Source organism: Solanum stenotomum, chromosome 7 (assembly GCF_019186545.1).
Source record: "Solanum stenotomum isolate F172 chromosome 7, ASM1918654v1, whole genome shotgun sequence".
Taxonomy (NCBI): Eukaryota; Viridiplantae; Streptophyta; class Magnoliopsida; order Solanales; family Solanaceae; genus Solanum; species Solanum stenotomum.
The window spans coordinates 22,379,669-22,451,757 of record NC_064288.1 but is presented as its reverse complement, the minus strand read 5'-3'; the positions used below and the strand labels follow the sequence as shown (position 1 = coordinate 22,451,757).

Genomic DNA, 72,089 nt, shown 5'->3' with positions numbered 1-72,089 from the left:
GAATTGTCTTAGCAGGACTAACCAGGCAAGTTCTAGCTTTGCACAAAAACTATTTGAACACTCAGCGATTCTCACACACTTTTGGCACATAGTTCCATCATCAGGTTATTAGATTACCCAGTTCAAGTTTCAGCTTAAGTCATGCTATAAAGTTGGTTCATGATTATGTCATACTCAGAGCCAGCACAGTCAACTAATTGTAGCCTACCAATTCTAACATACGTCCCATAATCTGGGGGGTATCATAAGCCATCATGCTTCTTTCTTCATCATGCTTCTACACATACGATCCTAAGACATGTCGGTTCAACAAAAATTAAACAGTCCCTTGGGGAAAAAAAACACAGGCAAGAAAACCCCAAGAGAGGATTCATGAGTTGGGTTATTCAGATTTCACCCTATCACTCACAATCCATTTATCCCACCCCCAATAAAAATAGATGCAGTTGTCCCCAATGCATACATAAACATTAAAAGAAAATGGATTGGGTGAAGCAAACCTGTGGTGCAAAGCGCCGGCGAATCATCAACAAGCAGGGGGGTCCGGTTTCCCGAAACCCGCTGGAACAACAGTGGGGGAACCCTCAGTAGTGCCCACATCAGCAATCATAGCACCCTCAGTAGTGCTCTCTAACAATCTCTCCGAACCATCAGTGGTGCTCACCACGTCCCTCAAAACAGGCTGAACCTCTATAACTGGGGCAGAGCTCGATGCCCTTGCAACTCTCTCACGCACCCTCTGATGGCGTAACTCTTCGTCTACAATCGAATCCCTCCTAGCCTCCTTCTCCTGCCGAAGTTGTCTTTTGTGAGCTTTCTCTTCCTCCGTGCGATGAGAACGGTGCCGCTTGCCTTTAGCATGTGTCGGTGCAGGCCCCTCCTCGGCGGTCCCACTGAATAGAGCATCTAGCACTATATCATCAGCCAGTGCAGTATGAGCAACCTGAGTCTCAACTGAAGGTGCAGCAATAATGGCATCAACGTCAGTCCGGAGACTGGCTACGTCAGCCTGCAAAGCAGATAGGTCTATGGCCGGAGCTGATCACCCGAGGACTCGCAACTCAAAGGCATCAAGACGCTTATTAATAGCCTGGACCTTCCGGTCCATCATCCCCTCCATCCTGCACTCCATCCTAGCCTCACACTCGGCTATCGACTTTTGCATCCACGGCTGGATGTGATGCAGCAATGTGGCCATCTGCGCCTCTAACTTTTGTACTCTGGCCATCGGGACAACAGTAGCTCCTAACTGTGGTATGGACCGGGAAGAGCTAGGAGTCATACTAGCTGCCTGAGATGAAGAGCCCGGGACAGTGTCGGTGTGGTCTGGGATCATGGAGTCACCGCCCTGTGCCTGCCCCACTGTGTCTGCAAGATTGGTACCCAAGGGAGGTACCTCAATCTGGGGCTCTCTGCGAGGTGCTGCTACATTTGCCTCATCTCGAATAAGGCCAATGTCTAATGCCCCTGTATGGTGGACTAACTTGTCACAATGCCAGATCGGCACTCCAGAGTCCCTGCACAAATGAAAAATTAGACATGGGAAGGGGTAAGTAGTAGAGGTTCTGAAAGCCCTCTCGTGAATTTCTGCCAGCAGCATGCGGGCAAAGTCGATCTCCACTCCTGCTATCAATGTTGCAACCATGACCGCTCTGTCCCAAGTTACTTGATTATCAGCTTTTGTAGGCGACACTCTGTTACGCACCAGCAGCCAGAAGAACTTGGCCACAAAATTTAGTGTGGCCTTCCGGATGCCCAACCGTGGAGCGGCGACCCATTCTGCACGCTCGCCATCTGCAGCAATGTACCTAGCCAACCATAGTAGAACAGCCTCTCGCTGCTCAGCATTCCTCTGGAAAGCGCCACTCCGCACGATGTCCCATCTGTAGACAAACTCAGCTGTGTTGAGAGACCAAGAGTGACCCGTAGTAGGACCATAGAGAAAGCATCTGATCGTGGCAGGTGATATGTCCACTGGGCACCCTCGAACCAAAGTGGAAGTGAGCGGATCCTGCGCTAGTGGCTTTGACCGCTTGGAAATGGAACCGCGGAGAGTGGCAGCATAAGAAGCATAGAACTCCCGCACAATCTGCTCGTTGAACATCCCTGGGTCTCGAGCCATCCAGTCACACTTGTGAAGGTTGAACAGCCGGTGAATGTCTGGAACAGTATGCAGGCTCTCCGTGAGGACTCTGCGCTCTTCTGTAATTAGTCGGGCCATCTTTTGTTTGTCGTTGACCATCTTAGCATCTCGATAAATTTCCCATTGACCCTCTACACACCACCTATTTAGCTCGCCTGCTACAGGAGTGGGGTCATCATTCCATGGTGCAGCTATGGACTCTGAGCTATTTGCCTCATCAGACGAGGTTGCTTGGTCATTCTCTCCAGACCCTGTGGATAATTTGGCATTGGACCCTGTAGCATGGGTAGACTCGGATCGTGAAGAGTGGCCAGACTCGGAGCCTGAAGCATGGGCAGACTCGGACCCGGACATAGACCCCTCTGAACTGGAAGCAGCCCCAGTTGGTGACCCGATCAGTGTGTGCTCCTCATCAAACTGGGAGACAGTGACTACGTCGGGAAGCACCTTCCGAGGGGTGCCTCTGGGTGTAGCGCGAGAAGTCCTAGGGTTAAGAGGCACATATGTTGGATCAGTGTTGGCGTCTGTGTCCTCATCAATTAACCGGAAACTAGGGGCAACGGATTTGGACTTGCCTCGTTTAGAGTAGGTGACCAACTTCTTGGGTGCCATTGTACCTGCGGGAGCGATATTAGTGCCAAAACTAACCATACGCAGCAAAAAAAACTTTTAGGATTGGTAACGACCCTCAACTAAGTCCACAGAAAAAATTCAGACAGATGTTACAGTGGTCATCCACGGAGGAGACCAATGGTTCGTAGACTGATCTACGGTCCGTGGATCTCTTCCGTAGATCAGGGGGCCTGTCATATAGGTCGCAGATGGAAACCACGACAGTGCAGAACGGTCCGTAGATGGACCTACGGACCGTAGTCCACCTCCGTGGTTTCACACTTGGTGAAATTTTTCATGTGCATCCATTTACGAACCCCGTCTACGGTCCGTAGATGGATCTACGTTCCGTAGACGGGGTATCGTGGATGCCATCTGTGCCAGGTATCATACATTTTTGGCCTTAGTTTCCAACATTAACACAATCTCATCATGCATTTACAACATTAAATTATGCTAGTTCTTCATTCTTAAGATTTCGACCGATTATTATACCAAACAATTTAGACTAGTTGTGGAACTCTAAGTCGAAACTAGCATATAGTTTTTACGATAACATACAATAATGCTACACAATCACTATCTATCGTTCCAAGGGCATTGTACCTTTCAAGTTTATCATGCAATTTCATCTAACAATTACCCAAGGTCAAGACCCAACTCCCGACTTTCTATATTCAATCTATGAATCGAAATTCAAAGTGAAGGGAAATTCTATTACCTTACAAGCAACAAGGAGTGGGGTGATTGCGTGATGATACTAAGCTTAACAAGACCAAGGAGTCACCTCTTCGTTACTGACCAAACACTGGACCCTTTTTGTTAGATTATGGGATGGGTTGTATTTGAAATGGAAGGGAAGTTGGGGAATTATAGAAGGAATGATATTATGGAGGAGTTATGGAGTGATTTAGGGAGGTTAGGGAATGTTAGAAATGGTTTTGGGAGTAATGGAGGGAAGGGGAATGGTTTAAAACAAATAGGAGTTTTTAAATGAGGGAATTCGGGTCGGGTCAGACAGCCTGAGGTATGGACTCACGAGACCCCATCTACAGTCCGTGAGTCGATCTACGGTCCGTAGATCAGGACCGTAGATCACTCATACACTTGAAAATTTAGAAACTTACCTGGGATATACGGGCACCATTTACGGTCCGTTGATGAATTGACGGACCGTCGATTTTGTCCGTAGACTTCTGCACCAAACCATTTTCTACAGAATTTTCGTGGTGTACCTGCACATGTAGCAACCAATAGGCTATTCTTTTACATTTTCTGGACACTTTTTAGACATGGACCCTATTCTAATTCTAGCCAACACTAGTACAAAACTAAAATTTGATACATGGAATAAATCGAACAGCGCAAACTACTGGAGAAAAAAGAAAACTATATCCTATCGTTGGCTAGATTGTACATCTTGGGTTGCCTCCCAAGCAGCGCTTGATTTAACGTCGCAGCACGACGCAGGCCTCTTGATTACTCAGACTTCATCAAGATTGTAGGCCTCAATCACTTCTTGCACGGTTTCAGCATTTCCCAAATAGATCTTGATCATTTGCCCGTTTACCATGAACTTTGTTCCATCCTTTTTTTCCAGCTCAACCGCCCCATGGGGGAACAATTTTGTGAGCAAAAATGGTCCGGTCCATTTGGACTTGAGTTTGCCTGGAAACAAGCGCAACCTAGAGTTGAATAGAAGCACAAGATCACCAACCACAAATTCTCGCTTTTCAATTCTTTGATCATGATACCTCTTTCATCTTCTCTTTGTACAAGGCTGAACTTTCATAAGCTTTTAGGCGAAACTCATCAAGTGCATTCAAGTCATCCATTCTTTGATTAGATGCGGCACCCCAATCCAAATTTAATTTCTTCATTGCCCACACCGCCTTATGCTCTAGTTCTACTGGTAAATGACAAGACTTCCCATATACAAGTTGGTAGGGAGACATACCTATGGGGGTCTTGTCTACAGTGCGGTATGCCCATAGAGCATCATCAAGCTTCTTTGACCAATCCGTTCTATTGGCATTCACTGTCTTCGCCAATATTTGTTTGATCTCTCTGTTGGATACTTCAACTTGACCACTAGTCTGTGGATGGTAAGGGGTGGATACATTGTGGCGGACACCATATTTCTCAAGTAGTACCTTGAACAACTTATTGCAAAAGTGAGAACCTCAATCGCTAATAATAGCCCTTGGTGTACCAAATCTGGAAAAGATGTTCTTTTTCAAGAAACCGGTGACACTTTTACCTTCATTGTTGGAGAGCGCAACTGCTTCCACCCACTTCGATACATAGTCAACCGCAACAAGAATATACTTCATCCCATATGAACTCACGAATGGACCCATGAAATCAATGCCCCATACATCAAACAACTCTATCACCAATATAGGATTTATAGGGAGCTCTTGCCTCTTTGAAATCCCTCCTTCTCTTTGGCAACGATCACAAGATTTGGCGAAATCATGAGCATCTTGGTGAATGGTAGGCCAGTAGTATCCACACTGCAAAATCTTATGTGCAGTCTGAATACCACTATGATGCCCACCAACAGGTGATGAATGGCATGCTTCAAATACACTCAACATCTCAACCTCGGGCATGCAGCGACGAATAATCCCATCAGCACAACTACGATACAAATAAGGTTCATCCCAAAAGAATTTCTTCACATCATGCATAAACTTTTTCTTTTGGTGAAAAGACAAATCGGGAGGCACATATCGCTTTCCAAATAATTAGCAAAGTCCGCGAACCAAGGAATCAGATCATGAGAAGCAGCCAATACTTGTTCATCTGGAAAAGCATCATTAATTTCGGCCCTATCTCCAAGCTTTAGCATAGCCTCTTCCTCTAATCTGGACAAGTGATCGGCAACTTGATTTTCGATTCCCTTTCTATCTTTTACCACAAAATCAAACTCCTGCAGCAACAGTACCCATCTAATCAATCTTGGTTTTGCTTTTTTTTTCGCACTCAAATACCTCAACGCAGAGTGGTCAGTATGCACTATGACCTTAGTACCAAGCAAGTAGGAACGAAATTTCTCGAATGCAAAAACCACCGCAAGGAGTTCTTGTTCGGTCACAGTATAATTCTTCTGGGCCACATTTAGAGCTTTACTAGCATAGTAAATAGGGTGAAGAATTTTCTCTAGCCTTTGACCCAATACTACACCAAGCGCCACTCCACTCGCATCACACATTACCTCAAACTGTTGTCCCCAATCCGGTGAAATAATGATAGGTGTTGTAACTAACTTCTCCAAATGCTCTAAGACAAGCATCATCAAAATAGAACTTACTCTCCTTCTCGAGCAGTTTGCACAAAGGATGTGCAATTTTTGAGAAATCTTTGATGAATCTCCTATAAAAACCTCCATGTCCAAGAAAACTTCTAACACCTTTTATTGAAATGGGTGGCGGAAGTTTTTCTATTACCTCAACTTTAGCTCTATCAACCTCAATACCTTTCTCTGAAATTCGATGTCCCAACACTATACCTTCTTTAACCATGAAGTGACACTTCTCCTAATTAAGCACCAAGTTGTAGTCTTCACACCGTTTAAGCACCTCGGCCAAATGATCTAGACACCGATCAAAAGAGTTACCTACAACTGAAAAATCATCCATGAACACTTCAATAGTGTCCTCCACCATATCAGAAAAAATCGACATCATACACCGCTGGAAGGTAGCTGGGGCATTGCATAACCCAAATGGCATCCGTTTGAAAGAAAAAGTCCCATATGGGCAAGTGAAGGTGATCTTCTCTTGGTCTTCTAGAGCTATAGAGATTTGATTGTAGCCAGAATACCCATCAAGAAAACAATACCAACCCTTTCCTGCAAGTCTATCCAACATCTGGTCCATGAATGGCATAGGAAAGTGGTCCTTTTCTGTCCACGCATTCAACTTTCGGTAATCCATACAGACTCTCCATCCAGTAACAGACCTTATTGGAACAAGCTCATTTCTTTCATTTGGAACCACAGTCATACCACCTTTTTTTTGGCACACACTACACAGGACATACCCAACTACTATCTGAAATGGGATAAATAACTCCTGCATCCAGCCACTTGATGATCTCCTTTTTAACTACTTCTTGCATAGGTGGATTTAGTCTTCTCTGGTGCTCGATACTGGGCTTATGATCTGGCATGAGTTGGATTTTGTGAGAGTAAATACCGGGAGGAATCCCAATGATATCCGTTATAGTCCACCCAATAGCTCGCTTGAACCTTTTCAACACAGTCACCAAGCACTCTACTTGTCCTGCATTCAAATCTGCCGCAATGATAATTGGCAAAGTATTCCCTTTGCCCAAGTATACATACCTCAAATGCGGTGGTAGAGCCTTAAGCTCCAATTTCGGTGTCTCCACAATAGATGGTCTTGCGGGTGGGGACTCGCGATTCTTCATGTCTAATTCATACTTCTTTGGTTTGGGCCGGTATTCACACCTATTGAGTACGGCTACCAACTCATCATACTCTTCAATGCCATCACTATCGAAGTTCATAATAACTGCTGCTAGTGCCTCAACACCTAGTCGCTCTTCAATTTGCACTTCTGTCCCAGTCTCCACTCTGTAAGTTATGGCAGATATTGTTTGGAGCTCACCACTCTGCTTCATTGACCTACAAATATTGAAAGTTGCTTCTTCATTATTCAGTCTGAATTTCATCTGTCCCTTTTCCATATCAACCAACGCACGCCCTGTGGCAAGAAATAGTCTCCCCAGGATGATGGGAACTTCAAAATCAACCTCACAGTCAAGAATCACAAAATCTGCCGAAAAAATGAAGGACTCCACTTTCACTAGCACATCATGGAGTACACCAATGGGCCTTTTCACAGTTCAATCGGCTATTAGTAACCGCATTGCAGTGGGCTTTGGGTCCCCCAAACCTAACTTTTTGTAAATAGACAAGGACATGAGGTTGATGCTAGCACCAAGATCACACAATGTCTTAGCAAAGTGTAACAACCCTATAGTACATGGGATCGTGAAAGCACCAGGGTCTTCCTTCTTCTGCACGAGAGATCTTGTAGCAATAGCGCTACAATGCTGCAATCTATCATCATCTTCAAAACTCACAAACCTTTTCTTTGTCACCATATCTTTCATAAACTTCGCATACCCAGGCATTTGCTCCAAGGCTTCTATCAAAGGAACATTGATAGAGAGTTGTTTCAACATAGTAATAAACCTGCGATATTTAATCCTCAGTCTTCTTCACTAACCTCTGTGGAAAAGGTGGTAGAGGTCTAGTTATGGGGACCGCTTTCTGAGATATCTCCACCTCTTGCTCTATTGCTTTCTCAGACTCTGGTCTATCCTCTATCACATCATCTTCTTTTCTAATCTCACTTTCCACCACAGACGGCCTAGGTGGATCTATGGTTTGCTTACCCCCTCGAGTAGTAACTGCCATACAATGACCATCATTTTTTAGATTCTGGATGGTGTGGCTAGGAAGAGTGCCAGGTTGACGTGGGTTCACTACAGCAGACAACTGAGTCATATGCTGCTCTAGATGCTTTATCGACACTGCATGGGCGTCAACCTGTTGTCCAATACCAGACAAGTCGTTTCTCATCTCCTTCACATTCTCATCAGTTGCATCAAACCTTCTCATCATCCTCTGCATCATATCTTCAATATGCGCCATATTGCCTCCAGTTTCCCTATCACCAGATTCCCCATTTTGAGGGGTAACATAAGGTCCAACCCGATCGTTTCTGTTGCCATAGTTATTCCTATTGTAATTGTTGTCGCGATTGAAGTTCCCATCCCGGACATAGTGACCCTCTCGGTTGTAATTTCCATAGTTCCGACCTTGGTTTCCTTGACCTTGGCGCCAATTTTTAGATTCTCTAAATACAAGGAAAACATAATGGCAATACCAGAAACTTTATCCATCTTCAACATAAAGAGTAATATAACACCTCTAACTACTAGAAACTTTAAGGCAAAAGACACAAAATAATGTTCAAATCCAACTAGAAAATTCACAATACGTTTGAAGCAATAGCTACACTAAATAATGGCCAACACTTGAAAACTACATTCAATACACATCTTTATTATACAGTAAAACAATTCAAAACATAAGATTCACTAATACATAGGAACACTTGAAATAACTAACACTTGAAAACTACAAATACTTGAAATAACTAACACTTGAAAACTACAATTCAACAACATATATTCCTCATGCTACACAATAGTTAATCACTTGAAAATTGCAAAAACAAATACCACAAACACAGTACATGACAATATACATAACATCTTCAACTTCGACACTTACGCTTCCAAATTTCTTGATTTATTCACCTCGAAGTATTTTAAACTCTCTAAATTCTCTAATTTTTTCTTCAAATCGTCTCTTTCAACCTTAAGCGCATTCAACGAATCTCTCAAATTCTCCATTGTCAACTTCGCAACATCCAATTTAGACTTCAGTAAATTAACTTCAATGGAAGAATTTTCTGAAGAACTATCTTCCCACCTCCAAAATCCACAATTTTCAATCTGATAAAAATAACANTTATTGTTTTTGTATCAATACAATGTTGAATAAAATTGTTCTATCCTGAGTGAATCTATTCTTGTAATCCTCGGGTACTAGAGGGAAATAATTTTTTAAAAGGGGCATTGTGCATTCAGTGGGCTCAATTTTTTTCAGTCTGTTTCATTCTATTGTTACAGATCCTGATATATTTTTTACAGTCATTAATTTATGTTTATATTATATATTATTGTTTTTGAGTACATTCTTTAACTTTGTTGTTTATGTTTATGCAAAGTTATTGTTATAAGTATTTGTTAGTACAGATCAAATAGTGAACGTTAATTGAGTATTGAAGCAAGTTTTCCCTATTAAAACTGTTGAAGGTACAATAAAAACAACCCTTACAAATCTCTAATTTCTTTATCAACAACGTCATTCCTTCACATACAAGGATGAGATTTTGTGTTCTTTAGAAAATCCTCTAAGTGTTAATAACTTTGCATGCCCATATTTTTTTATTTTTATGTTGTTGTTATCTATTTTTACTAAATTTTATCAGTGAATATTATGAGTACTTTAAGGATTAAAAGTTGATTGAAGTGTTAGTCAATTTTTTTAGGTATGTTATTTTCAAACATTGGAACTTTTTTGGTTAGAATAATTTGTTATCTTCATTGGATATCTCATAATTTACTCCCTTTAATTTATGTTTTTCTCGATGTTGTATTGTCTCCTTAAAAAAAATCGTTGGGTATGTATATGATCTCATTTGGACAAAACTTTCGTCCTTTTAATGTTTTTCTTTTTTTTTCCTTCTCATTCGGCTCCTCTAAATATTTTTTGTGTGAGTTATGACTATTTTCGACAAGCTTAATTTGAAGAATATGAAACAAAATCTACTCTAAATAAAAGTAATATCTTAAGCTACAAAAGATATGTGTATTAACAAAGATTTGTTGTGCTTCATATCCCAAGCCATTGTCAAGCGTTTGAGTTATCTAGGTTAGACTCATTTTTAAATTTTTAATGTTCGAGAATATTTCTTTAACATGAGTCTAGAATACCAACATTTTGATATACTTGTACTTTCATAATACAGCAATTATACATACATATTTCTAAAAAAGTCATAAAATTGCATTGATGAAGCATCTAGAAGGGCCTTCAGAGCTGCAGTTTCATGAAGAATGAATTTCTAAAAGGGTCAACAATATTATTTTTGCTGTTGTTTCACATTTGTTTTTCTCCTTCTATAAACTTTGTTAGAGTAACAAAGTAACAACAACAAAAAGTGGTGAACGTTTGACCTCAGACAAATAGATTGTCTCTAAAAAAAATTATTTATGTTGTTGTGGTGTACTTCTTTTAACAATCATAACTTATTTGTAACTAATATTGATTATCAAAAACTTTCACATAATTATTTTTACAAGAATTTATTCTTACCATAAAATTATCTGATTATATATTTTTCATGTACAAAAAAATAGGAAATGGAATGTTTAATCGCTACATAAAAACATCACTCAATTTTAACAAGATAATTATATCATCAAACATATATTATGATAAATTATGTAAAAGATAAAAATGATAAGATATCAAGATATTTTTAAACATTCATTATATATTTACAATTCTTATGATATGTGATAATTCCAACTCATTTAATTTATGTTGAAATATTTTTAAAACCTACTAAAATTTACCTTTTTTTGTTATAACATTCTATTATTGGAAAGGTTGTTAAAAAGCTTAGAAATTTTATGCCTGCGCGAAGCGGGGGTAAATTACCGTGTGTGTGTGTGTATATATATATATATATATATTACTTTAAAAGCATGAACTCCTAACTTAAATGTTAAATTACTATAATATCCTTAACTTAGGTTGTGACTTTTTTGATGAGTTGTTACTTTTCTGATGAGTTGTGACTTTTTCAAAGGGTTGTGTTTTTTCAATGAGATGTGAATTATCCAAAGAGTTGTGACTTTTCCAAAGGGATGTGACTTTTCCAAAGAGTTGTGACTTTTTCAAAGGGTTGTGACTTCTCGGAACGGTCGTGACTTTTCAGATAAGACAAAAAAACACTTGTTCATACTACCCTTTGTTGACTATAAATAGAGGGATTTTCTCTCATTTTTATTCATTAAAAAGGACTAATTTCCTACGAATAGTCACAACAATTTCTACCTTCATGTTTCTTCAGTCATAAATCACAACCATTCACTCCTTATAAATTCTTTGAGATCTCTTTTTTGTGACAATTTGAGATCATTTAAGATTTTCATAAATGATTCATCCCCAATCCATTGATATGTTTCGCCGAAGTTCTTGGCATTGGAATTTAGATATTGACTTTCTATTAAAGAAGAAAAGAAGAGAACAAAGAAATATACAATTATCTATGAACTTTGCTTCACACAGAAATCTTCTATATATAGTGCGCGGGAATTTTTATTTATTTTTCTTATTTTGTTTCTTGAATAATTTCTTTTGTGTTTTCATTTGACAGAATTTAAATACACACATTGTTCATTATTTCTTCTAATAAAATAAAGTGATGAAGATGTGGGAGAGACAATAATAATAAACAAATATAAAAAAGGCACATGATTAGGGTAAGATATTTCTTCTTTGTAATTCCATTTGTTATTCTTTTAACATCAAATGAAGGAGTTTCTTCATAATTTTGCTAAAACACCGGACATCAACGTAGTCCATTGAATTAGAAGTTTTGATGCTAAGTCTACTGTTTCAAAAATAGATTTTCACTTTTACCTATAATATGATAATAATTATTTTTAATAGATATGTAAGTAAAAATGAATAAAGAAAGTAAAGTGTTGGTGGCAAGAGATTTCAATCAAATAAAACACTAGGGTGAAGATATCATGAACATATATTTTCGCCTTCCTTCTTCATTGGCTATGAATTGATCCACATATTTTTACTTTTTTATATTTATGTTTAGTATGAATTTTTTTATGTATGAATTTCCTGTTATTTTGTGTTCATTTTGATCGAAGAATACACTATTTCGCTAGCTATATAAAAATGATAAGAAAATAGTTATTGATCATAAAATGATCCTAAATCAAATTAAAAATTTATAAATAATACTTTAAATTTTATTCATCTTTTAATTTTTTTAATTAAAAAAATGTAATGTTTTATATCACGATAGAACATCTATAAGATACTTGATACTCTCATAAGACAACATCTATATGATATGTCTGCGGCAAAATAAAGGATAATTTTTTTTAGAACTAATTATTGACGTAATATATTTTTCTTTATAAAATTCTACTTATAAAATTATTGACATTCACTATGTAAGTACACTGTGTTTTTGTAAAATTACATCTATATCATAGCCTTACTCAAATATTAATTGAATAATAATATTTTGTAAAAGATATATCACGTTTGATGATAAAATATTAAAATATTTATGACAATCGTTCCTAGTGTCATGCACATATTAAATTTTAAGTATTAATAGCTAAGAGAATAATTGTACTTAAATGGTGTCCATCATTTACAGTCATAACCGCAAGAGGAAAAGTTATTGCTAACCATTTCTTTATCTTGATATTATTTTTCTATTTTATTGGTAAAGTTTGTTTACAGAATTGAGTAAAGTAAAGAACAATACGACTTAAGGAATATAACTTTCTCTTCATATTTAAATTTTTTGAATGCATTTTGAAATGTTTCAATGATATCTGGTCATTTTTGTCTCAAAAAATAAGTAACTCTATGAAAATCGGTATTAATCATTTAAAAGCACTTGTCCAATATTCTTTCAGTTATAATTATTTACCAAAAAACTTTAATTTAGTAATATTAATTCTATTTTACAACATTGTATACTATATGATATATGATACACGCGTGCAATGCACGTGCCGTGAAACTAGTATATATATATATAAGAGAACCTTAGGTCCGCCTACGTGGTGCCACCAGAAACCAGAATTCCCTTTTAATTTATTTATTTCCAAAACTAGCCTTCCCCTTTCATGAAAAGTTGTGACATTTATGAAAAGTTGTGACATTTATGAAAAGTTGTGACTTTTATAAAAAGTTGCGACTCTAATGAAGAGTTGTGACTTTTATGAAAAGTTGTGACTTTTATGAAAAGTTGCGACTTTAATGAAGAGTTGTGACTTTTATGAAAAGTTGCGACTTTAATGAAGAGTTGCGACTTTTATGAAAAGTTGTGGCTTTTATGAAAGGTTGTGACCTTTCCGAAGGATTGCAACTTTTCCAAATAATTGTAACATTTCCGATAAGGAACAATAAATATTTGTTCACACTACCCTTTGTTGTCTATAAATAGAGGGATTTCCTCTCATTTTAAAACAATAAAAATTCTGAACCTCTTCTTCTTCTTCACAATTAAATATTTGTGTACTTTGATCCTGCTGAGTGGCTCACTGACACTATTGCATATGTTACAGATCCTGCTATGTATTTTTACAGTAATTAATTTATGCTTAAGTTATTAAGGATAAATGATAAGATGTAATAATTTTCATTTTCTTTTACATAATTAATGTTTGTTACTACGTAATCTTGTATGTAATATAATATATTGTTTTAGTTTTAATGATTGATAGGTTTTAAGTATTATTTTATAATTCCGTGATATTAAATTTCCGCGCTTCGCGCAGGTAATTTTACTAGTAATATAATAATAATTAAATAAATATTAGTTGTGCATATAATAAATCTTTTCTTAATGTTTATCATACATACCACAATATGACTGTAACACCCCGGAAATTGGAAGTCAAAAGGAAACGGAAACTATAGATTTTTGGCACTAAAGCAAATTCTACGAGTCCAACCAATGAACCGTATGAAGTTCAACGGGCTGCAGGAAGGGAGTCGTAGACTTGGAGATGAGTTTTTGGAATTTCAACTTTCTAAAGTTTGACCTACGAATGAATAAGATGAACTGTAGGAAGGTTGACGAGTCGTTGGTTGGTTTCGTAGGAAGGTTCCAGACTTAGTGAAATTTTGAACATAACTTGGATTTTTACGGATGGGTTCTATAGACCGTAAGATTTTAGACGGGCCGTATAAAGGTCTCGTGGAAAGTAAGGTAAATTTTGGATTTCTGAAGTTGGTTCTATGGTTGACCAATACAGTCCGTAGGAAGTTGTACGGACCGTAGTGTAATACATAAGTATTTGAAAGAGCTAAAACTAGAAAGAACTAAATTGAAAATAATCTAAATCTTAAAATTTTCAAGTTAAGCTTAAGATGTGAGTTTTGGGTCAACTTAAAATGGTCATAACTTTCAGTACATGATGAATTAGGTGACTCATAAGATATCAAATGAAAGGTCTTTGAATCCTCTTTCCAACGCCACCAAGTTTTCTAATTTTTGAGTTGATACGAGGGAGATATGACTGTTCGAAGTCAGGCTTTTCAATTAAGGAAAGTTACCCAAAAATATGAGGGGTATTTTGGTCTTTTCCTTACCCAATTAGATTAATTCGATTTTAGTAAATAATTAGGGTCTAAACTGATTTGGTTCAGTTATGTCAAACCAATTTACGCTTAGGGTTTTAGAAAAGAGTTCAAGAAAAGAAAAGAGAAGAAACGAGGAGAAAAATCAAGCGTTCGTCGAGTTCTTGAGGTTTAATTGTGGATTTTCGCCAAGGGTTTGATCCCTAAGAGGTATGTGAGTTCTCATAGTTTTGGATTGGTTCACCCACACGCCAATCATTTATTTTTAGCGAGATTTTGTTCTTGATGTTGAAGAGTTTGAATGCTTGATTAGTTCTTGAAAATATTGCTTATGTTCTTGAATTAGGATGGGTTTGATAAATTCTTGAGATAATTGTATCGAATTTAAGAGTTGTTTTTGAGTAGATTCTCATGTACTTGTATTAGGTAATTGAATCTAAGGATAATTTGAGAAAAGAAAATTGATTCTAAACGAATTAGGGTCAGAAAATGAGAGATGAAATTCGTCAAAATTTGCCTGGAAAGGGCTGGGGCAGCGCTACCTGGTAGTGCGCCAAAATGTGTTTACTGAACTTTAGTGGTTGGCGCCCCGCACCAGCAGTGCGCTAGGGTCGCCTACCCCCACTTTTTTGCGTCATTTTAGCCCGTCAAAGTCCTTCTAAAGTATACCTTTACTTCCTACCGATTCTAACTACTTTAAACTACATCTAAACATCAATAAATCATTCAAACATGAAATATAACCTTGAATATAATTCAAATTCAATGTAGAGTTAAGAGTCAGTCTTGAGAGTTCATCCGAGTCATTTTAATAAGTCTTTTACAATCGTTTTAAACTTGTTTTAAGACTTAAGATTGAGTTTGAGGAAGAGTAGAGCTAAGTTCATTTTCTTTAAAATGATATATGGAAACTCAGTATTCCTAAGAGTAAATGTTATTACATTTAAGCAGAGAGGAAACACTATTTTCCAAAAGAGATTTCATGAGCAGTTTTTAGTACCATCTCTTTTAAGAGAATGATTTTTGAGTACCATCTCTTTTAAGAGAATGATTTTTGAGTAATAATCTCAAACCACAGAAAGAGTTATGTTTTTAAACATATGAGCTAGTTACATTTTGGGAGTAGTATTGAGCATTGATATGGGGACGAGTTCAGATAACTCAAAGTCTCCATAAACTATGTAGGCAACGTGGGTAGAAAGGGTCATAGTTTTTAGATGATTCCTTAATGATTTTAGCATAGACTAGTGGATCCACTTAGTAGTAGGTCATATACCCCGGCAAAGTATAGGACAGTTTTGACAGCGTAGGCTAGACGTTCTAACATCACATAGCTCATAGTGATGGTTGTCGGTTAGAGAATCTCCCACAGAATTTATTTTGTATTTTCATGTAGAAATAGAGTTTATATTGAATCCTTGCATACAAACTGCGTATATTGTATTTTTAAATAAATCGTGTTGATATCTACTGTTTTAAAAGCTTTCTTTAAATTGCTTTCATTACTACTTCTTTATATTGAAATGAGTTGAGTATCCCTGAGTTGAGTTGAGTTGAGGTAAGTGTTTCTTTCTGTTCCAGTTCAAGCTTATGTCTTGTTTTAGATTTCCCCTCACATGCTCATACATTCCATAGATTGGCGCCATTTGGCCGGCATCTTTTATGATGCAGATACAGGAAACCAGGATCAGCATCTAACGTTTCGTTAATCCTGTTGAGCTTCATAGTTGTCAGTGAGCCTCCGTGCTTTCGGAGGATCCCTTGTTTACTTTCAGTCATTTCATTTTGCTATTAGGATGTCGTGGATCTTGTCGTGACGTCCATCTCAGTTAGTATAGGTTTCATAGATAGATAGACATAGTTCATGAGTCTTGTTCATTTCAGTTATTGATATCTGAGATTTGAGTTGTCATTTTGGCTAGTGAATGTTTCTTTAAGTATTCAGAGTTAGTTATTTGAGTTAAACCTTTACTTTTAAAGTTATCTTATCTTAAGTAAGTTTTCCGCTAAGATTTAAGCTAGGCCAAGGGTTCGCTTAGGGCCAGCAATGGTTCTGAAGTGTCACTCCTCTCTAGGGTGTAGGCTCGGGGAGTGACAAACTTGGTATCAGAGCACATAGTTCAAGAGTCCTAGGGTATCTATGAAGTCGTGTTTGTAGAATCCTAGTTGTTGACATCCCGTTGGGAGGGCGCAACGTCGCGGTGACTCACCAATAAAATAGTAATTTAATTTTTAAAAAGGGTAAATGGGTAAAAGGGAGTTTTAGGGAAAAACTAGGAAACCAATTAACAATTTAACTTAAAAGAAATGTCTACGGAATCAATAAATTCTAGGTAAGGGGTTCAAGTTATTCCAAAGGGAAGGTGTTAGACATCCTTCGAAATTCACAAATGTGGGTCCCGACTGAGTTCATTTTTTCAAATTGAGGAGGAGATAACAATAATATACAAGTATAATAAACATGCAATATGCACAATTAGGGGTGTTCACAGTTTGGATAAAAACCGATCCAAACCGAAAAATCGAACCAAACCGATTAAATGAACCAATTTTATCTAGGGTTTGGTTTGGTTTGGTTTTAGATTTTTTTAAAAACTGATAGTATTTGGTTTGGTTATGATTTTGTTCGGAAAAAATCGAAGAAATAACCGAACCAAATTGATAAATAATACACATAAATTTTATTATTATACATACATAATATACTATTTTATAAACAATTTTTAAAATCTTATATATATATTCATCAAAATTTATTTATAATTTACTTATGAAGTAAAAATGCTCAAGGTAAGAACATTTATCTTATTGGTTTCATGTATACGAGTGTATATGACAATTCTTTGTAGGACTGAAAATGTCAATGTCTCTTCCTTCTAGGACAAAAGTAGTGAATTTTGAAACTTTATTCATAGTAAATTCAATGATCGAAAGTTTTGTAATGTCAGTCATTCTAACTATTTTTCGTTTTGAATGAATTATTGTCACTTTTTTCACGTTTTGAATAAATTATTTCTTTTAATCTATGTATATTATTATAACCGAACAAAATCGAACTCAAACCGATAAATGTATATTATATTAGGTTTGGTTTGGTTTTGATAATTTTAAAACCGATTAAGTTGGTTTGATTTTGGTTATGACCAATAACCAACCCAAACCAACCCATGAACACCAACAACAACATACCCAGTGAAATCCCACTACGTGGGGTCTGGGGAGGGTAGATTGTACGCAGACCTTACCACTACCTCGTGGAGGTAGAGAGACTGTTTCCGGAGGACCTTCAGCTCAAGTACATCAAATCCAAGTAAAAGAAGAGGGAACAGTATATAAAGCATAACATCCAATAAGAAAAATAATGTATAATCAACAAAGGAGACAATAACATCAAGAAATACTGTGAGAGGTGAAACGCACTAAACAACAAATGGCTATAGGTATCACAGACAAGAACTACAAGTACAAGGCTAGGACTACTACAAATGCTACCAACCATACCCTCGCAAGGAAAGACCAACCCATGAACACCCCTATGCACAATAATAAATAAAACAATAATACAAGAATCAGCCTAAGTTTTGCCTAACATCGGTATATACAAGATAATGAATAAAGAATATAATTCAAACTTCATTTGAATAGCTTCAATGAAAAGCAACTATGTGTACCTGTAAAAACACTTAGTAAAAGTGTTAGTAATAAATAAATATGAATAAAAATGAATAAATCAAATAATAACTTAAAAATAAAAATTTGTTTTGTTAACATGGGAGGCCTTGAAAATCGATGGTAATTTCTTCATCGACCCTTTTAACATACAAAATATATGAACTTAAACTAAATTTCTATTTTTTAACATTGGGGAGGCCTCCAAAATCGATCGAGAGATTTTTTCATTGGTCAATTGAAACATTCCAATAACACAATAAACAATAATAACAACAAAATCCTACAATATAATAACTTAAATATAAAACAAAATCATATGAATAATAACCAAATATAAAACAATATAAAATTAATTGAAACAAATTTCAAGCAATTATCAACAAAAATATATGAACAGTAGTCAAATATTAAACAAAACAATACAAAAATAAACCCTAATCAAATAATAACAACATTTAATGTAACAAAACGGTAACGGAATAACTAAGGAATAAACTATCAATAATAGATAAATTCAAAGCAACAACAAACCCTTCTAATTAAATTAAAAATCTTCTTCAGTGTGAAAACATACCCAAAATAATAAATAAATAAAAGAAAATTCTAACAATAATCAACTCATCATACGAACTTTCTATTAAAATAATTAACAATAATGATAAAAACAAATAAATAAATAATACTAACATGTAAAACAGCAACAACACAGCAGGTTATAAATGGAGTTCACTGAAAATTATTTTAAATAAGAAAAGTTAAGCACAAAATTTCAAACAAATAATAACTCAACAATTTAAAGAAATAATCAAAAACATGAAAGAATATGTCCATTATACTTGCTGGAAATAAACAAAAATAAAGAAAATGACATTTAATAGAGAAATAGAACAAACAGAGCTTTGGAGTTTTTTGGCTTGCCGCTCCATGACGATGGAGCCACGCTAGAGTTGCGAGCTTGTCGGAGCTGCACTTGAGCTTCGGTTTCACATGAGATCTGCAAACAGAAAAGAAAATATCGTAAAAGGGAAAAGGGAAGTGGACTAATGGTTTACTTCTCCTTTGCTCCAGTGAACTAAAGCTCCTCGCCCGAGCTACTGATGGTTGTTCGCTGGAGAAATAGAAAAGAAACAAAGGGGTTTTTGTGGGTTGTTGTTGGTCGAAGCTCCAATGGATGTTCTGATGGTTGTGGGTCTGATGGTTTGGAGGTCGGTTTTGCTGGAGAAGAAAGGGATTGTGATAGAGGTCTGATGATGTTTTCTGGAAGAAACATAGGTGGGTCTGGTGGTTTCAGGTGGTTCGAGGGTCGTTTCCGGTGGCTGTGAGGAGAATGGAGGTGGTTAGTGAAAAGAGAAGAGAAGAGAGGGATGACTAGTGGTGTTGGGTGGTGACTGGCCGGAAAGTTTGCCGGAAAGACAATGAACAGTAGAAAAAAAATAAAGTAAAATAACTCGGAAAATTGAACCTCAATTGTAAAATTCATCACGCGAACAAACTATTCTTTAAATAGGGAACTGAAAACTATCAATACAATATCATTATCTTAAAACCGTGGGTCAAAATCATCAATTAATAAAATATTTATGTATTAAATATTATCTATATCAGAATGAATTTTTGGACTGTGCAAATTATCAAAATAAATATTAACAAATGTAACTGAGAAAATGAATATGAAAAATGTAATGAACGTAACCAATGACATGTAAAAAATGTAATTTAAAAGAAATAATGATTTTATAAAAATTGAATAAATATTTGAACGTATTCAACCGACTGTGACAAAATAATATAAACAAAATTAACCGATAAAAATCCTAATACTTTGAGAATAAGGATAATTATCAACAAATTGCATTACAATGGCAAAACATGTATTTTGAACTATTTTAAAAATAAAATACTTAAAAGTATTAACTTTAGAAATATCATACCAAAATTTGGTGTCAATACTAGTTATCGGTGTGAAGCGCGCTACATCTATAATTAGAAGGATGCAACATTTAGGAACTATCTCACTTCTTTCATACTCTTCTCTTGAGATAGAGTTCATCTCTATAAAGTTTCTCTCTAATTTGTGCTTGCACGTATATTTCAGATCATGCCTCTACAAAGAGTTGTTTGAGGCCGTCCCGCTAGGAGGAATGTTGAACCACAGGATGAAGGGGTACCCAATGCACCAGAAGTGAAACCCCAAGGAGAGGTCACTAATGTTGAGTTTCGGGAAGCTATCCGGACCAACCAAGTTGGTCAATAGAAAGGGGTTCGATAGGATTGCTGATACGTCTAGGATTCGTGAGTTCTTAAGGATGAATCCTCCAAACATCATTGGTTCAAGTGTAACTGAGGATCCAGAGAATTTTATTGAAGAGTTGCAGAAATTGTTTGAGGTTATGCATGTTGTTGATGTTGAGCGAGTGGAACTAGTTGCATACCAACGGAAGGGTGTTACTACGTTGTTGGGAGTTTTATGTTCAAGTGTACATTAATATTCCTAATTCAAAATTATGGTACTAGATTTACCACATGGTTACTGATTCGAATCAGTCAATATCCAAACACCCTATGAATTGTGTCAACTAACACAAATTGTGTAACAGTTGCCTATGGGCTATGACAAATAAAATTTGTAGAGCTCAGAGTCTCCTTCGTCTCCTTTTCAATATATAATAATAGACAATGCAACAACAAATGATCTACTTTTTTCACCAAACATTCAACAAATATTATTTCTTGAATTCTCCTTAATCAATATTACACTCCTGGCTGCCAATCATATAAAGAATACACCTTATTGGGCACCCTAGGAACCCAAATAGAGAAAAAACAAATGTAAATTCCTCTCTAATAAAATGTCTTTCAAAACTTTTGAATTACCTATTGTGGTCCCAGACTTCTTATTCTTATTTGATTCATGGCTTCCAAACCTATCATGTTTAATCAAGTTTGTAAACACTCCATCAAGACAAATCCTTAATTAACTAATCATTGATTCTCACCACAGTACGGAAGTTACCTGATAATCACTTGAACTTATTTTTGGTAGCATAGATATCAACATGTAATTAATATTAGATCAATTCTAGAAGATATATACATTCAAAAAATACGTAGTTGTACAAAAATACCACCAGTTCACGTGCACCATACTTATCTACTAAGGTCGCCCTTGTTTGTGTCATATTAGGTTTGATGCCTTCAACCTTCCTATGTGTGATTTGACTATGTAATCTCTCTTCTTCTTCTTTTCACTGAACCGATGTTATATTTATTCGCATAAACTTGAATTGACAATTTACATGAAGGGACTGTTCATGTCGAAGGTTGTTTGGAATAGTTGTTATTAAAAGTAGTAAAGACATAAGGCGGAGAATAATGTATCGTAGAGGGATCCAAGTGTGACATACATTCTGTAAAAGTCGTGCCACATTTTGCAAGCACATCAGCTACTACATGGTTCGCCTTCGGATAAACATGCTTAATTTCTGAGTTGTGTAGAGCTCTTCATCAATAACATGCAGCCAAAGAGGTGGAGACTGGTGTCTGTGTGTGAGATTAGCTAATGCATGTGGGTCAAGCTCAATTTGCAAAGACTAGTATTTTAGATCCCCCAGCAAGCCAAAAGCCCAACAAGAATGTTGCAAGTTCACATTCAAACACAGTTGAACAACAGAGATTCAAAGCTTATGCGGCATTTGAGCATATGGTATTAAAACTCATCCTGAAATAACCAGATTTTAGATGTACAACCCCTACCCCCTCCTAATTTCATTTGAGTGACGATTTGACAAATAAATTCTAATTTTCAATCCTTTTTCCTTGAATGTAATTTTTCAAGAAAAAATATTAATTTGTAATACGATATATACTTACTGAGTGACTCTTGTGCGAAAGGTTGGCATCCTTCTTGATCAGAGAGGGAGGAGGGGACTGTGTTGATTCAGAAAGGGATTGGAGATTAGAAGTGAAGTGAGGTGCCAAAGATCTAGTGAATGGAGCTCATGATGGTAATATAATTGTAGCTCAGAAAGAGACGAGGAAAGCCGCCCTTCTTCCAATAGTGACTGAATTTGAGGTCAATAAGCAATACATATATTCAAGAGAGGTGAGGTTTTTAGATCTTGGCTGCTTGTTGTTTCCAGATTGCGTATGCTAAGTCTTTGAATAGAGCAAGGCAACTCCCAATGTTCCATCTCTTCATCACTGCCCATCATGTTCAATCTCTTCGTCACTGCCATCATGTTTGATCTCTTTGTCACTGCCATCATGTTCCATCTCTCCGTCACTGCCATCATGTTCCATCTCTTTGTCACTGCTATCATGTTGGATCACTAACTCTCTGAGTCTTGCTAAAAGCCACTCCCCTCGTCCATTCACCAGTTTCTTGCAATCTGCATCATACCCTGAAATTGGAATATAATCAGTTCAGTCTCCAAATTGAGTTTAGGACATTTTGAAATTCTCAATTCTATCAAAGAACAAAGATTTTCAAGCAACTTCCCCATTCTGATAATTTTTTATTGAAAGGTACTCAAGTATAGGAAACTCGCCACTTCCTAGTACGTGACATTGCTTCCACTGGGATCTTTGCAAATTCAAGTTTCTGATCAAGAGAGTTAAAAGGCTTTTTGGAGGATGAACTGCCATAGAATTCATCCATGACCTCGGTTATTCGATGCATCTCACTAATGGAAAGAAATTTCAAAGAAGGGAGTTGTCCTAGTGATGGCAAGGAATCACAGTTCTTGCAGTTGTTAATAGACAATTTCACCAGCGTAAGAAACTAAGGATCAGCTAGCCAATTTGAAAATTTTGTCCCTCTATATCCTGTGATTTGTAGTTCTTTTGTCTCTCAGTTTGAGAATTGTCGGCAGTACTACTTTCACTCCACCCAAAGATAACTTCTCAACATAGTTCTTCTCCCTCGTGTTTTCCTTCAGAGCTTCCCTTTTATCAACCACATTTCGCAACTCTAAAACTGATAGAGATCCATACAAGTTCTATACTTTCCACAAATCTTCCAAACCACCGCGACGACCTAAATGAAACTTTGCCTCCACTAGCACTTGGAGGTTTTTCAACTTTGCTCAGATGTAGTGACATCTTCAAGCGAGAAGTGTAGGTTATATCAAGATGATACAAGTTTGTTGGTGTTTTTTTTTAAATGGGCAGCACAAAAAGATTGAAAATGCCTCTCAATGGATTGAAATGACTTTCAATAATTTTATTAAGCATTGAGGGGCTTTAAATAGACAACATAAAACACATAATCTGCATAATTTAAAATTTAAACAACCTAAAATATCTCAACAACGTAAACAAACAAACTAAAATTCAAAATTCAAATTTATTCAAACTAAATAACTTATTGCTAAAAGTTACTGCAGTAACTAAAAGCAAACTTCAACAAAGTTAATCAACCTTCTGCAGCGGTAGCTCCTCAAGACAATAACAACATGACAAGAGGAGTGTCTCCAAGTTATACAATGCACAAATAGAATCTGGCAACCTTTTTATCTTTGTCCAAGAAAGGTCCATAAATCTTAGGAGCATTAATTTGATAAACAAGTCATCCGGCAAATCCAAAATCATAGTATCATACACAGGTACAAATGTTTTATCAAGGATGAAAGAAAGATAGTACAATAGAGTGAAGTGCGTGGACTTCCTCTAATCCTAAGTCTAGTTTGTATGATCTAGCTCTTTGCTCTTATAAGGAAAACCCATGGGTATTTCATTCAATCAAGGATTTGTAGTGAATTCCTTGACTGAGTCTGATTTAGGGTATATTGTGATCACGTCCATATCATATATGTTCATGATCTTCTTCCTTCTTGACATGATTTGCCTTCCTTTCCAGATTCCTTGATTTGTGAAACTTTGTCCAGTAGCTTGGTTTTGAAGATTCTCTGATTTGATTTTGCCTATCAATCTTGGTTTTGAAGATTCTCTGAGTTGTCTTCCACTGAGTTGGTTTTGTTGATTTGATTACGTAGCTTGATTACAGGAAAGTAAATCAACTGTCCTTGAATTTCTCCTTTGGATGAATTCAATCTCTTGTGCTTCCTTTCTTATTTGTGATCTGTTCTCATTGGTTCTGTAGACATAGTATTTGGTTAATTGTTATTTATCAAAATCCACAAGTTGTAGGTTCGCGAGGCTAACATATTGCTCCAGAAATCCTGATATGTCTCTTGTGTGTTACATTAAACAACTTTTAGCTCATGTACCTGTGTGTTACGGCAAGTCATGCTTCATCTCAAGGAACTAGTAGACGGTTGTACGAGTTGGAAATCACAACCTTCTTACTGAAAGCAATCAAAAAGAAATTTTAGAACTCTTACCCAATCCCCATATTACAATTACAAACCACACACATGATTTTAGTTGACTGAAGTTTAAGAACACAGACAAGATCGAAAAACTCCTAAAATAACAATCGATCAACGACCAAATCAACCTAATAGACAATCAAAGGAGAATCCCACAAAATTAACTCTCAAGTTATCTGGACAGTAAATGCAACAAAGCATAGTAAGTAAGACAACATCATATTTTGAACAGCTTATATCCATCAGCTAAAACTAGAAGAATTAATAAGAGATGACTCTTTCTTTGTTATGCTGTCAATTCTAAGTAAAATACAACCTACTAGCTAGTACTAACAACAACAACATACACAGTATAGTCCCATAGGTGGGGCATGAGGAGGGTAGGTGTACGCAGACCTTACCACTACCCTTGAATGGGCAGATAGGTTGTTTTCGATAGACCCTCGACCCGAGAACATGTTTGAAAGAAGAACAAGAGTAAAAAGTAATGATGACAATAATGAAGAAAGAAAAGTACCAACAGTTAAATCTTTTCCTATTTAACAGACTGTTAAATTGCAATAGTTATATCAACGGTCAGTTAAGAAAGTAAGGAGGAGAAGTTCTGAAAGAAAAGTTCTGTTCATATTGATGTAACAGAATCTTGCAAGACTTTCCATACCTTAGACATGTTCTTTTTATGTCCTAACAAATAGATGTGGTGATGACCATTGTCTCCTCGTAAGTATACATTCCCATGGATGATTGATGCATATTCTTTCTTCTTATGCTTTCAAGAATATCCCCAGCCTACACAAATATTTGCAAGGAAATCTATATGTTTCAATAAAAAAAAACTCACCTTATATTCAATTTAACAACCAATTGACAAACCTTAGTTATCATCATCATGTTGCGGCACAATTAAATATGTGCAAACATTGAAGGATAGTGCAAATACAATGTATCCTTCATAGATTCATTTAAAAAGATTTTCTTTTTTTTTTTGAAACTGGTAAACGTGTATTCCTCAGCATTAAGGACATGCTGGACACCATCAAAAAGTGTTAGATAAAAAAAAACAGCAACTAAACAACAAGATACTTACAGAGATCTTAATAAATCTACAAACTTCTTTACACCAAAAGTAGAAAGATATTATACAATTCCATTTAACTTTCTGGATGGAATTGGATCTATCTTCATAACACCTCCCATTTCTCTCTCTCCAAACTGTCCACCAGATGCATTGTGGGATGATCCTCCACCACTTCTTTTGACTTTTGCTGCCTCCTCTTTCCATCCAGCAACTAAGCAAATCTGCAGTATGCTCCAGCATAGTCCAGCTTGTCTTTGTTATGTTGAGAAATAGAGACCAAAGTTGTGTTGTAAAGGTGCAGTGCAAAAATAGATGACTGTTTGTTTCATTTGTCTCATTGCATAAGAAGCACCTGGAAACTATGATGGCCCCTTTCTTCTTCAAAACTTCTTGTGTCAGGCATGCTCTTTTAACCACCAGCCAAGTAAAGCATTTTACCTTGGTTGGGGATGGACTATTCCATAAGTTTCTCCATATCTTTGGTTGCCCTCTACACTGTACCCTTTCTTCCATTTTATAAACCCTTTTAACAGAGAATTGCCCATCGATGTTGTGTTTCCATCTTAATGTATCTGGTTCAGCAGTAGTGCCATTGAAATCATCAATCCTATTTAGCAAATCAGCTACTTGAAGAATAAGTTCCATCCCTGTGCACTCCACATATCATAAATGGTGCCATCTGGGTTGTTGCTTAGAATAAACAGGTCTGGAAAAATCTCCATTAATGGGCTTTGCTCCTTCCAAGTATCCTTCCAGAACTTTATTCTTTTCCCATCTCCAACTCTCTTCTGCAAGTTCCCTTCCAGTTTGGGCCATAGAGCTCTAATGGTCTTCCAAACTCCAACTCCATAAGTATCAGTGCTCACATTGGTACACCATGGGTTGAGTTCACCAAACTTGTGTCTAATTACCTCCCTCCATAATGCATGATCCTCCCTATTGTATCTCCAGAGCCATTTCATCAATAAACTATTGTTCTGTGCTCTCAGATTTCTGATGCCCAAGCCACCTTGTTCTCTACTGTGCATTGTTGTCTGCCAATTGACTAGTTTATATCCTTTGCCCTCTTTACAGCCATGCCACAGAAAATCCCTCCTAAGTCTGTCCAACTTTTTCACAACTTTGGGAGGTATGGGAAATAGAGACATTACATTCGTAGGAAGTGCATCAAGAACAAAGTTGATAAGGATGAGCCTCCCACCTAGTGATATGTACTGTGCCTTCCACCTAGCCAATCTTTTTCCAGCTTTCTCTAATATTCCATCCCAAATTTCCCCTGCTTTGTGTGCACTGCCCAGAGGCATACCAAGGTATGTAGTTGGCATATTTTCAACTTTGCACCCTAAAATGATTGCCAGATCTTGGATATTTGGCACCTCTTTTATCGGGAACAAACTGGTTTTTCCCTAGTTAACTTTCAAGCCAGAAGAAGCTTCAAAAATAGTCAAAATCATTCTGATGTAACCTATTTGTTCAACCTTTGGCTCACAAAATATCACAGTGTCATCTGCATACTGTAGGTGACATACCTCCATTATTTCCCCTCTGCTATTTCCTATCTCAAACCCTTTAATCCATCTATTTTGTAATGCTATCCTCATCATGCTATCAAATCCCTCCATTGCTAGTATAAACAGGAATGGAGACAGAGGGTCACCTTGTCTAAGACCCCTTTCAGAACCAAAAAAACCTACAGGTTCACCATTCACCAAAACAGAGAACTTGACAGTTTTAATGCAGAAGTCAATCCATTTCAACCATTTCTCACCAAAGCCCATTTGACTGAGAGTATTTAACAAGAATCTCAAGTTGACATGATCATAGGCTTTTTCTATGTTTAGCTTACACATGACACCTGCTTCTGCCCCTTTAAGTCTTGAGTCCACACACTCACTAGCCATTAGGGCTGCATCCATGATCTGTCTTCCTTTTATAAATGTCATTTGATGCTTGTTAACTAAATTGTTGACCACCTTCTTGAGTCTTTCAGCCAGTATCTTTGCCACAATCTTATATATTCCGCCTATGAGACTTATAGGTCTGAAATCTTTCAACTCTGAAGCTCCAACCTTCTTTGGGATCAAGGCTATGAATGTTGCATTGAGGCTTTTCTCAAACTTCTGATATTCATAAAAATATTGGAGAGTCTTCAGGATGTCCTCCTTTATAAGTTCCCAGAAAGACAAATAAAAGGACATAGGGAATCCATCCGGCCCAGGTGCCTTCTCCATAGCACACAATTTAATGCCTTCTAAGATTTCTTCCTCTTCAAATTGTCTTTGTAGCTCCTCCTGTTCTCCTGTAGATATCCTTGTGGCTTCATGTAACACTAATTCTGGCCTCCACTCTTCTGCCTCCTTATACAGGTTCTTGTAGTAATTTTGAATAGCTTCTTTGATCTCCTCTGCATCTGTCACCTCCATACCATCCACCTTCTATCTATGGAGTTTACCCTTTTGTGAGCTGTAGCTATCCTATGGAAGTATTTTGTATTTTTGTCTCCCTGTTTCAACCATTGTATTCGTGATCTTTGTCTCCAAGCTATCTCCTCATTTCTTGCAACTTCTTCAAACTCTAAAGCCAAGTTTGATTTTTGCATTGCCTCATCATCTGTGAGAGCGCTTTGTTCCTGGATTGCTTCCAAAGCTGAAAGCTGGTTTAAAATGTCACCCTTTCTTTGTTTCCAGTTGCCCCTGAAAAAAAAAAAAAAAAAGATTTTCTATACTGACATCAGATAGTCATTCTACTTTAAGAAAAGTTTCATTCTAGACATGGGATCTTTGACGCTTACAAGAACTAAAAAGTTTCAATTAAACATGGTTGCACAAGCTACATATGATGTTTTTCGCAATTGAGATGTGAAATTAAAACGTGATAAGATCATAATCAATAAGCAATATGAGAAACCAATCCAATACTTGCCATCCAAGAAATATGCAATTATATAATGCACAACAATTAGTTGCTACTCTGTAATTGACCCGGATAGAATTTCTCCCTGTTATAAGATAAAATTTTAAAAATGTGTAAATGACGCATCACAATTAGGAGCTGCAGAAAACATTTCTATACAGGGAAATGGGAAATAATACCTCAGAAAAAGTTCTCATCGGTGATCCATATCGAAATTAATGCCATCAAAATTTTCAGTCTTTATCGCAACTTTGTATTCTTAAAAAAAATACCTGTATCATTCGAGGTTTTTCCTTTTCAACATTAGACCAAACATATGCATAATCTTGGGTAAAAAATTAATCCAGTGAAATTTGAATTAGGTGACAGAAACTTAGCAAACATTTCGTAAAGGCATTTTGCAATTTCTCGTCTTCTATGGAAGCGAAGCATGTATTACTAACTCAAACAGAAGACGTGTAAAACAACAGATAGAAGAGGATAAGCAGAAAAATAAAAATTTGGATCAACAAAAGCCAATCGTATGTTAAACAACTTTCGAACAATGAAAACGATATTTTCAATAATATCTAAACTTACTATTCGATTTCACATGTCCTTATTAGTGGAAAAACTGCTTTAATCATGTGGGTTGAAGTTGAACATGTCACTAGTATGGTTGCTTCTCCGTTAGAATACCACTTTGAAAGTGTCTCAAAACAATTATCTCAAGCTAAGCAACAGCTACATGTAGAGACTAGAGAGTAAAGACACTTTTCAGGTACTGAACGAAGGGGGTAAGAATAAGAAGGCTACCAGTAACAGTGAAGAAACAGTGGGAGGCCATCCTAATCCCAAAATTGGGAATGTATAGTTGTCTTTGTTGGAATGTGAGAGGGCTCAATGGCCCTAATAAGCAAAAGGAGGTGAAACTATTTTGTAATAATGAAAAAATTGGGCTAGTAGGGTTACTGGAAACAAAAATAAAAGTAGGGAAGATCAATTTGATGGCTTAGAAGATGTTGGGTGGCTGACCATTCATTACCAATCTTAAGGTGTTATGAAACTAAAGTTCTAAGATGTTGAAAAATCCAAAATTCCCTCGTCCACCGACTGAGGGTTTTCTCTCTCTGCCTATGAGAGATTTCTTCCCCTCACTGGGGTTTCAATCCTTGAAGTTTTTCTAACCAAATTTATAGATAATCACCATCAAACAACTATTCCTAACCTCAAAAGCCTACCAATCTCTGCCTTGAATCCTTTTTATCCGTCAATTTTAGAATTTCTAGGTGCTATCTTAAACCCTAAATTGACTTTCAACCATCAAAAACCTTCAAATTTCGCTGCAATTAGGCTACAGAGAGTATCAATTCAACCCCTCTTGGAAGGTAATACAGACAATTGTAGAGATGACGGAAGAAATTATTGAAAGATTACATCAATTTACTCTTACGGAGGAAGAAAAGGAGACTGTGTCAATTGAAATTTCAGATGTTCTGTCGAGCACAAATGATTGTGAGGTAAGTCTGTTTGGTAAGGTAGTCTCGGATAAGAAAGTGGATCTCCAAGGCGTCAAGAACACTATGCCTTTGGCTTGGGGAAATCCAACAGGACTGCAAATAAAGGAAATCAGATGGAATTTTTTCCGGTTCAAATTCAAAGATAAAGAAGGTATGAATAAAGTATTATTTGGCACACCATGGTTGTATGATAAATTCCTCCTTAATATACAGATCCGGGAACCAGGATTGAAGAGTACTTCTTCAATTTTTAATGTATGTGAGTTATGGGTTCAAGTTTGGAACATTCCCTTACATTGGATGTCAATGGACGTTGGGCACAAAATCGGAAATGCGTTAGGAGGTATCGTGGATATTGTAATCCCTGAAAATGGAAGCAAAGAGGGCCAATATATAAGGCTGAAAGCCAGGATGAATATAACTAAGCCACTACCTAGAGGTAAGTTGATCAAATTAGGATCGGAAACTACGTGGGTTGAAATAAGATACGAAAATCTGCCTTACGTGTGCTATTATTGTGGTCAGCTAGGACATAATGAGAAAACATGTGCCCACAGAGCCAAGGATGTACAGGATGGCACAGTTAAAACTGATCAGTTTGGGATTTGGCTAAAAGCAGAGAACCATGCTTCTTTCTCGGAAAAGCATAGGCAACAAGGGACAAACAGTACTAATGGAAGTCCAGTGGTTAATGGGAGAAGAGTTGAAAGAATTGTAAACAGTTAGCAACACTTGGAAAAAGGTGCTGAAGTAGCTCATACATAGGGTCAAAATGAACCAAAAGGGAAGGAAATTACGGGTTTGAGCTGGAAGGATAACGATGTTCTAAACAGGGAGGACTCAAACCAAATGCAACCTAAGGAGGTAACAAATTATGGATCACATGGAAAAGAATTTGGTGGTGGAAGAAATAATGTTGGAGAAGATAATTATGTTGGGATTACAACAAGCTCAAAACATGTTTTAAATATGGCTTCGAAGAAGAATGACATGAGTTCACAAACTTCAGCTAATGCGAATATGTCTGACGGCACAACAAGGGGAAAAGATGATACTACACAGATTAACTCGAAGGAAGTGCAAGACAACATACATCAAGTTCTCACAGCTCCTGAAATGATGGACGTCCACACCAAAACAACTACTGAACAAGAAGACAAGGACCAGGTATGTACTACTAATCTTATTATATATAGTAGTAAAGACTCGGCTCAAGTATAATCATTTGAACCAATAACAGAACAAAATAATCTATCTAAACAAATGAAAGATAATAACAATGAGGGGAGGAAAACGAGAAATTGGAAACGAATGGCCAGACAAGTTGGATGTTCTGTTACGTTGAAGAATGATACTTCTAATGCAACATTGGATGAGGGTGTTGTTTTAGCAGAATGTATGCAATATATAAGGGAGAAACGAAAAGGTGATACTGAGTTACCTTCCGGTATACAAACAAAAAAGAATAAAATTGTGGTGGAGTGGGAGGCCAGCCCCAAATGGCTTCCCTCTCCACAACGAGGGCTATGGTATGGAATTGTCGAGGCCTGGGGGAGGTGGTCCTTGACAGTTCCTTTTTTGAAGGAGACTATGCATCTCCACTCCCCAGATATATTTTTTCTTAGTGAAACCAAAAATAAGGATATTATTGTTAAGCGAGTTCAGAGGCAACTTAATATGCCTTATGCTACAATTGTGGACCCTGTTGGTTTATCTGGAGGCTTGAGCTTATTTTGGAATGATAAAGTTCAGGTTTGTCAACCTCGCACTTCGCAATTTTATATTGAAACTTTGATGCATGACCTGTCAACTGATATTCTAAATATTGGTGCATCTTTGTGTATTTGAGCACTGATAGAGCTATTCGTAGAGCACAACTAACAGAACTAACGTTAAAATCGGTTAATTGGGGTCCTCTCTGGATCATTGTTGGAGATTTTAATGATATTATGGGCAACTCGGAAAAGGTAGGAGGTAGAAGTAGAGAAGTAGCTTCTTTTAAAGACTTTAAGAATTTCTTGTGGAACTTGGGGGCAGTCGATTTAGGATTTAAAGGGAAGCCTTGGACTTGGTGGTGTTTCAGGGAGAATGATGGAATTATTCAAGAGAGATTAGATAGAGCCATTGTATCTCCCGGATGGCGTTTAGAATTCCATTTGGCCCAAATAATTCATTTGAATACTGAGGCTTCAGATCACTCTGCTCTTTTACTAAATACCGACCCTAAGCCGATAAGAAAAAAGTGACGCTTCTATTTTGATAAAAGATGGAATGAAAAGGATGCAGTGAATAATTTAGTGACAAGGTCTTGGCAAGAACAGGTAGATGGCTTTGAACAATCCAAAGTAAGCTTCAAACTAAAAAAATGTTGTGCCTCATTAATGTCTTGGCTGAGAAGGGGTAAAGGGAATTCAAAACAAAGAATAATTGGGATCAAAAGTCAAATTGATAAGCTTAAGAATGATCCTGATCACTTTGACATTCCCTAAACTTCGACTTTTGAGAAAAGAATTAGGTAAAGCTTACAAAGAAGAAGCATACTGAAAACAAATATCTAGAGCTTTATGGTTGCAAGAGGGGGATAAAAATACCTCCTTTTTTCACATGAAAACTATTCAGCGACGAAAATGCAATAGCATCAAAGGTTTTTGCCTAGCTAATGGAAATTGGATATCAGAACAAGGTGATATTATTAGATAAGTGGAAAATTATTATGAAAATTTATTTACTACCTCTAGACCAACAAATCTTGATCCCATTTTGAACTAAATCCCGAGATTAGTTGATGATCCCATCAACCAAAGTCTTATTAGAGAAGTGACAGATGAGGAAGTGAAACATGCGGTTTTTGAGATGCATCCTTTAAAGGCACCAGGGATAGATGGAATGACCCCTTTTTTCTTTCAGAATTATTGGAATGTTTTATCTACAGATATTATAGCTGCTGTTAAAAGTTTCTTTCTTTCAGGATATCTCTTACCCTCTTGGAATCAAACTCTAATTACTTTAATCCCAAAAGTAAAGAATCCTAGTGTTATTAGTCAATTTAGACCTATTAGCCTGTGCTCTACCATATATAAAATTATAACTAAGATTATCGGAGCAAGATTAAAAAAGTATTTGCCTAATATAATATCTCATAATCAATCTGCCTTTGTAGGAAGTAGACACATTGTTGATAATGTTGTGTTGGCTCATGAGTGTATACATGCGTTGAAAAATAAGAGGAGAGGGAACGATAAATTTATGGCCTTAAAATTAGACATGGCAAAAGCTTACGATAGAGTGGAATGGATATATGTCCAATCTTTACTTTTGAAAATGGGTTTCCATGACACTTTCATTAGTTGGATTATGCAATGTATCACGACACCTACTTACAAGTTTAATATAAATGGTGAAATTGTTGGGGCTGTACGACCTAGTAGAGGACACTAAGACAAGGTGACCCTTTATCCCCATATTTGTTCATATTATGTGCTGAAGGACTTTCCAGGCTTTTGAACCAAGTTGAGGAGCAAGGAGAACTACGTGGAATAAGCCTAAGAAGGGACGGTCCTACGGTAAATCATCTTTTCTTTGCTGATGACTCCTTTTTATTTTGTTAAGCTAATACTCAAAGTGTGGTAAAAATTTCTGAAATTCTAAGAACTTATGAACTTTGCTCAGGCCAGAAAGTTAATTTTGAAAAATCAGCAATATATTTTAGCAAAAATACTACCGAGGAAGAAAAAGATAATATTATAGCGGAGATAGGACAAATACATAGAGATAATTTGGGACTTTATCTAGGATTACCTGCGGTAGTTGGAAGATCAAAGAAGAAAATGCTTGAGTTTATCAAAGAACGAGTTAAAACTAAGATAAAGGGTTGGAAGAGTAGTTTTTTAAGCCCTGCAGGCAAAGAAGTCATGCTTAAGTCAGTACTTTCTTCTATTCCTTTCATACGCATTATCATGTTTTCAATTTCCAAATAACTTAGGAAAGGAGATTACTGCCATTTTCTCTGACTTTTGGTGGGGGGAAAATGAGGGGAAAAGGAAAATGCACTACGAAAAATGGCAGAAACTTTGTGAGGCAAAGTCCCAAGGGGGTCTTGGTTTTCGAGAACTGAAACTTTTTAACAAGGCCCTATTGGCAAAACTTGCATGGAGGATTTTAACCCAAGAGGATTCTTTGCTTCATAGGATGCTTAAAAGTAAATATTTTCCGAATACCTCTTTCCAAAGTGCAGGATGTCCCTCAGCAAGTTCTTGGATTTGGAAAAGTATTGTGGGGACAAGATTTGCTGCAACAAGGAATTCGATGGAGAGCAGGAGATGGAGAAAACATTAAGGTTTGGAGTGATCCTTGGATTCCTAATTCGACCGGTTTCAAACCCCTACAAGGACATACACAAATAAATCCACAGGTGAGGGTAAGTGACCTTATAGATCAACACCATCATCTATGGAATATCCAAGATCTTCATCACCATTTTTGCCCTAATGATATCAACTCTATTTTGTCTATCCCAATATCTAGCACTGGAAATTCTGATAAAGTTATCTGGCATTATACAAATTCTGGAAAGAACGAGGTAAGATCTGGCTATCATCTAGCGAAAAGCCTAGCTAATAGTACTAACCCTAGAACTGAAAAACCTCAAGCCAGTGGTCAATCTTTCCCAAAATCTTTTTGGACTTTCTTATGGTCACTTAAAATTAAAAACAAATACAAACATTTCCTCAGAAAATGCATTTTTAATGTCCTTCCTGTTAGTGCAAATATTTCTAAGAGATTGCACCAAAATTGTGATGTTTGTAGGGTCTGTGGCTTAGAAACTGAAACGGTTGATCATATGTTTTTCAGTTGCCCAAAAGCACAACTAGTATGGAAGTTGGCCCCTATTAACTGGCCTAATGTAGAAAATGTTATGAATTTTACAATATGGTGGAATGACTTATTTTGTAATACATGTCAATATCCAGAATCCATTGAGCTACTAAGATTAAGTGTCTCTCTTTTATGGCAAATGTGGAAAGCGAGAAATTCATTATGCTTTAGTGGTAGTACATATGAACCTAAGGACGTAGTTAATAAGGCTTTATTTGATTTACATGAATATGACGATATTGTGAAAAATTCGGCAGTTGTGAATACTATACCAAACAAGAGTTATGATGTAACCATTACTTTGGCCCAAGATGGGATTGTTGTTTTCACAGATGCAGGTCTACAAAGGGAAAAGGGAAAAGCAAGCATCGGAATGGCGGCTATAGATAGTTGTGGTCATTTGCTTCATGCCTTTGGTACCCCTATTCAATTTGTAGGGAAGGCCATAACTGCTGAAAGCACTAGCAATTCGGGAAGTTGTGGAAAGAGCACTACAAAAGGGTTGGTCAAAGGTCCACATACTGTCAGATGCAAAGAATGTCATACAAATGTTGCAAAAGAATTTGATAACATCTTGGGAAATAGAGACCATTTGCGAGGATGTCTGGCGATTGATGAAGTCTTTTGAAGAAATCGAGATTATATATATTCCTCGAACATGGAATGTATTAGCCCATGATCTAGCAAAAAATTCTATTTCATGTGTAAATAGGATTTCCTGGGATTCTGCATTCCCAAGCTGTGTTGTAATGGATGCAATGGTGTCTTACGGACATCTGAAACATGTTTTAAAGTATAAAGTGTTTTCCTGAAGAAAAAAAAAATTACCAATCTTGCTTCTCATTATAATGGTAGGATTGGATAACTTGGAGGCCGGATTATTATACAGTTACACTAAAAGAGTCAACATCTAAGTTGATTACTTGTGAAGTGAGAAGTGTTCCTCTGCAACATACATTTATCATGACAATGGTTTATGCCTATAATAAAAAGGAAGGCAGAAAAGAGTTATGGGAATCTCTTATGGCTTACAATGTGGTTTGTCAATTATCTTGGATGATCCTAGGCGATATCAACTCAGTACTAACAACTGAAGACAGGATTGGGGGCAACCCTGTGGTGTGGTAAAAAATAGAAGATTTTCAGAATTGTGTGGCAACATTGTTGTACGTCGAACGGATTGTGGCACCGCCCGGGGTATTTCTGTAAGTCCTCGGAATGGGATAATGCCGGACTTGATTTTTAGTCAAACATTCATTGGCCGTGTATTAGCAGATGATATATACATGGGTTCACGATGTATTGCCACTAGAAACCAAGCCATTGGCATTGGACTTGTAAATCGATTCAAAACCTTTCGGCCACAACCAATCTCTATTCGAACTCCCTTTACTTGTAGGAGTACATCTTGGATTTGTCGATTATGTTATGGCCGTAGTCCTACTCATGGCGACCTGGTTGAATTGGGGGAAGCTGTAGGTATTATTGCAGGTCAATCGATTGGAGAACCGGGTACTCAATTAACATTACAAACTAAAAGTTACACTTGGAATGATAAAAGTGATAATCAGAGGATTTTTTTCTAAAATTGATAGGGTCTTTATTAACAATGTATGGCTAAGCACACTGCCTTCCAGTGCAGTAAAGTACCTTCCTGAAGGAATAAGTGATCATTGCCCAATTAAAGTGACACCAAGTAATGCAGACTCATAGAACAGGAAGTCATTTCAATTTTGTAATGTATGGGTGACTCACCCCAGATTCAAGGAGAAAGTGAGAGAAGCATGGGAAACTTAAGTAGAAGGCTGCAAGATGTTTAGAAAGTTAAAGATCATGAAATATGGATTAAAGGAGCTTAATAATTGGGACTTCAGGAATATTGTTTCTGAATGTCAATAGGATAGGAAAGCTATGTTGAAGGCTCAACAACTATTACAGCAGATCCTATGAATGTTGATTATCAGGAAGATAAGGAAAAATACCAAAATTCAGACAGACCTCCTACAAGGTAGAAATTTATCTTCAATAGAGGAGGAAAGGAGGAAAGCTACATGGATAAAACTTGGGACGATAACACCAAATATTTCTTCTCTGTCATAAAATATCAAAGCCTACAACAAGCAACAACTCAACTTAAGGATGACTTTGGGAACTGGCAGACTGATCCAGAAGTAATAGCCAAGCTGTTTGTAGACTATTACATAGAGTTACTGGGGAAGAAGTGCAGTCAAAGGATGCGTGCTTATGGGAATTTTTTGAAGAATGGACATTGTCTTACAGTGGATCAACAAGTTGAGCTTTTGCAAGCTTATACTCCTAAAAATATCAAGACTACCATGTTTCAAATAGACACTAATAAAAGCCCCGGATCCTATGGTTATGGGAGTGGATTCTTTAAGTCAGGTTGGGATATTGTAGGGACAACATTACGGATGCAATCCTTGAATTCTTTAGGAATGGAAAATTGTTAAGGCAGTTAAATACCACAAACATTGCTCTGATTCCAAAAGTCACAGCTCCTGAATCTGCCAATCAATTTAGGCCTATTTCATGTTGCAATATAATTTACAAATGTATTCCAAAGTCTTGTGTGCTAGATTGAGAGGTGCTATTAGCACTAGAGTGGCAGGAAACCATTCCGCTTTTGTCCAAGGAAGGTCTATGGTACACAATATCATGATACATCACGACTTGATGTGACATTATGGGAGGAAAACCACATCAAGATGCTTGATGAAATAGACCTAAGGAAGGCCTACGACGTGGTAAGCTGGGAAATTTGAGGAGCACTGACAGGATATGGGTTTCCTAAAAGTTTTATACAATTGGTGATGACATGTGTCTCTTCACCGTATTTTACCATCAAAGTCAATGGAGGGGACATGGGTTTTTTGCTGGCAAGAGAGGTTTAAGACAAGGGGATCCAATGTCCCCTCTCTTGTTTGTGGTAGTAATGGAGTATCTGTCGAGAGTGCTGAAGTGCATGAGCGACCTACCTGATTTTCACTTTCATCCAATGTGTAAACACCTAAAGTTGACTCATTTGATCTTTGCAGATGATCTGTAGAGGTGATGCCGGCTCTGTGACTAAAGTGATGGAAGCTTTAACTCATTTTAGTGAGGTTATAGGTTTGGTGGCCAATGTAGTTAAACCTGGAGTTGATGACGGAACTCAAGGACAATTGTTAGAAATGACTGGTTTCACTTTGGGACAGCTTCCAATCAGGTATCTTGGGCTTCCATTGTCATCCAAGAAGTGGACAAGAGTAGATAGCCAACAGCTGATAATGAAGATCAACAACAACAACAACATGCCCAGTGAGATCCCACTAGGTGGGGTCTGGGGAGGGTAAATTGTACGCAGACCTTGCCACTACCTCGTGGAGGTAGAGAGGCTGTTTCCGGGAGACCCTCAGCTCAAGAACAACAAATCTAAGTTGCAGGAGAGATATATATAAAACATAACAGCCAATACAAACGATAGCGTATAATCAACAAATGAGACAGTAACAACAAGAAAGTAATGCGATGCGTACGCAGTAAACATCATAAGGCTAGGTCTACTCCAAACGCTAACAACCCATACCCTAGCAAGGGAAGACAACACGCTAGCCCTACTAACCTACAACCTTAATACGTGACCTCCACTCCTTCCTATCTAGAGTCATGTCCTCGGTAATGTGAAGCATAGCCAAGTCTTGTCTAATCACCTCCTCCCAATACTTCTTGGGCCTACCTCTACCCCTCCGCGTACCCTCTACCACCATTACCTCGCACCTCCTCACTGGGGCGTCTGCACTCCGTCTCTTCACATGTCCAAACCATCTCAGTCTCGCTTCCCTCAACTTGTCCACCACAGAGGCCACTCCCACTTTCTCCCGGATAACCTCATTCCTAATCCTGTCGCTCCTAGTGTGCCCACACATCCATCTCAACATCCTCATCTCCGCAACATGCATTTTATGAAAGTGTGCGTTCTTGACTGGCCAACACTCCGCTCCATACAACAAGGCCGGTCTAACTACCACTCTGTAAAACTTACCTTTAAGTTTCGGTGGAATTTTCATATCACACAATACTCCAGAGGCAAGCCTCAATTTCATCCAAGCAGCCCCAATGCGATGTGTGACATCATCGTCGATGTCACCACTCCCTTGGATTACAGCCCCAAGATACTTAAAACTTTCCTTCTTAGGAATGATTTGTGCGGCAAGTCTCACTTCCACATCTGTCTCATCCACCACATCACTGAATTTGCACCCCAAATATTCTGTTTTGATCCTACTCAACCTGAACCCTTTGGACTCCAGCGTTTGTCTCCAAACCTCCAACCGCGCATTAACTCTGTCCCGCGTCTCATCAATCAGTACTATGTCATCCGCAAATAACATACACCATGGGACCTTCTCCTGAATAGACCGGGTCAACTCCATCACCAAAGCAAATAGGAAAGGGCTTAGGACTGATCCCTGATGCAGCCCCATCTCAACTGGGAAATGTTCTGAGTCTCCTCCAACTGTTCTAACCCGAGTCTTGGCTCCACCGTACATGTCCTTTATCGCCCTAATATACATCATCGGGACTCCTTTAGACTCCAAGCACCTCCAGAGGACATTCCTCGGTACTTTGTCATAGGCCTTTTCAAGGTCAATGAACACCATATGTAGGTCTCTCTTCCTTTCTCTATATTTTTCTACCAGTCTACGCATAAGATGAATGGCTTCGGTAGTCGAACGTCCCGGCATGAATCCAAACTGATTCTCAGAGATGGACACCCCTCTTCTCACCCTCATCTCCACCACTCTCTCCCAAATCTTCATAGTATGGCTCAACAATTTGATACCCCTGTAGTTGTTACAGTTTTGGATATCACCCTTGTTTTTATACAACGGAACCATTGTACTCCACCTCCATTCTTCAGGCATTTTTACTGTCTTAAAGATAACATTAAACAGCCCAGTTAACCACTCTATGCCCGCCTTGCCCATGCTCTTCCAAAATTCTACCGGAATCTCATTGGGTCCGGTCGCTCTTCCCCTACTCATCCTACTAATAGCCCGTATAACCTCCTCGGACCTAACGCACCTACAGTATCCAAAATCCCTAAGTCTTTCAGAGTGTGCCAAATCACCCAACACAATGTCCGCTTCCCCTTTTTCATTTAAAAGTTTGTGAAAATAGCTTCGCCATCTTTGCTTGATGGCGGTCTCTTCCACCAGTATTTTGCCTTCCTCATCTTTGATACACTTCACTTGGTCCAAGTCGCGCGCCTTCCTCTCTCTTGCTTTTGCAAGCCTATACAACTTCTTATCCCCACCTTTGACCCCCAGCTCGACATACAAGCGTTCGAAAGCTGCCGTCTTCGCCTTCGTAACAGCTAACTTAGCTTCTGTCTTTGTCGTCTTATAGACTTTCTTAAGCGTCCGCTTCTCTTCCTCATCTATGCACTCCGCCAATTTTATGTATGCAGCCTTCTTCGCTTCCACTTTACCTTGGACTTCCCCATTCCACCACCAATCTCCTTTATGGCCTCCAAATTTACCCCTTGACACCCCTAACACCTTAGAAGCAACTTCCCTAATGCAACTAGCTGCTTTATTCCACATGTTGTCCGCATCCCCGCTACCACTCCAGGCCCCCATCCCCATCAACTCCTCACCCATCTCCCGAGAAAGGGCAGGGGTCAACCCACCCCATTTAATCCTCGGTCGATCAGGTATCGTCTTCCTCCTCCTATCCCTATTAATCTTCAGGTCCTCTTAATCTTAACACTAGATATTCCAAACTTATATCTTATGCCGCTAGAATTCAAGTTGTGACTGTCGTATTGTTTTCTATACACAGTTCCTGTGTTCATCCTTCCCAAGAGTATCCTCAAGGAGGTTGACAAGATTTGTAAGAACCACATTTGGGGGAGTAATGAAGAGAAGAGGAAAGTGCTACTTGTGGCTTGGAGAAAATTTCTTGTCCAAAAATGTTTGGAGGGCTGAATGTAAAGGCATGTAGCAACTGGAATGTTGCATCACTTGGCAAACCTCTCTGGCAGTTATCAGAGAAACAAGATAATACTTATAGTGAAATGGGTCCATGGGCTCTATATGAGGAATGATGTTTCCATGTGGGAGCATACCCCGCCTCTAGACTACAACTTGTATTGGAAAAAACTAAATGCACTGAAGAACAATATGAGGAACGGGTAAGTACAAGGGAGGTATACTTTGACCCACTCTTGCCAAAATTCAATCTCTGCCAGTTACAATGCAATGCTAGGTGAACTGAACAGGCTACGGATAGCTGATCTTATCTGGACATCTGTAGCACAGCCAAGACATAGAATGATAACGTGGTTAGCAGTACAAGGCAGGCGACTTACCAAGGAGCGGATACTACATTTGAACATTCATGTTGATAATGAGATATGTTGTTTGTGCCGCAGCCAAGTGATGGAGACTCAACTGCATCTCTTTGCCCATTGCACTTGGTTGGGACAAGTGAAAGCTGAAATTTTATCATGGGGTGGTATGCAAGTTTACCCAGATGAGGTGAGACAAGTCCTAGAAACGATCAAGCAGAAAAATTAGAGGCAATTTTATAAGGAAGTATTTGCAGCAATTTGGAGTGCCATAGTTTACCACACTTGGATGGCAAGGAACTAGAAGTTGTATAGAAACACCACTGTTAATAGTGAGATGGCAGATAAAAACAGAATTTACAGAGAGACTAGCATTGTTTAGAGGATCCAAGAAAGCTCGTAGAAGTTATAGGCTGATTCAGCATTTTTTCATGTAACTAGTTTTCTTGTCAAGTTGGAGGCTTAAATGACATAGAACCTTCCATGGAAGGTGGCTATGGATTTTAGGTGCTCTATAGGTGTATCGGCCCTTTGTTTGTTAATGGTATTACCAGTTTACCAAAAAATAAAAAAACTCCAAAAAAACAACTTTAGCAAATTCCACACAAAAATCTAACAAAAAGAAACCTTCAAGTATCTTTTCTTTTATTGCAAATGAATAATCAAAATGTTTCACTATTTCTCCAATCAAATTCATTATTTTCTACCTCAATCTAAAGTGAGAACTAAAAGAACAACTTGATTTTACTGCATATTTAAAAAATACATAAATGTGAATACTTAATTCAGAAAACTTATATTAAACAAGTCTCATTTGGCAAATGAAAACTCAAGTGTTTGCAGTTCACATCAAAACATTTTCTACTGCAACTTTCAACAAATGAAATAGAGCTTTACATTATAAATAGATTAAAAAAACTAAAACTAACATAGTAATTACCTTTTAAATATTTTTAGTCAGATCATTAGAAAGGTTTGAATAGATGTCTTTTTCTTTCTTAAAATTTTGATTTTAAATAAAAAATTCATATTAGCAAATTATAATGAAAAAATCAATTAAATAGATTGATTGACTTTGTAAGTAATACTTCCATAGTTGAGTGATTTTTTGGTTAAAAATCAAAGTTGGGTCACTTCCTGAGAGAAAAATCGTAGTTGAGTGACCTATGTGTTTAAAATCAAAGTTGAGTGATTTTCTGAGAAAAAAATTCATAGTTGAGTGATCAACTAAGATATTATCTCTTCAAATAATTATAGGGTGTTTCACAAAATGAACAATACCAATTAGGCTGGACACAAATACTGTAGTAGCAAAACAATTGGAACAGAAAAAATTCAGGTATAGATTGGGTGTATTGTTGTTGTAAAAAATCACGTTTAGGTTTTGAAGGAAAAATTACAAAATAACTAAAATAAAGATAAATTTAAAGCTCAAATCAGAAGCAAATTCCCACTTTAAGTATCTGAATAACAGTAGAAAACTGATATACTCCGACATCATTGTGATGCAAAGCAGGGAAGAACCAATATAACCGCTACAGTGAGAAAGAGAGAAGAAAATATATATATATATATATATACCTTTGGACCTTTCTCACCCATAAACTTCTTCTCATCAGGTAAAGCAGGAATCGAAAACTTGGGTTGAAATGCGTGTGGGGTTGAATTCTTCTACTCTGTTGATGTCTTTTTTTATCTTGGATGTGATTGGAGTTTTGAAACCATCAGTTTCTTTATTTCACTGGCTGATGATTGATGAGAGTGCCAATGAAGGAAATATGTTTCGCTGATTTATGAGAGTGCAAACTATTACTACAAAATAAGCATCTTGGTAACTAAAACACGAGTGAATCATTATTTTATTATCTAACCTTGAAGTCATCCCGACTAGGATATACTTCCTTGACTTTCCGCTAGCTGTGAGGTGTCACTCGAGGTTGAGTAATGGACATTACTTGAAAGAAACTTCATAATCTCCAAAGTTCTCTGAATATTAAAACCAAAAAATGGATGTAATATTCTGGATTTTGAATACCAAAACAAAAAAAAACTGATGTAAAATGCAGTCGCATCAAATTTGATATCAATATGGTGTAACATGGCGTACATAATGAAAGTAGGAATTCAAAGTCGTTTTCAATTTCTTTAAATTTCAAGCTTGATGCAACTCTTGTGAAGGTCTTGGCTACCTAATTGAGAAAGTGAGGTTGCATTTCTTGGGCCATCTATATAGAAGAGATGAAAAATGAGGTTGGATTTCTTGGACCCTTTATCTCTGTAGAAGAGACGAATAATGTGGAACAACTTTCATGATGGCAAATAAACTTCCAGTCTGCAAGATTTGAGAGAGAACATAGGTCATGAAGAGTGAGATTTGTCACAAGAATATATGAATTGCTTTTGTGATGAATCTCCAAAGGCGATAAACATCCTGGTGACAACTCTGGAGCAAATTATCTCAACTCCTGCCTATATTAGATTTCTTTTACAATGTTTCAATGCAAATATAAGGAGTTTTTTCCTGATCTAAAGGTATTTCCACGACTTCACAGAGGTAATAGATGCTACACACTGGTCCAAAAGATTTAACAGGCAAGAAAATAGAAGTAACCAAAAATCAAAAGATACTAAGGAATAGTATAACTTACATATCTGTAGGAGCACCACCCATTTTAAATATTTCAGGTTCTCCCAATCAACATATATGGTGGAAATATGAGAAATTTTGGTCAGTAGCCGTGGTTTGAGCAATAGACACTCCACACTGCTCAACAAGATCTTAAAAAGGAAAAGAATTAACAGAAAAGCAAAGTGAAGTAAGCAAAAGAAAAAAGCTTCTGAGGGAAAAGAATAACTTACATTTGTCAGAGCACCATCCGTTTTAAACATTACAGGTGTTTCCCATCGACAAATATGAAGGGAATTTGAGCAATATTTGGCCAGTATTCCCCCTTCTGAAATTCTAGTAGTGGGCTGAGCAATGGGCAGCGGAAAATCCATAGTTCAGAGAGGGAAGAGGGCACCCCTTTTACTGGAAGGGATTGGAGATTAGGGCAATTTCTGATGGTCAGCTCAGAGAGGGAGGAGGGCAGTGCTGATTCAGAAAGTGATTGGAGATTAGGGAAATCCTTGATGGTCAGCTTAGAGAGGGAGGAGGGCAGTGCTGATTCAGAAAGTGATTGGAGATTACGGCAACACTTAACGGTCAGCTCAGAGAGGGCGGAGGGCAGTGCTGATTCAGAAAGTGATCGGAGATTATGGCAATACTTGATGGTCAAATGAGAGAGGGAGGAGGGCAGTGCTGATTTGGAAAGTGACTGGAGATTACAGCAATTGCTGATGCGTAGACGTAGAAGCGAAGTGAGGTAACAAAGGCCTAGTGAATTGAGCTCATGATGGCCATATAAATATAGCTCAGAAAGAGAGAAGGGAAGCCGCCATTCTTCCAGAAGTGACTGGATTTGAGGTAAATAAGCAATATATAGAAATTTAAGAGAGGTGAGGCTTTTGAGATCTTGGCTGCTTAATGTTTTCAGATTGGATACCTCAAGTCTTCGAATAGAGTATGGTAACTCCCAATGTTCCATCTCTTCGTCACTGCCATCATGATAGATCACTAATTCTAACTCTCTGAGACGAGGGGATCTCTGTAAACACCACTCCTTTCGGCCATTCACCAGTTTCTTGCAATTAATGATCTCAAGTTGCTGTAAATTGAAGGGCAATCCTCCTTGAGGAAAGGACTCTATCTCTGGACAATTAGAAAGATGCAGTCCCTTAAGAGATGGAAGGAGTTCTTGCATATGATCTGGAAGCCACTTCAGCTTCTCACAGTAGCCAATACTCAATGACGTCATCGCAGATGGAAGTGCCACCGAAAGTTTTTCAAGATTCTTACAATTACCAATATAGAAACTTTCAGTGGAAGTAGGAATCAAAAACCTAGTAAGATTGTGGCAATTAGATACATTCAATTTGCGTGCTCTTGGGAGCAACTCGGGTGATATATCATCTATACAATCACATTCTTCAAGTCTCAAATCCTCAACAAACATGTTATAATAACCAACTGGCACCTCCAATTTCAATTTCTGGCAACGAGATATCCGTATTCTCTTCAAGGTACTGGGCAGTATGCTAAAAGGCAAGGAGGTAAGAGAATTGCAACCAATAATAGATAATTCAACAATCTGCTTCATTCCCTCAAGAACTCCAACCTTAGGAGCACCAATAACTTGAAACTTTGAAAGTTGGATGGGTGTCTCCAGACTGAGTTCAGGGAAATTTATAATTGAAAGGTTCTCAAGTGTAGGGAACTCTCCATTTCCTAGTACATGCCATTGCTTCCACTCTGGCATATTTGCAAATTCAACCTTCTCAAGAGAGTAAAAAGGCTTTTTGGAGGATGAACTGCCATAGAATTCTTCCGTGACCTTTGTTATTTGATGCATCTCTCTAATGGAAAGGAATTTCAAAGAAGGGAGTTGTCCTAGTGCTGGCAAGGAATCACAGTCCCTGCATTTGCTAAGAGACAATTCAACTAGCTTAAGAAACAAATGATCAGCTAGCCAATTTGGAAATTTTGTCCCTCTATATCCGGTGATTTGGAGTTGTTTTATGTTTGTGTGTGGGCGTAGCTCATCAAGTATGTCTCTTTCAGTTTGTGAATTGTCGGCACTACTTTCACTCCACTTCAAAGATAACTTATCAACATGATTCTTCTCCCTCATCTTTGCCTTCACAGCATCCTTTCTATCAACCACATTTTGCAACTCTAGAATTGATAGAGATCCATACAAGTTATGCAGTTCACCCAAATCTTCCATGCTCGATCCACCTAGAAGAAACTTGGCTCCCACTAGCACACGGAGGTTCTTCAACTTGTTCAGATGTAGTGGCATCTCCAAGAAAGAAGTGTTCCTTATGTCAAGATGATGCAAGTTGATCAACTTTTCCATCTGCAATGGTAGCTCCTCAAGATGATCACAATGTGACAGGAGAAGTGTCTCCAAATTATACAATGCACAAATGGAATCCGGCAACCTTTTAATCGCTGTCTGAGAAAGGTCCAAAAATCTGAGGAGCTTTAATTTGATAAACAAGGCATCCGGCAACTCCACAGTCCCATAATTTGACAACGATAATGCCCTTAAGGATGTTAGTCTTGGCAATATGTTATGCAGCACCCTTTTGCTAAGTGGAGCACCATGTTGGAAACTGATTGGAAGCAATGTCCTCAGATGCTCCAATTTGTAGAGGGGTGTCAATTTCTCAAAGTCGATACTTTCCATTGAATATGATAAGTGTCGACCTTTTTCCAACATATGAGATCCTTGGCTCTCTTCCAATCTGATACAAAGTTTTGAAGAAGCAATTTGGGCTAAATCATTGACAAGGTCATGCATTAAGAATTTCTCTATGTTCCCTTGAGAAGGATTTGGGACCCTTTCGAATAATGATCTTGATCTCAACTCGAGAAAGTATTGGTTGCCTAAATCTTGAATGATTTTATCTTCCTGCAGTATAAGACCATTTGCAATCCAGAGATGAATAACTTGTTCTTTACTAAATGGATAATCTTTAGGAAATATTGCACAATAGGAAAAACATCGCTTTAAATGTGCAGGAAGATCATTGTAGCTCAACATCAACGCTGGTAATATGTCATTGTGTGGAAGCTCCCTTTTTTCACTTCTCAAAATACATTTCCACCCCTCAACCTCTGATTTGGAGCGTAACATGCCAGCAAGCGTCTTCAGAGCTAAGGGCAGTCCTTTGCACTTGGCTGCAATTTGTTTTCCCACCTCTTCAAGTTCCGGATGTCCCATAGGGTCCATGTTTTTTTGTTGTTTTTTTTTTAGTCCAACCAGACCCATAGGGTCCATGTTTACAAAGGCATGTCTTTTAAATAAAGACCAAGAGACTTCAATAGACAAATTGTCCAAGCTAATTTGCTCATTTGCCATCATCAAGGAAACACTCTCTTTACGTGTCGTCACAATGATCTTACTTCCTACATCTCCTTGTACAAAAAGATTTCTCAAGTCATCCCACTTGTTGTAGTTGTCATTCCACACATCATCCAGAACAATAAGAAACTTCTTTCCCTTTAAGCTTTCCTTCAATTTGACTTGTAGCTGATTAAGATTGTCATCAACCTTTAAGTCAAATGAGCCAATTTCTTGAAGTAACCCTTTTGTTATTCTGAAAGCATCATATGCCTCAGAAAGACAAAACCAAGCTTTCAAATCAAAATGGTCCTTCACCTTCTCATCATTGTAAACTACTTTAGCAAGTGTTGTTTTACCCACGCCCCCCATTCCAACAATAGAAACTACAGTCAGCTTTTTCCCATTTGCATCTCCAGACAATAAACGGTCAATCAATTCCTCTATATCAGTCTGCCTTCCAAAAATATCTGAATCATCAACCAAAGAAGTTGAAGGTGTTCTAGTTTCTTGTTTAATCGAACCAAAATGCTCCTTCAAGCCAAGGAGACCAATTTGCTCTTGCAAATCCTTCAATGTTTCAATAGTGTCTTCCAACTTCTCCTTTATATTTAGAAAGAAATCATCACTCAAGCACAGGTTTAGGTCACTTACTTCTGCAAGATTTTGTTGTTGACCTTCCACCTTAAGCCATAAAGCTTCATAATTGATTTCTTCCATCAAGTTTTCTGCAGAATCCACAGCATCTCGAAGCTCATCAAGCCACAGGCTCACAGATTGATTTGATGCCTGCTTATTCTCTGCATCACTTAGCACAGCTTGAAGACCAAGCAAAGTCATTCGTATGCTTCTGAAACATCTTGAGCAGATCACCCTTAGGAGCAAGCCTATCAAAGAGAACGTTCAAAGCTGAAGACAGAAATGCACCACCAACTGCTAACCCAATATCCATTTCTGAAATCTGCAAAGCAAAACAAGGAAACACAAAATGATTTTGAGAAGATAAAATGTTTCTATCTTCAGCAGGAATTTTACTTTATCTGTTGAATGCAAAGAGTAATTTGCAAACAAGAATGATATTTCTCTCTCTCTCTCTCTTTTGCTAGTTGTCTTATCTCTTTTCACCCAACCAGAAGAGTCAATAATTGAGGCAAAAGAGAAGATTATTCTTTTTTGGAAATCATTTTCACCCCAACTTCACTTTAAAAATCACGTTCTCCCCTCAACTTTGAATAATCATCAACTCTCTTCCTTTATTCTATGCATTATCCATTTTTACCCTTATTATACCACTTATATGTAGTACTTTTTTATATTATATATAATTTATTTTTTAACCTAGGTATTTGTAATCTTTTTTTAAGTTATTAACATTACAAGTAAGAATAATATTTTTATGAATTTGTCACAAAATTTAATATTATATTTATGATTGTTGTTTCAATATAATATGCATTAAGTGTGTGTATATTTTTGTCTTTCTCCACTTTTTACTTCATGTGTTTCATATTACTTGATCCCTTTCTGATATGATGCCCCTAAAAAAGTTATTTAAGGATGTATTTTACTAAACTAACATTATTAATAACTAGTGAGCATTTTCGCGCTTGGCGCGGCCATAAAAACTATTTATAAATTTTGAAATAAACTTACTAAAATTTAATCGAAATAATAACATACATCCATATATATCCTTACAAAATCAATAATATACATTAAAAAAATTCTTGTAATAAAATAAAGTAAAGCATGAAATGAAAAATAAAGGTAGATATAAGTAGAAATGAATTGTATTTTAATATCGTTTTTTAATTATTAATTTTTTCAATTTTTTTTTTAATTCTCGTATCTAATCTCCCCCTCATTTGTACATATTGTAAATAATAAGCTCTAGTTTAGAAAATAGGTTACTTTCTCTTGAGTTTTCATTCTTTACTTCGTGATTATCTCCGTTTCTTTCCCTCTCTTATTCTACTTCCTCTTTTTATTTTTCTGGACCATTTTCTTTCGATCCTTTCTATATTTATTTATTAATTTCATTATTTTCTTGTTTTCCTAATTTTTGTTGTTAGTCAAAGATTGTGCTTTATTTTTTAATAATAAAATTTTAATACTTTTTTCTACTTTAATATTCTCATTACCTATTTGAAATCTAACGTCTTTCATCTTTTATAGTAATTATCTTCCCCTAATCAATTGAGTAATTATTTAATCGATGTTAAAATTTTAAATTAAAATGATAGGTACTAACCCATTAATGAGATTTGAATACAATAAGAGGTAGTTAACGGTGAGTAAAAATAGCTAGTTGAATGTAATTCACTCTTTTTAATTTGAACTAAATTTGAAACTTTAAATATGTCAAATTAAGTTTGATTTCATTTCTCAGCCAATCAATTTCGTGCATAAGAAAATATAATTTTATTTGCATTATTTTTTTAAACTAATTAAGATCAAGCCTTCGGATATCTAAATGTTTTGAGAAATAATATCAATGAAAACAGTAATAAACTTAAGTTTATACGTTGATGAGAGATCAGGTTTCTTTCAACGTTCTTATTTATGAACAATTTATTATTTTCATAATCATGTACGAAAACACACAAAGAAAAAAAATCTTACATAAAATAATGAACAAAAAAGAAAGTTAAACCAACAAATTAAAAGAAACAAAACACATATACGAAATGTATAAAGTAAAATTGCATCTTATAAATATTTAAATAATTATATCTACAAGCATAATCAAAAAGATATATTTGAGATACTCATAATAAGTAGTTTGATAAGAAGTCCATTTGAATAGTTATTGTAGCTTGTTGATACATTTTTCTTTTCACTTTCTGCAAATGATGGAACAAACTCAACAAAAATTATACTTAACAATCAAAGAAAAGATATATTGCTTAGCAATCATAACAATAAACGTCCATGCATAAGAAAATCTTAAGAAGAGATTATAGTATCACCCACAACCATGTATAACCACTAATAAGTTTGTTGATACAATTTCCCAATAAAAATAATAATTAGAATTACATGATCTGATGAAATATTGAATCATGAGTTTTTCACCTAGCATATAAGGTTGTTGGAGCTTTGTTCCTAAATTTATACTATTATTTTATTGAGACCCCAGAATTTGTAGAGGTGCAACATTTAATATTTTTTAATAAATATTAATTAGGGGAAAGGAGAAGGGGATTGAAATCAGTTTTTTTGGGCAAAAAAATCGTGCAACACTATTGTATACTAATTAATACTAATATAACATCAATACCTATTAATAGGGAAGGAGAAAGAGTTTTTTTCCGGTAGAAAATTTTGGGCAACATTAATGGTGAGTTGTTGTTTGTTTTTTTTTTCAATAGTTAATGGCAAGCAAACAATTACTTTTATTAGTGGTCATAAAATGAGAAAAAATCCCAAAAAATTACAAAAAAGACAAATAAGATTTGAGGCCTTAGAGAGTGTCACATCATCGATTTTATGTTTTAGCTTTATATATATACTAGTAAACTTGTCCGCGCTTCGCGCGATGTGAATTGCATTTTATAAATTTGTTATTAATTGAAAAGTCAATTTATAATTATAGTTTTTTTAAAAAAAAAAAAAACTTTAAATGTTATAAACTATATTTTTTTTTAAATGTTCCTATTTTATTTGATTTTCATTCAACAATCAAAATTATGTTCAATAAATTTTTAATATGTTAGCTTTCATATAAAATGTGGCTTACAATAATATTCGAATTTGACTTGGTGGAATGGACAAAAAATTATAGGTTTTTTAGATAAGTCGAAATATTAAAAATTTATAAATGATAACAATTTCTCAAACTTTTATCACTTGTTAATAAATCTTCTCAAATGGTAAATGATGTGTCAATCGAGTTTATTATCTTAGTATACTAAAAGTATATAAATAACAATATGGTTATATTTTTTTGAACCACTAGACATATATATATATAGATAGATGTGTGTGTTATATGAAGTAAAAGATAAATATATTTACACTTTTTGCTTATTCTTCTTTTCTTCATCTTGTTGTGTTTTCCTTTCTGTTTTCAGAGTTAACATATTAATTGTTAGTGTTAGTTTTTATTAGTGTCACCATAATATAAATTGCATACACATTTTTATTGTTAAAAGTAAATGATTATGTAAGTAACTTTTTTAATAACTACGATAATTTAATGTGAGTTATGGCTATTACTAATTAAGAGTGATGAAGAAGTGTTAATTATGAGAAATATGACTTTTTTTTAAAAATAAAATAAAAAAGGAGGATAAAATTCTTGATGAAAGAGAAGTGTTACTTATTATTAATTTCCCTTGTTATTTCTCAACTTTCTAAATATCTCTCATATTTTAAAAGCTAAAATCATCAAACATTAATAAGTAATATCATCCCCTTCCTTGTTCAATAAGTATATTTTTGATTTATTTGTTGGGTCTCAAGTAACCCTAGTTACACTATTCTAAAATTTTAATTTAGCCAAATCTTTTTTTTTTTCAATTTCAAAAGGATCTATAATTTAATTTATCTTAATTAAATTATGCATGTATAACTCCAATTTTAAAATAAATTTTGAGTATTTGAGAGGTATTACTTATTATTTCCCAACTTTATAAATATATTTCATATTTTAAAAGCTAAAAGCATCAAATATTAATACCATCCTCTTCCTTGTTCAATAAGTATAATTTTGATTTATTTGTTGTGGCTCAAGTAACCCTAGTTACACTATTCTAAAATTTTAATTCATCCAAATATTTTTTCAGTTTCAAAAGGATTTATAATCTAATTTATCTTAATTAAATTATGCATTCATAACTTCGATTTTAAAATAAATTTGGATATTTGTAAAAAAAAAATACTATAAAACCTAATAACATTTTTCTCCCCTTTTGATTTTTCTCCTTATTTTCTTATTATATTATTGTTAGAATGACTATCCTAGTTAAAATAAAATATGTTTTACTTATTATATTCTTTTTTGGGTAATTAATTCAATTATCCTTTCCTTTTTGATTATTTTATTCAGAATCCCCAAAATCATGTTTCAAAAATCAATTTCTCCTATCATTATGATAAGTCCATTAGGTCTCTATAAATTAAACAAAAAAGATAAAGAAAATCAACTGATTTATACTACACAAAGAGTTCTTATATTAAAGAAATCTTTCTTGTCAAAGAGAAGAAAACTTAGTCAAAACTAAAAAATCTATAGGAAGTGTTAGGAGCTTCAAGAATATTCTTTAAGATTTTATTTTTATTCATATATCATTTGTTTTGGGATGAAAGAAATAATTATGTTTTTTTAGTATGTTACGTATTTTGGGAGCATTTAGAAATCGTATAAGGAGAGATTTTGTTTGTGAATAATAATAATAATAATAATAATAATAATAATAATAATTTGAAGTAAAATTAATATTTTATTTCTTAAATTTAAAATAGGGCATTTACCTTTGAAAAATAAAATTTGTTACATTTGAATTCACACAACTATTTACAAGCTTGCAACAGAAAAATACATGTAGATAAAGTTTGTTATATCGTAATGATTGATATTCTTCAAGCTTGATCCTGACGAGTTCCTTTCACAAATAAGGTCATATATATGTTGCTCTCTCCCATATTCTAACAAATAAAAATCAAGCATGAAAATTACATACAAAGATAATAATTGTGGAGACAACATTGTTAATGCTAAGATAAAAAACAATTAAAAAAAAAGGAAAAAAGAAGAAAGAAACTTATTGGAAAAAGTTTCAAATGAAAAGAAGCAAAATAAAAAGAAGAAAAATTGAAAGGAAATTATGAATGAAAAAGACAGAATGTTGTGCAGTGTAAGACATTTGCTTTAGTATTTATAGTTAGTAAAATAATTAGTAACATACGAATATGAAAAGATAGATAATGTACATTAGAGTAATTATAATTGAATGATTTTAATTATGACTATCTTCAATATTTAAGTGATTTATTTTTGTATTTTAAAATTTGAAAAATGGTAAAAAAAAAAAAACCCACAAAAAAAGATAAATATTTTTCTAGCTCTTAGAGGCATGCCACATCAGCGAGTCTAGATTTAGATTTATATATATATATATATATAGATGTTTTGAAACTTTAAATTTGACTATTACTATTTTATGCAGTTATTTAATATTAAGAGTAGAAATAAAAAAAGTATTTGAAAATTCTTTTGATTTCATTAATTGGACAAGTAACGCAAAACAACTATTTTTAGTATGAGGGTTAAGTAATATAAACCTCCGAAAAATTCTCTATTGTCTATATAAATAAACAAGTTCTGATTGACATTAATGCAGTAATACATAAATTATAGTTTAAATTTTAAAAAAATACATTTTTTTTAAAATTAGACCTCAATTAAATTAATTATTTTATATTTTTACATCGAAATATATTTATATAGTTAAGTTTGATGATTGTTCAAAGTTGAGGGGAGGAGTTTGATTTTTAAAGCAAAGTTAGGGATGAAAATGATTTTCACCCTAATTTTTTTGTTGGGGTTGGAGGTGGGGGTGGGAGGTGTACATCCATAGAAACGTCATTTTAAGACCTCTCCAACTCTATTCTTTATTTAATTCTCCAAATATATAAATATATATATTTGGAGACAACCAACTCCAACCAAACTCTCTATTTTACTGTCTGAAAAATACTTCCTCTATCCATATTAGATGGACATCTTACTAATAATATTTGTCTCATATTACTTTAGCACTTACTAAATTAGGATAATATTAATTAAATTTTTTCCATTTTACCCTTACAATGGCCTTTAATTTTTAATAAACTTTGAAGACCTCAAGAATTTGTTTTTTCAAGAGGCTAATTAATATGAACAAAAGCAAAGTAGGAAAGTTGATCAATTTATTAATGATTTCTTAATTACTGTGTAAAATGAAAAAGTGTCCATCTAATATGAGACAGAGGGAGTAATTTTCTTCTCTCTCCTCAATATTATACTTGTACTGTGTGTTGCACGTATATTTTTAAATGCCATAATTTTTAAATTAAGAATTATATAAAATTTATTATTCACTTTTAATTTATTTTTTTTTAAATTATTTTTAGTAATACACTATTACTATTTATATGATTATACTTAACTTAATGTTTTAGTACACAAATTTATTTATTGTAATACTAGTAAAATTACCCGCACCTCGCGCAGGAATTTAATATCACAGAATTTATAAAATAGTACTTAAAACCTATCATGCATCAAAAGTAAAACACTATATTATCTTACAAACAAGATGAAGTAGTAACAAACATTAATAATGTAAAGAAAAATGAAAATGATTACATCTTATCATTTAGCCTTAATAACATAAACATAAATTATAAATTAATGATTGTAAAAATACATACTAGAATCTGTAACATAAGCAATAGTGTCAGTGAGCCACTCGACATGAGCAAAGTATACAAATATTTAATTGGGAAGAAGAAGAAGAAGAAGAAGAGGTGGTTCAGATTTTCGTTGTGTTAAAATGAGATGAAATTCCTCTATTTATAAACAACAAAGAGTAGCGTGAACAAATGTTTATTGTGCCTTATCAGAAATGTTACAACTATTTGGAAAAGTTGCAACCCTTTGGAAATGTCACAACCTTTCATAAAAGTCATAACTTTTCATAAAAGTCATAACTTTTCATAAAAGTCGCAACTCTTCATTAAAGTCGCAACTTTTCATAAAAGTCACAACTTTTCGTAAAAGTCACAACTCTTCATTAAAGTCACAACTTTTCATTAATGTCGCAACTTTTCATAAAAATCATGACTTTTCATGAAAGGGAAGTCTAATTTTGTAAATAAATAAATTAAAAGGGAATTCTAGTTTGTGGTGGCGCCATGTAGGCGGGCCTAAGGTTCTCTTTTATATATATATATATATATATATATATGATTATTCTGATAGCTATAATCAACTACGTTTTTAGTTTACAATATATTTATGTTGAACTATTAATAAAGCTATATTTTTAAAAAAATAATTAACTTACCACATTGTCACCCCCCAAACTAGGGGAGGCACAACTAAGACCCGGTACCTTATTCGACCGAGCTAGCCATTGAAACATAATAGAACAAGTATAACGGGACCCAACAAAGTCATCACAATTAATTACTGAAACAAGATAACTAGACCGACGAGGTCACAACAATATTAATGACACAATAAAAGGACCGCCAAGACCAACATAACTGATAAAGAACTAGCAAGTCGATAAGGCTGCAATCAAAATCATATATACAATAATTCAACAAGGTTATAAATAGAAGGTGAGACGACCCAACAATGTATGTCCACAAGTCTCTAAGAATACTACAACTCAATTGGTTGGTAAAAGGCCACAACTATACCAATAATTATACATAAAACGAAAATACGCAAAACCTACACACAACCAACTGCTCTAGGAAGATTGGAGTTTACCACTCCTCATCTGAGTTAACACTTCTTTTGCAAAGGATGATCAAGACCTATTTTTGAACATGCATCACGAATGCAGCGTCCTCGGGCAATCAGACATCAGTACAAATGAAAATGTATTGTTATGAAGGGCGGAAAGTAAAATAATAAATAGTTGCAGTAAAAAGGCAATAGAAGTACCACCAACTGAAACTCTTATAGTCTTCATGGATGACATCTGACCACATATATAGTAATCAAACATGCATGGTATGCTCGAGTAATCGCATATCATGAATACATATATATAAATGCAAATGCATGACATACCTTACCAAATGCTAGCAATGGTGGTGCCTTACGGTAGCTAACCAACATCATATTCATCAACTTGTGGTCAACTCTATCTCATACGTATAAATATAGGCAATAAGCCTCATACCTACCGATTATAGCTCAGTAGTAGAATGCATAGCATGTCATGTCATTGATTTATAATGCATATATATTACCATAATCATGTTGCCAATCTTGGTCCGTTGGTACTCGTGTTCTCATAATCTTGTATCACTTTCGTATAACATGTAAATGTCTCGTAGAACCTCAAATGCTTGGAGAATAAATCGGAACTCTTAACTTGACTTTAGAAAGGTAACTTAAAATTGAAGATGATTACAAGCATCTTAAGGTGCTAAAAAGATCTCCTCATGACTTTATTAAACTTTATACGATCATTTAGGCCTACAAAACTCATAATAGACTTGAAGATCTTGACTCAACTTCAACTTAGAAAATTATATACTTAGGAACTCAAAAAGAGATTAATAGGCTTGACTTGATTTATGAACGACTCCAATTTGGTAATAGTACAACCCTTTTCAGAGACATGGTTGCTTAACAAGTATATCACCAAAATAATAGAGTACAAGGTTAGGTATTAATATCATTTTCAAATAACATTTTTGTAAAAGATTTTAACGAAAAAGAGTGGCTGAATAACCTCCCTTAGGTGCAACATAATATCCTCCAACATTTAGTCTCACACTTAAGACAATAGCTCACTAATAGACGTAAGGAATTACAAACTAGATGAAAAATAACTCTAGCCATCAAACATACTACACAATGATAAAAGTGTGATAATGACACGATACAATCAAAAAACGACACCAGCTGACATCTCGATGCCCTTCTTAGAGGGTCTTTCTAGCAATAGAATAGTAAAAATAACTTGTTCCATAATTTATTTATTTTTGGAATTCGTGTGTTATAAAAAAGAGAGGTTGCCTTAACATACCTTAATTCCAATCCTTTTACTTGTTACAATGGACGTAAATTCCTTTGAAGCTCCATCTTAATTAGAGAAAACTCAACTTTTCACTTTGATAACTTGAAGGAATTCTTGATTCATGAAGAACAATTAAAGAGGTCTACTAACGATAATACGCTCATGACTAAAAGGTTCTTCTAGTGACTTATTAGATGCATTATAAATGCTTTTTTCTTCCTTTTACTGATAAGGCAGATTTATATATATACTAGATGAGTAATGCCCGTGCTGGGCACGGCCCAGTTTGATTAAGTCATTCAATTTTGTATGATTTTTTGTTATGATCTCATAACAACATAAATAATCCAAGTGTTGATAATACTATTTACCATAGAAAGCTATATTATAGGGATGCAGAAAATAATTTCAAATTCTTATATGATTCAAAAATGAATTTCACACTGCATTTGGCTCCAACTGAATTAGCAGTACACACTTATGTTGTGTATGCTATTTGTAAAAGAGTTGCATCTTTAAAATAAGCTTTACAACAACCAAAAAAGAGAACTTGAAGAAACTTCACAATAAAGATAACTTAAATGAATCTTCCAAATACAATTTTTTACAACCAAAAAAGAGAACTTGAAGAAGCTTCACAATAAAGATTAACTTAAATGAATCTTCCAAATACCATTTTATACATATGAAAAAAAAACATAAAAGTCAGAAAAAAATTGTCATGAATTTACATGCTCAAGCAAGTAAAATAATTCAACTTTGTCATATATTTTTGTACACAATCTATGTGACACCTTTCCTCACTAAATAACTTTTCTCTTACTTTCTCTCCTGTCACCATCTCTTTCTTCTCTCCATATTGCCATCAACACTTGAACAAAAGAAACCTTATTAGCTCCCATGGAAAAATACCAACAAATAGAAAAGGCATGTTCATGCAAATAAATATTGAAATTTAACATAGACATGCACTATAAATTCATAAAAAGTCCTATTCTCGACCATCAAAAGCATCCCTACAATGTAATTGATCACATGCGAAAAATGAAAAATCTTTAATTGAAGAGAAGAATTTTATTTTTTTTACATATTTTGAAAAATTATTTCCAACGAAAATTCAATTTCTTTGACAATACTACACCACTAATATCATAGAAAATACTTGAAGTTTTTCTCATTTTTCCATATTATTCTCCTTAATTCAATTATTTCTATACCTTTAAGTATATATAAGATTAAAGTTTCATAGTTTTTTATCATTTCATCATGCGTGTATGTAGTCATGTTCTTTATCATGCAGATTTTTATTTTCAATTATTCCTACTTATCATATTCATAATTGATTAAATTCATATTAGATTATTATGAACTAGATTATCTGTTTATCATGTTCTCCTGTCACTACTAGCATCGTACTTTAGCGGATACTTCCTACTTATCAGCGTCTCAACTTTGTTTACTCCCCTAAACGGCTTTCCTCGCCTACTGGTTTCAACATTAGGATGGCATAGTATAGAAGTTTTCTCCCTGTTTCCAGTGTGCTAATAAACTAGAAATCATGATTCAAATAATTCTAATACATAATAACTAACATAAATTTATTCAATCATATATATGATATTCAAGAATATATGAAATTAGTTCTGCATATTTATTGAACAATATACCTTTGCCTCTTGCTTATCCATGATATCTGAAGTTTGTTCCATTATCTATTAAATATGAATAGCTTAAGTATTAAATATTGAGAGAGTGTTTATGAAAGTGCTTTGTTTATTTCAGTCTGCTTTTTATGTTATATGTACATTCCTTTATATAGAAAGGAAATCCTATCTACCGCACTTTCAAATTTTATCTCTACAGTAATGCATAATAATGCATTACTTTACAATAATGCACAATAATGTGCTACTTACACCTACCATACATACTACTTGCACATGCCCATACTCTTTTAATTTGTCTATACTATATGACTTTTTAACACTACCATAATTTACACTACACAATAATGCACACTCCACTTTACACTTGTCTTCTTACAATAAGACACAATAAGACTAATAATATTTACATGGCACTTTTTTATATTATTTGCTTTTGGCCATATCTATTCTTTGCCTTATCTTTTTATCTACGACTTTCTCTGCACATGTGTCTTTTTATTTTTGTCTTCTTCTTCTTCTTATCTTCTTTCGTCTCTATCTTATTTGATCATTCCAGCTGGACATCGGGAATCACATTAACTTCTCCACTACATTTTGTACATATATGGTCAGGATATTTATGTCCAATTAGTTTACAGTATCTGGTTAATAGTTCTGCTGAAATAAATCCTGCCTTTAATGCTCTTGTTGCAGGTATTTCTTCTGGCTTTAATAATGATAAAATCCATTTCTGGACTTCATCCATATCTGACTTCCTTAGCTTCCTTGAATTAGCATAAATCATTAATTGATCTCTGGAATAGTAACTCCATATAGCATTTCGATTCAAATAATTATTGGCTAGTTCTTGTATTATAGTTGATATACCAATTATTCTTTTATTGGCATAGAAATTGGGTATCTCAATTTTTGGTATTTCTGGTTGTTCTCCAATATCTTCCGGTATTATCATCTCTTTGGTCAGGCCTATCTTTACAACCTGAATAGGAGGTTTTATCTCCTCATGTAATATCTCTGTTGTTGCCGTATAAAATTTTACATAAAATAAATTTCCTTTGGTCACTCTTTTGTATATAATAAATGCTTTGTATAATTCTGATATGCCACTTAGTTCTTCTCTGTCATAAGTATATGCAGTACTTATTAATCCATAATTATAACATGTTTTAACTAGGTTAGCATTGATTTTTGGCTGTGCAATTAGTTTATTGTATCCTTGTAATTTCTGGGTTATATAGTCTTGGTTTGGATCTTTTGTAGGGGGAGATCTGGGATTGAGGTTTAGGTAACTCTGTATTTTGTATATATTTTCGAGGTATGTCCTTGTGATGTGGTTATACACCTTTTTCTCATGTTGTAGGCTATCTGCATACGTTGAAGTTTGTGGTTCTATGGTTAATGGGTTTTTTGTTTTTTGTGTAAATGACTTTTCAAATAACTGATTTAGATTTGTATTTCGTTGTTTTTCAATAACTGGTCTTCTTGTACCTGCAGCTATATTTAGACAATCATTATGGGTTATAAGGTGTTTCCCAACGTCACCTCTTAGCTCTGGATTTTTAAAATCTTCCGATCGACTTAGCTCCGCATTTTTATAGTCATGCTGCTAACTTGTACTAGCTTTAGACTTCAGATTATCTTCATTAGTCTTTAGCTTTTGTATCTCATTGTCCATACTGTCCACTTTGATACAAAGTGTAGTAATGGCTTTGAGTATATCTTCAATTGTATTTTCTTTCTCAGTTTGAGTAACTTTGTCTTGATAAGTAATCTGCAATAATATTCTTGTCAGTTTTTATTACTTCAATAGTAAATGTAAAATTATTGGGCCGAGCTGGATTTGAACCAGCGTAGACATATTGCCAACAAATTTACAGTCCGTCCCCATTAACCGCTCGGGCATCGACCCGAGCGGTTAATAGGGGACTATCGGGTAAATTCAATATAATAGACGCTTGTTGGCATTCCAGCCTTCCTTCTCCTTTCAGGGCCTATCCGAAAGATTCTTCGTCGCCGTAGTAAATAGGAGAGAAAATAGAATTTAATTCTTCGTTTTTACAAAAACTTTACAAAAAAAAAAATAGGAGTAAGCTTGTGACACGTTTTGAATTAGAGACGTTAAAAATAATGAATCGATGTCGACTATAACCCCTAGCCTTCCAAGCTAACGATGCGGAATGTGAGCTCTGGAGGTGCCTATGTTACTAGAGTGTCTCCCCTGTGCTTCTCTTTAGTAAGATTTTGCACTGGACCTGGTTCACGCTTGAAAGCAGCAATTCTTCTTCCAATTTCGTACAGAAAATTGTGTATATAAAGAAGAGTTCGTCCTTCTTCAAAGAGATAAAGTCACGCGGCCCTTCAATTCAAGATAGAGGCTTCCGTCATCGTTAGAATCCCGGTGGGGGAACACGTCAAAGGCCCATGTTATGGAAGTAGCAGAGGCTTATGAGGGAAAGAAAAAAACAGGGGGTGCTCCTCTCCTTACAGTCAAGTGGCTTTCCGCTCCTCTACAACTACCTTTCGCCCTTCCTTACTAGTACACCTACTAGACCCATACTCATTACGAATGTGTTCACCAGACATCTGACTTAGCAACCTTCTGCTTAGACCGGCAACGATAAGGAAGGAGATCTATGGATAATGGGATATAGAAGTTAGGTGCGACGGTCAGCTCAGTCAGAGCGGAAGCGGTCAGGCAAGGTTATCCGAGGGTTGAAAATGGATTTCAGACAATATGAACAACAATAACTCGACATTCTCAAGTTCACCAATTGAGCAAGTCCGGCATATCGTCGCAAAGTAGTACACTCAAGTGGACTCCACCTAATGGACGGATACAGAGATAGTATCTAGAAAGATCGACCTATTCTAAGTAAGAAGAACTTTTTGGATTTGAAAAAAAAAAAGAAACAACTTTGCTGACAATTACATATTTTTGAGTTTGTCAGAAGCTCCCTTCCATAGATTCGATTGGGATTGATTCTCAGGATCGAGCCCTTATCAGAGGGCCTAATTGAAAATGAAGCGAATTGTTGATTGTGTCATAAAGACCCTTATGTCCACGCCCCAATCGTCCCCCCGGAGGAATATGTGCAGAATTAATCGGATTGAGGATATGGCGTCATCATTCGCTGGAATTGAAATATCTGCGAGATCGAGGTCACAATTTGTATCGGTTAAACAAATTATTGGAATTCCGCCCTATATTATAGAGTACATAACTTCGATCATAGGGATCAATTTCTAGTCGCATAGCTTCATAATAATTCTGCAAAGCTTCCGCGTAATTTCCTTCGGATTGAGCCGACATCCGTTACGGTCTTCAAAGCACAGTGAGGCAAAGCGAGTGACAGGTATGCAATCCCCAGTAAAGTAAGCCAAGTAACGACTATCTACAATGCTACATGAAGAACATAAGCCAGATGACGGAACGAAAAGACCCAGGATGTAGAAGATCATAACATGAGTGATTCGGCAGATTTGGATTTATATATATATATATCCACCCATGTGCTACTTCATTCTACGATATATAGAAGATCCATCTCTATAGATATCATCATCTACATCCAGAAAGCCCTATGCTTTGGAAGAAGCTCGAAAAACTGGGGCTAACAGTCATATTCTCAATCGGCTTTGCCTCGCTGCATACTTTCTTTTAGTATTCCTTACAGCTATTCTCCAATCACCCGAAAGCAGTGGCGAGGCGGACATTGAGCAGAAAGACTGACTTAAGACTTTATCATTCACACCCCTGGAACTGATGAAATTCGGGGAAAACATGGAAGCGGTCACTATACTGGGGGGCAAGACATGACCGCGACTTAAGAAAAAAGTACCCTTGAAAAGACTAAAGGCTGGTCCACGGTAATGAATGGTGGTATCGATCGGGGCTGAACTAGATCAGAATCATTCTCAACGAGTCCATAAGAAGTGATCCCATTTTTTTCATCGGGTACGGATAAAGACCAAAGATCTTGAGCGACCGATCCGGCAGAACACATTCTTGCCAATACATTATCTTCATTTTGCTCCGGATTGTAATCTCTAATGAAAAATATAGCTCCATGAGCAAAAGCTCTTTCTATGACCCCCAAGAAGTAGGAGGATAGGCAGAGTAAGAGCTCTTAAAGTCTACCCGGGCGCGCTTCTTCATTCATCCATTTAGGAACTGGAAAATGGTTGGCGTGACACGCCTAAATCCCCCACAATCAATCCAGAAGGCTTCAGGCGACTGGAGCAACTTGGATAGCAGCCTTCGGGCTTTGCCTGCCCTTTCTAATAAAAAATTCCGGCTCGGCCCGGGAAAGCGCTGGCAACAACTGAAAGGAAGGGGTCCATGTAGCTGCTGTGTCCGCCCCCTTCTCTCCTGAAAAGAATAAATGAACTTCAATTATTTCATTACAATAGAGGGGATCACATTCCCTTTAAATTCTCTTGGCGATCTCTTCCTCCTGAAGTATGGAAAAAGGAAGAAAAAGCAGTCAATCACAGGGAAGGAAATAGAGAAGCAGAAGGATGGGACTGTCGTGTCGATTACATTCGATTGAGAGTTCTCACCTCTTTGAGCTTAGGAGACAGAAAGAATATTTTCATACCTTAAACCTATAGCTATCAACAGTCCGCACCTTTAGTTTTGTCAACACTGAGAAGCGAAGAGCTCAAGGTCAGGCCCCGGCCGGAGAGCCCCCAGGACAAGGAGGCGGCGATCAACCATCCACTCTCGAGATTCATATTGATCAATAGATCTCCGCGTCCACACCTGTAACCCAAGTCAATTCGCGAGGTTTTTTAAATCCGCCGGTGAGATACACACGAAATACATGCAGGATCATCATTAGGACCATCATACTTGCCAACCATCGATGAACGGATCGGATTAACCAACCAAAGTTGGCTTCAAGTACCCCTTCTTCTACTCGAGCCTCGGCAGAGACGCTCGTCTCTTAGGTCCTTTTTTTCGGTGCAACACAGGAAAGCGCCCTCTTTTTGTCATCCCTGCAGCTTTCCAGATTTTGTATTGAACGCATGGCGCTATTGATGGAAGGGGGGCTCTAAGCGATCACGAGCGAAGACGTGTTGAAGTGAAAGCCCCTGGGATTTTCACAGGACTAGTTCGACTGACTCTACACCTGCTGCACGCACGGGTCTCCGCCCGCTTCGGGGGGACGACGGAGAGGCCGGCTCCACATAACCCCGATTGGTTGCCGAAGATGACCCCTCGCCAGGTTGAGGAGTTACTGGGAATGCTGCCAATATATCAGTATCCTTGGTTTGGTACTCAAGAGTATAATAAGTCTTAGAGAAGACCTCACCGTTTAAGAAGTAACCATAGAAACGAAGGAACCCACTATTTCTTTTTTTATTTCTTTTATTTACTATATTTTTGAAGCGGGAAGGAAAGGTTGGTTGCACGTTTTCTGGGAGTAATGCCTCCTTTCTCTCTCCCCCAAGGACTCAGTCTCTCGGGTATCTATCAACGAGTTGCATTAATGATAAAGATCTCTGGGGAAACCGCTAAAAAAAGATTGAACATGTGGGAGGATCCGAACGAATTCTGCTTTCATTTCCCCCGTATGGAGCACTGAGTTACTTACGTTACGGTCTTCANTGGTTGCACGTTTTCTGGGAGTAATGCCTCCTTTCTCTCTCCCCCAAGGACTCAGTCTCTCGGGTATCTATCAACGAGTTGCATTAATGATAAAGATCTCTGGGGAAACCGCTAAAAAAAGATTGAACATGTGGGAGGATCCGAACGAATTCTGCTTTCATTTCCCCCGTATGGAGCACTGAGTTACTTACGTTACGGTCTTCAGCAGGCAGGCCGCACTCTAGGCGGCTAGGAAGGCTCGCTAGACCAGCAGCCAGACCAGCTGTACGAGATGAAAGTCTCATATACGGTTCTCAGAGGGGGAGTTCCGCCTATCTCAATAAAGTATATGATTGGTTCGAAGAACGTCTCGAGATTCAGTCAAGTGCGCTGGACGACACGACATTCTCCTTTCAATAGTACCATCGACTGGAGACCGGATTGCTACCCGCTTCTACCACTTCACTATAAGTACTCAAACAGTACTTGCCGCCGGAACTGTCACTCTTTATTACCACTAGTTTCTAACTACTATGTCATTAGCTCGAAGTGCAGTGATCCCTTATAAAAAGAAAACTGATTCTTGAACCCCTTTCACGCTCATGTCACGATAGGCGAGCAAAATCACGCGCACATGGTTTAGCGGTTTGCTGTGCTCTGTGATCTTATTCTTCTCCAAGACCCTATGCTTCATCTGCGGCGGAGACAGAGTTGCCCCCTCTTTCGATCATGCCTATCCAGATTCTCTCGATCCAGCATGAGATTTGACTATAGCTAATCAATCTCCTGCTTTCATGGAGTTTGGAATCTTAATGCTATACTTAGAGCGGATCTAGAAATCCTTCGAAAGGCGCCGGCTACCTTCTTACTGACAGCACAACTAGGTGCTGTCACTCAATTAGTAGCGCGATAGCCGGGACCCGATGTTGATTTCCGATTTAAATGTCAGCTCCAGGTTTAGGGCGGTCGAGGAAGGGGAACCCCATCGTGCTGGCGGCCCAGTCTCGTATTTGATGGTCGGCGTGGCGATAGGCTTCGTTTCTACGATTGCCTTCCAAGCCGTTGAAAGATTGAGCGCAAGAGAAGAGAGAAAGCAAGCCGGAAACTTCGAACTTCATTACCGGACAGAATGCCTTCCTCTGATTCCTGGAATGAGAGTGGGGAACTGTCAAGTGTAAAAGCTTTAAGAGATAGGAGGGCTCTACCGGAGGAGTCTGAAATCAATAACGTGTAACTGCTTGGGCATTGAGTCTTCCGCTGCGGAAAAGGGCAGTTCCAAACGAAGGACCCTGGGGTAAGCTTCCCGGTGTCCAAGTGTCAAGTCCCCTATAAAGTGAAACAAAAAGCAGTAATTAGCCCGTAGGGGGTTTACTGCACAAGGCCCCTGCAGAGGAAAGGCTTTATCCCAGCGAATAGAAAATACTTAGCTCCAGAGGTCTCCGCCGACCCAACGACTTTCCGATGTGATTGACAAGCAGCGGGGCATGGAACGGAGCGGAACTGGGTTTGTTTGGCAACAACCAAGCGCTAACGTCTGAAATGGACGAAGAACGGACTCGCTCAACCACCGAAAGAAGGAAATAGAGGTGTTAATTACACGACCCTGACTGTCAACTACAGATTGGTTGAAATTGAAACCATTTAGGTTGAAAGCCATAGTGCTGATACCTAAAGCGGTAAACCAGATACCTACTACAGGCCAAGCAGCTAAGAAGAAGTGTACAGAAAATAGAATAGATAGGCTTTTTTCGCTTCTTCGTCAAGCTTTCGAGCAGCTCTTTCAACTGCCGCCTAATCCCCCAACATGCTCAAGAACCGAGAGCCGTCCAGGGACTGCCGGAGGGAGCTAGACTTAGGGGCGGAATCTATTCTAAAATACAAAAATGAACGAGTTATTAGAAGCTGTCGCCCCTTTTGTGACAGGTTTACAAGAAACTTTGAGCGGGAGACAAGGGGCGAACCCGCAGGTTCCCGATGCCCTACCTGCAAGCAGCAAGTCAGTCTGCGCATAGCATACTCTCTCAGTTCTTCGGATTTCAAAGTAGCACGATCTAATTCGAAAATTTCACCCAATTGAGCACGTCTAGCATATTTTTTCACAGTAGCAGGATCACTATAACTGACGCCGTTGAGTTCACCGCCGTAGAACGTCCTCCCTCTCAATCAATGTTGTTCTCCCTCTATTTCCTTCTTCCGGTGGTTGAGCGAGTCCGTTCAGATAAAAGATCGGGCACTCGTTCCCGCAGCCCTTGTTGCAGCTGATAGACTCAAAAGTAAGGGCGGATCAAATCGGAGTTTCCTTAGGTAGCCACCGACCGCACGAGTAAGAAACCGATGTATTTACACGGGTCGCCCGTTTGAGTCGGTGATTGTAAAACTTCCTTTTATCGATCTTGATTCGCGTATAAATTCCGGAACGGTTTCTCTGTAGAGGAAAGGAATAACAAATTATTTCGATAATTTAATACCAATCTTCTTATTTCTTTCGTAGTTATCGAATCTTGTATTTTTCTTGTTAGCCACCATTTTACTTGTGTGTTATCCGTTCTTATTATAAATTTGTTATATACAATATATGGTTCAAATGATAATAAACATTTATATACTGAATATAACTCTTTCCTATTTATTTCCCATTTTATTTCCGTATTAGTAAATGTTCTTGAATAATATATGCAATGATGTTCTATTTTTTCTTCATCATACCTGTATTTTAAGACTCCTCCATAACTTTTTTCACTGGCGTCTGATTCTACTATATAGGTAAATTTTTTGTTTTCATCCGAAAATATAGTTTAGGTAGGTTCTTACATAGTAATTTTATTTTTTGTATTTGTGTTTGGTCTTTTTTTATCAAATTGGTATTCTACATCTTTCTTTAACTTTTGTTGTAATAGTTTTAAATTCCTTGCTAATTTTGGTATGTATTCTCTTACTTGATTTACTAGTCCTAGAAATGATTGTAATTTCTTTTTTGTATCTAGTTGTTCATTTGAGTTAATTATTTTTTGTACTATGTGTGTTTGCATTTTTATTCCATTTTTATCTATTTGTATTCCTAGAAATTCTATCTGCTTTTTCATTATGTCTGCTTTCTTTTTACTTAGACTTATGCCTGAATATTCTATAATATGTATACATTTTTCTAATAATCTTATATGTTCATCTTGTGTTTTGGAATATAGTAATATATCATCAATATATACTACACAATTTTCTAGTTGTTTAAAATAGTTATTCATAAAGTGTTGATATCTACCTGGTGCATTTTTATATCCATATGGTAATACATTCCATTCATAAAACCTGTGGTACTGTAAATACTGTAAGTTTTTTAGATTCCTCTTCTAACTTTAAGTGGTAAAATCTTGATTTGCAATCAAATTTACTAAAGTAATTATATCCTTGTATTTGTCTTATTTTTAATATTTTATTTGGTATTGGGTAGTTATATGTTTTAGTTTTTGCATTTAAATTTCTATAATCAATAACCATTCTACTTTTTCCTCTTTTTTGTTTACTATGTTTATTTACTATAAATGCTAGGCTTGTATGCTTGGTATTACTTTCTTGTATGTACCCTTTTTCTAGTAATTCACTTATATGTATCTTAAATTCTGTTAAATCATTAAAATTATATTTTAATGGTTTTTGGGTTATTATAGTATTATCAATTAGCTCAATTTTTATTTGTTTTATGTTTTTCCCATCCTTGTAAAGGATCTTCACTATATAATAATTCTAACTTATCTTGGATTATTTTTACTTTATCTATAGAGAATATAATTAATTCTATCTTAGGGTCTTCTTCTTTTATATTTTCTAATTTTTCACTTCCTTTTATCCATTCTGTTGTTTTTCATTTTTTGTTATTTACTCGTTTTGCTCCTATTTTTTGTTTACACAGTGTTGTGAACCACCAGTGTGTTTTTGTTATTATATGTGGGTATAGTTTTTCTAAAAATGGCATTCCTAATAGCATATCTTTTGTAGTCAATTCAAAGTTATATATTTCCTCTATAGTTAATATCTTATCCCATATTTGTATTTTTATATTTTTTGCCTTATATGTGATCATGCTTCCTGCATTATTAAATCCTGTTACTACTATTGGTGTTTTTAATTTTTCCCATTTATCTTCTGGTAAACAATTGTATTTACATATATTAGCTTCTGCTCCCGTATCTATCATTGATGTATAATATCTGTTGTAATATCCCAATATTATTATCTTTGCAAGTAAATATATTTTCATATTTTTATCATACTAAAGTCCTTTTTATTATTACTCTTTTATTTTCATAATTTATTATTAATTGTTTGTCTTCTAGATTATATGGTTTTACTTGTTCTAGCCATTTTATTCCTAAAATGATATTTTCATCTCCTTGATATATTATAAATTTTATTGCTATTGGTACTCCTCTAATGATTATTTCCTTTTCTGTAGTTTCTTCGGTATACATTAATGTTTTTGGTAGTTCGGGGCATAATTGTTCAATAGTTATTATTTCATTTTCCGTCACTAATTCTCTTGTAATATAGTTTTCTTCTAATCCTGTATTTATTAATATTAAATATTTTCGTTGTTCCATTGTTGACACCCAATTTTGATCGACCTTTAACCTTTTGAAATATATTCGATTAAATACTGTCACACCCCTTTTCGCGCACGACGGTAAGGGTTTTTCCAATTAAAGTGACGCTATTGATTAAGGGATTAGTTTTTTATTTTTTTCAGAGTCGCCACTTGAAATTGAGTTGTGGTGTTCCAAGTCACCTTTTTGTTTAATCCCTTATCAAAAGGAAATGACTCTTTATATTAGTCTGCAAACCAGAAATTCGGATAAGGAATTCTGTTGATCGAGGGGAAGGTATTAGGCACCCCTCGAGTCCCATGGTTCTAGCACGGTCGCTTTTATTGTCTTATACTTATCTTGATATGTTTTTGGATAATTTGTGTCTATACGCCATGGTTTGCTTATTTTTTAATTGTTGAATTTTTATTAGTGTTAAATCGGATGCATAACTGCATTCTCGATCTTGACATTTGGAGACATAACTATCTTCTTTGCATCACACCTAATAATCTTTTTTTTAATATAAGTCTCTACTTTAGATTAATAAAATTTAATTATATTATTGGACAAGGTGCATCACTGCATCCTTGATTTTTTTTTATGTCTCCAAAAAGATACGCAACCGCATTCTTAATCGAAACAAATATTTTTTAATATTTCTAAAACTCATCTAGTCATTAAAAAAACAAATATTTTTTCCTTTATACATAAAACTAAATAAAGTAAAATGAATCTAAATGCCTAAGATACAATATAAAATTTTGGATTATTTTGTATTTTTTTTATTATTTATTTACTCTTAAATTTAATATTAAAATTAGACATACACATATTATATATTTTATTTTAATCTTAAAGTTAATGAAAAAAAATTAGGCATACACATTCTAATCAAACAAAACAACAACGAATTGTAAAAATTAACTCATTTTTTTTTATAAAATAAAATAACAATAATTTATTTATTTATTTTTTAGCCTAATTATACCTACTTTATCATTATTATCTAAATGAAAACAAGAACAATGTTACGACCATTCATTTTTGAGAGATCACAATTAACAAATAAAATAAATAAATAAATAAATAAAATCATCGATTAAAGCTACCTTATTCATGAAATAGAGATATAACAACTAACAAATTAATCATTCCAATCAAATTCATGAATGAAACAAAATATAAAAAGAACTTGTCATAAAATTACATCAAATTCCATAAATAAATAAATAGAAAGGTAAGGTAAAGTTGAATACCGCAAAATCTTAACCGAAGCTCAATTAGAATACCCACAAATTTTTGTAGGTGTGTGGTGGTATATGTATGGTGTTTATATGAAAATAATAATGAGAAAGGAAGAGAAATGTGAATGTGTTGGTGAATTTTTAAAAGGATAATGAAATAAAATGGAAAGTTTTTCTTTTTGTTTTCTTGAGTGTAGTACGATTTTCCTCTCCTTTCTTTTGTTTGTGGGAAGTCTGTTAATATATATAGGGTGTGTGGTACGTATAGGGAGTAGTACGTGTGTATGGATGAAGTGGTGTAGTATATGTCTTTTCTGGTTGAGGGAGTGGAGTGGAGTATATATTATGGGATAATGTAGGTAAGGGTGGGGTGATTGGCAGAGAAAGTGGGAGTGAGGGTAAGTTATTATTATTTAGTTATTTTTAATAATATAATATAATATAAAATAATACAATATAATATAATATAATACAATATAATATAATATAATACAATATAATATAATATAATACAATATAATATAATATAATATAATATAATATAATTTAATTTAATTAATATAATATAGATATTATTTAATTATATTTTAAACTAACAAAAATTGTATAGCTAATAATAAATTATAATTAAGAAATATTAGCTTATTTATTAAACCTAAATTAAAAGAAAACATATATTTTTGTTATTTTCAAATCTTTTAAAATAAACTTACTAAAATAAGACAAAAATCAAAATATCTAACTTAGACATAAAAGAAATATTTAAGAAATAAAAATAGTATAAAATTTTATGTTCGGTCAAAAATTACGTGTCTACAAATACGTACTTTTAAAGTATATTTTGAGTTTAATTTTAATCAATTTTATCTAAAAATCATATATGTTAGCATGCATAATTTTGAAAATTATTGTAATTATCATCAAATTATTTTATCAAATTATGTTTATCGATATTTAAACTTGAAATAATTATCTTACTAAAATGTTTTAGAATTTAAGTGTGTTAGTTTGTATGAAAATTTTATAATATATGTAGTATTAATCAAATAACATTTTCTTAGTGTTCTTTCAAATCATTTAAATCGTAGCCCACTCTATTCAATCTATTTCAATTATAGCCCTATTTCTCATCCAATTAATTTCAAGTCTAGCCTCTTTCATTTCAATTTTAGCCTATTTTTATTCCAACTTCAGATTCCAAGTGATTTAATCTCATCCGTCCATCTTTTAAGTTAGGTCCAAGATCGAATCCTAGCCACTCATCTCTTCTAAAATCAACGGTCAAGATTTTAACTCTACTATTTCCTATTTTTAAACTTATCAAAAGACTAACCCTAAAATTTTCATTCTCCTCTTCTTCTCTCAACAGATCAGCCGCCTCTCCCTCTCAACTCCACCGGCGATGGCGAATCTCCAACGAGAACCAGAGGAGAGGGAGGTCGTACTCCTCTCTTCTCCGCCTTCTCGACCTCTCCTTTCCCTCTCCCGTCCAAGCGAGAACCACCAGTCGGTGGTTTCTCCTGTCTCTTTCTCCTTCTCTTTTGTTCTGTCTCTCTTCTCCTCTCCTTTCGCCAGGTAGAGCAACCAACAACAACAGTCAACAACGAGCAGTTCTGGTGAACAGCCAGCAGCTCCAGCGAGGAGGCTCCGCCGACAGGAACAACAAGCTCCGGCCAGCGTCGCCTCTTTCTCTCCTCCGGCGAGGACATGAGAAACACCAAGTACTGCAACAGCAGCCGGCGAGGACAACCAGCCAGGCGAGCAGCTGCTCCAGCCAGCGACAGCCCTAGCGCCTCCCTCCGTTCCCTTCTCC

At 35.8% G+C, this 72,089-nt stretch overlaps 1 protein-coding gene and 1 pseudogene across 1 annotated transcript; one reads left to right on the top strand and one right to left on the bottom strand.

Annotated features, from left to right (window-relative positions):
- Positions 1 to 23,951: 23,951 nt before the first annotated feature.
- Positions 23,952 to 48,562, bottom strand: LOC125870761 (putative disease resistance protein At3g14460; annotated as a pseudogene).
- On the top strand, positions 29,337 to 35,602 carry LOC125870771 (uncharacterized). The gene is made up of 2 exons (XM_049551282.1): positions 29,337 to 31,438; positions 35,479 to 35,602. Exon 1 carries the CDS (start codon positions 30,161 to 30,163, stop codon positions 30,995 to 30,997), a length of 837 nt encoding a protein of 278 aa, XP_049407239.1. The 5' UTR covers positions 29,337 to 30,160; the 3' UTR covers positions 30,998 to 31,438; positions 35,479 to 35,602.
- Positions 48,563 to 72,089: the final 23,527 nt, after the last annotated feature.

Bases quoted from the DNA above. Each gene is read 5' to 3' on its own strand.
- LOC125870771 (XM_049551282.1), top strand. From the start codon at position 30,161: ATGACGGAAGAAATTATTGAAAGATTACATCAATTTACTCTTACGGAG.